At 44.0% G+C, this 68,411-nt stretch overlaps 2 protein-coding genes across 5 annotated transcripts; one reads left to right on the forward strand and one right to left on the reverse strand.

The window, feature by feature from the left end:
- Positions 1–9,160: 9,160 nt before the first annotated feature.
- SNRPD3 (small nuclear ribonucleoprotein D3 polypeptide) lies at positions 9,161–24,354 on the reverse strand. Of its 4 annotated transcripts, none has more exons than XM_068238298.1 (4): positions 24,102–24,354; positions 19,750–19,896; positions 11,287–11,479; positions 9,161–9,330 (listed from the first exon to the last, which is right to left on the reverse strand). In XM_068238298.1, the coding sequence occupies exons 2-4, from the start codon at positions 19,873–19,875 to the stop codon at positions 9,269–9,271; spliced, it is 381 nt and encodes a 126-aa protein (XP_068094399.1). In that variant the 5' UTR covers positions 19,876–19,896; positions 24,102–24,354; the 3' UTR covers positions 9,161–9,268. The 4 variants fall into 4 exon arrangements, with proteins under 4 accessions (XP_068094399.1, XP_068094397.1, XP_068094398.1 ...); XM_068238296.1 differs by lacking the exon at positions 24,102–24,354 and adding an exon at positions 22,524–22,632; XM_068238297.1 differs by lacking the exon at positions 24,102–24,354 and adding an exon at positions 22,513–22,605.
- GUCD1 (guanylyl cyclase domain containing 1) lies at positions 24,154–50,497 on the forward strand. Its single transcript, XM_068238295.1, has 6 exons — positions 24,154–24,387; positions 25,514–25,598; positions 36,172–36,337; positions 42,505–42,596; positions 42,691–42,932; positions 49,063–50,497. Exons 1-6 carry the CDS (start codon positions 24,234–24,236, stop codon positions 49,152–49,154), a joined length of 831 nt encoding a protein of 276 aa, XP_068094396.1. The 5' UTR covers positions 24,154–24,233; the 3' UTR covers positions 49,155–50,497.
- Positions 50,498–68,411: the final 17,914 nt, after the last annotated feature.

Below are 68,411 nucleotides of genomic sequence, written 5' to 3' on the forward strand. Positions count from 1 at the left end.
GGTGGCTAGCGTGACAGGTCTGCGCATGCGCGGATCCAGGAAGAGCCGGCCAGGGTGTCGCCGGTAACGGGGGCCAGCAGAGCAGCATGGAGAATACCCAGGAGGCCATCTCTCTCACCATAATCTTTATGGTCCAGTTTTCCAGCCCATAGCTCAGAAATTAAAGAGGATTTGTAATTAATAAAAATTCCGTTGGGGATACTTACCTCACTTTCCCCATCCTCCGGTGTCCCTCAGTTAGCCTGCCCGAGTCCCCCAAAGTGCAGTGAGGTAAATATTTAACTAACGCGATCCTGCGCAGGCACACTAGCTGCTCGTCCTTCGGTAGGAGGAAATAGCTGAACCCGATCGATCTGCTCTACTGCGCAGGCGCAAGTCCTTTTGCACCTGCACAGTAGAGTAGATACAATCAGGTTAGGCTATTTCCCCCTAGCCCAAACGAAGAGCCGCTACTGTGCCTGCGCAGGATCCCGGAGAGGTAAATAAATCTCTGCTTGTCGGGAGGACTCGGGGGAGCCAGCAATGGATTCCCTGCAGCTACAGGGATGGGAGAAGCCTCAATGGGACCCTGAGGCTTCCCCCTCCCAGGTATCCCCCAGAGGTTTTTTTTTTTTTTTTTTTTAATCTCTTTAAGAGATTAAATGGGGGACTCAGCCTAAACAAACATACTGTCATCAAGTTACATTAGTTATGTTAAGTAGAATAGATAGGTAATATAATCTCTTACCCACCTGGTTTTAAAAGAACAGGCAAATGTTTGTGATTCATGGGGGCTGCCATCTTTTCAATGGGGCAGCCATCTTTTTGGTTGAAAGGAGGTGACAAGGAGCAGGAAACAGTTCCAACTGTCCTGTGTCCTGATTACCCCTCCCAGCTGCACACGCTAGGCTTCAAATTATGCAGAACAGAGGCGCCAAAAGGATAAAAGGAAGCTAAATGAGCTTAAAAACCAAATTCTTGGTAAATAGAGGAGGTAGTGGTGGACTTACCTCCTCCAAGTAGACACACAACGACTGTAATAAACACAGTCAATATATTTTATTTATGAGGTGCCTGGCTCTTCTACTGACCACATATGCTATTGCTCCGTTGTTATTGCCTGATGAAGCAGGATCCAACTTGCGAAACGCGTTGCATATTTGGAGTTCATAAATAAAATATATTGACTGTTTACTACAGTCGTTGTGTGTCCACTTGGAGGAGGTAAGTCCACCACTACCTCCTCTATTTACCAAGAATTTGGTTTTTAAGCTCATTTAGCTTCCTTTTATCCTTTTGGCGCCTCTGTTCTCCTGCATAATATTGAGTCCACCCTGGGTGGAGGGTTGAACCCCTTTTTCTCATCTACAGAGAGCGACTTCTTATTCCTGAGTGGGGTCAGGAAAATCTCCCCACCTGCCTTTACAGTGGTTGCCTAATGGTAACCCTGGTTTGTGAGTATTAATATTTACTCTATCTAGTAACCATTTACCAGTACATATTACACTATTGGGGCTCTTGGTGTTCCTTGTTTTTATCTCGCTAGGCTTCAAATGTCAGATTCAAATTGTAAGAAAAAAAAATTGCACCAAAACAGCAGAACGAGAGCAACATCAAAAATCCCATCAAGCTTTGCACAGCATCAGGAGAAAAAAGCCCGGACAGTTCTCTTCTGTGCAGCTAAAAATGAGGCTTGTATAAGAGAAACAAAGTTCTGATGCTGTGAAACTGTTAAAGAAACACCAAGCCTTTCCAGTGCTGCTGAGTCGATTTTTAGTCCGGAGGTGCACTAAGTCCTGCCAGTCGCCTGGCCACTGCGCAGGCAACACACCACCTCTATCAGACTCCCGCAGTTGGGAGCACTCTGTGCTTGCACAATAAGGAAAAAATTGCTACCCACGCATGCACAGAAAGCTTATAAGCTATGGGAGCACATGGGAGGAGGCACGCATGAGGCAATCACAGAGCTGTATGGGATAGTGTCGAGGGACAAGAAAGCCTTCAGGGGGCTGGAAGAAACCCCAGCTAAGTAACTGGGCATTTTTTTTCCTATTAAAGTTTCCTTTAGTAATGCTTGAACAGTAAATAGCTCATTATGTCCCAACTGGAATGAGCGAAGAATTTCAAATTAATGAACAGGCATATTTGGCTGTGAAAGTATGACTTGGCAGCAACTGTCCTTACCTTTGAGCTCATTAGCACTGAGGCATGAAAGGAACTGGACTTTATGCAATGAAGATAATACAAGTGTTGCTATGGTCACATCTCCCTTGCAGCTAATCCTGATCACACTCTTCTCACCTCTTACCCCTCACAGCTCTGAAAGTGTAGAGTGCAAGTCACACAAACTTCAGGCCAGCATTGAATGCTTTTCAATGGACACTACTGACCTCGCTGTGTGGTCGAGTATACAGGCTACTCCTATAACCAGCATTATGCAAAGGCATTCTTTTCATTAGAGGATTACTTGTCACCAAATCCCTCAAAAGTATATAATTTCACACACTGTACTTTTCAAAAGTTCATCTGTAAATTATATGTTTTTCTAAGAAAACAAAAGCTTGTGGGTATAAAGGTATGTTTGTACTTGATTTGGTATAATCAGAGACCGCAAACCAGAAGGGCATGGCAAGCCAAATGGAAAGATCTAAAGGATTCCTGAACTATGAATAAAAAGCCACTATAAAGAATGCCCCCATATTTATTTTTTACCTGTAGGTGAACATTTCATATCAGTATTCCGGTCCCTAGATCTACTGGGCTTTACAGTGAACCTGAGGCAAGGCCGATATGGAGGCTGCCATATTTATTTCCTTTTAAACAATACCAGTTGCCTGGCAGCCCTGCTGATCCTCTGCCTATAATACTTTCAGCCATAGACCCTGACAGTGTGCTTTAAGAACTTTTAACACCAAATGGAGCTGCAGGCTCTCTATGCTTCATTCACTGACACAATGGGCTTGATTCACAAAGCGGTGCTAACCTAGTTAGCACGCCTAAAGACTTTTGGGCGTGATAAGCATTGCACTAAGTAGGTTAGCACCGCTTTGAGGGAAAAACTCATGCGCAAAGTCCGATGCACGCAAAACGGCGCAATGGGTTTAATGGCGTTGCGAGTGTAAAACTTTACGCGTGAGTTTATTTTATCATGGCTTAAAATGAGTTTAGGCATGATAATGGGCTTTTCACCAGCGTGCTTTAGCGCGGCTTTGTGAATCAAGCCCAATCTGTGCACATTGGCCACATGTTTTGCAGTATTCCTCTCCTGACTTGGTTCACATCCACTGCTTGGACTACCACTTAAAGGCAACCTAAACTGAGAAGGATATAGATTTTTCCTTTTACAATAATACCAGTTGCCTGGCTCTCCTGCTGATCTTGTGTCTAATACTTTCAGCCACAGCCCCTGAATAAGCATGCAGATCAGGTGCTCTGACTGAAGTCAGACTGGATTAGCTGCATGCTTGTTCCTGGTGTGATTCAGCCACTACTAAAGCCAAAGAGATCAGCAGGACTGCCAGGCAACTGGTATTGTGTAAAAGGAAACATCCATCCAACATCTCAGTAAAGGTTCCATTTAAGTCCAACTGTGGCCTATGTCATGGATGGATTGCCAGACGTCTGCGAAGTTCTAAGAAAAGGTAATCTTATACCTCCAAATCAGCTTGGAAAACTAGGTCTAATATTTATTTATCCAGAGTACCGTATTTCGCGCCGTATAAGACGCTCCGGAATATAAGACGCACCCAAGTTTAGAGGGCAAAAACCTGGGAAAAAAAATATATATTAAATCTGGCACGTCTATATTCCAGGAGCGTCTTTGAACATGTTGTGTCCTCCTGTGTACCTCATCTCTCCACCTGTGTGCCCCATCTGTCCTCCTGTGTGCCCCATGTCTCCCTTCTGTGTGCGCCATCTCCCCCATGTGTCCTGTGTGCCCCTTCTCCCCATGTGTCCTTTGTCATGTCTCCCACATGTGTCCTGTCTCCCTGTGCCCTCCTGTGTCCTGTCTCCATGTGTCCTCCTGGCTCCATGTGTCCTGGCTCCCCCACATGTCCTTTGACTGGCTCCCCCGAGTGCCTCACTTCTCCCCCTCTATTTTCCTCCTGCCCCCCTCCATGTGCCCACCTCCCCCATGTCTCCAATATGCCCATCTCCCCCCCCCCCCCGTCTCTCGATATGCCCACCTCCCGTGTCTCCGATATGCCCCCGTGTCTCCGAGATACCCACCGTAAATCCTTCCCCCCCCCCCTCCGGGTCTGCAGCTGTAGCGGCTTACCTGATACATGCCGCCGCGAAGTCTGCAGACACCCGGCTACTCCATACGTTTCCTCTACTGCGCGGCTACTGATGACGCAATCAGTACAAGCCGCGCAGTAGAGGAAACATATGGAGTAGCCGGGTGTCTGCAGACTTCGCGGCGGCATGTATCAGGTAAGCCGCTACAGCTGCAGACCCGGAGGGGGGAAGGATTTACGGTGGGCATCATGGGGGGGGGGGGGGGCATATCGGAGACACGGGGGGAGGTGGTCATCTCGGAGACAGGGGGGGGGGGGGGGGGAGGAGGTGGGCATATCGGAGACACGTGGGATGTGCGCACATGGAGCGGGGCAGGAGGAAAATAGAGGGGAAAAGCTGTGGCACACGGGGGAGCCAGGCACAGTGATCGCCCACACAGGCAGGGAATCCCCAATAGCAGCGGGTCGGCGGTTTATATCGGCGGACGTTCGCAAGTTGGGGATTCCCTGCCTTTGCCGTATAAGATGCAGGGACTTTTTCTCCCCATTTTTGGGGGAGAAAAAGTGCGTCTTATACGGCGGAAAATACGGGGTAAGTATCCTGGGGAAAATTTGGTTAGTTTATGCAGTTTTCAATAGGACTAGCCAAATGCAGTAGCAAATTTTGATTGGTCCATTTCCAATCTGCATAAAAGGTAATTAATTTTTCCAACAATGCAAATTTCATTGCTATGTGTTTGCAGCAACTGCAATGACTGGTTTGCAGCAACTGCAATGACTGTCAAAAGCTGCATATACAGTATGTTGCAACATTAGCATGAAGCTAGAAAAATGTGCAATTTATTGATAACCTATACTGGCATGGCTGGATAGTTTAATTGTTAATGGCTCTGCCTCTGACACAGGAGACCGGCATTTAAATCTCATCTCTCCCTATTTAGTGAGCCAGCACCCATTCAGTAAGAGCTGGCGCACACCAAGATCTGTTGAGGGTTTTTTTTTTTTTTTTAACGCTTTCTGGTCTTTTTTTTTCCTCTCTCCACTGCTGTATACCACTAACCCAGCCACAATAATGGGGTTTTAACTTGCAGTGCCCGGCTTCTCTTTTTCCATCATTGGAAAACTGCATACGGAGCACGCTGGATGTGAGCCCACCTGTGGATTGCGAATCCCTGCTGCATGCTGGTGCCACGTATATCTTTTTCTAATGTTTTTTCACTAACACAAAAAGTATAATCAATGGTTTTGGGCAACAGCAGTCTCATGTGTACAACCCTTATTCACTAGCAACTAAGTATGAAAAAAAAGCATGAACTACCACCACTACAATTTCTCAATTCTTTATGGACTTATACTGTAACTGTGGTGACATGATCAACTTCTTATGCATTTTAAAGTGATTTACCCAATTTGAACATGCCATTGAAAGGCATTTTAGCTTTTTCCACTGCTCCTAGCAATGCAAGGCTTACAGTCTACAGCATGTGTCAGCATTCACAACTTAGCATTTCTGTTAAAATATACAAATCTCAGCAATGATGACCACCAAATGAGATTCTCACAAAATTGAGCACCAGCTGAAAAAAAATGTGCGTTTGTGGGGTGGGGTGCACAGCACTTTGGCTTCATCATTTGGGAGATATGTTTAGGTTATCCCTTAATCCACATAAATAAGCCCCACGGCAGTTTATTCATACACAGCTGCTATTTACCCAGTAAGTTAATCAAGCCTAGCCTGCAGTACAACATGTACTATAACTGTACAACAATATGGAAAAGTTTACAAACTGAGAATGGAAGCAGCGGCTTATGCAGTGTTTTTTTCAGATTTTTTTTTTTTAAACATTCTTCAGAGATGGTAGCAACATCACAACTTATGATAATGTCATTGATGACAAACATACGTTAAGGCACGTACACATGTGCAACTATTCTGCCCAACTCCCCAAATAATCTAAGCTTGGTCTGTTGGATGATAGTTGGGCATGTGGTATGCTGGCAAAAGAAGACATTATTATTATTATTATTATGTATTTATATAGCGCCGACATATTACGCAGCGCTGTACAGTGTATATATATCTCGTCACTAACTGTCCCTCAAAGGAGCTCACAATCTAATCCCTACCATTGCCATATGTCTATATTATGTAGTGTAAGTACTGTAGTCTAGGGCCAATTTTTTTTTTTAGGGGGAGCCAATTAACTTATCTGTATGTTTTTGGAATGTGGGAGGAAACCGGAGTGCCCGGAGGAAACCCACGCAGACACGGAGATAACATACAAACTCTTTGCAGATAGTGCCCTGGCCGGGATTCGAACCAGGGACCCAGCGCTGCAAGGCGAGAGAGCTAACCACTACGCCACTGATAACAGGCAGTACTTGTTTAACACATTGCACAAACCAAAATTATAGTATAACTCAGACTCCGGGTACCCAAAATTGCTCCGACTCCTCAGCTCTGATGAAACAGACCTTGAGGCTTCTACAGTTAAACAAGATTCCACAAAGCAAGTGTCACTATTATCCAAACCGCTTTAAGCAACATTTTTTTTTTACTGAAACAACATTGAAGATAAGTCATTAAAAAGTTAGCACATATTAAAGACCTTTTCCTTACTAGAAAGTTTGTGGTATAGTAGGCAAGCCTTTGTAAACTAAGTGGTGTAGCTTTACTAAGATTTGAGAACAGTGGAAAGGTTTGTAGCAATATCATTACAATTTGGTGCAATTCTATTCCTCTCAGTAGGCGGCCTTCTGCCCCTATTCACACATCCATTCCATAAGCAGATGCTAAATACCATTTAAAGCGGACCCAAACTAAACATTTTTTTAATTCAAAATATTTAGCTGCACCACTCTGGCACATACAAAGATAAATAAACACTCCTTTAAGCCTATGAGCATTTAAAGTGAAGGTCCAGGGAAACCTTGAAAAAAATAAAAATCCCTATCCACTTACCTGGGGCTTCCTCCACCCCGTGGCAGGCAGGAGGTGCCCTCGCCGCCGCTCCAGAGGCTTCCGGTCGTCTTCGGTGGCCGACCCGACCTGGCCGGCTGCCAGGTCGGGCTCTTCTGCGCTCCATGGCCGGGCTCTTCTGCGTCCCACGCGGGCGCGCTGACGTCATCGGACCTCCTCCGGGCTGTACTGCGCAGGCGCAGAACTACTGGAAGCCGACCGGAAGCCTCTGGAGCGGCGGCGAGGGCACCTCCTGCCTGCCACGGGCTGGAGGAAGCCCCAGGTAAGTGGATAGGGATTTTTATTTTTTTCAAGGTTTCCCTGGACCTTCCCTTTAAGTGCATGCTTTTCACCCTTCTCTTTTATAACTAGGGTTATATAGGTGGCAGCCATTAGCAATTCCTCCTTTGCTGGACACCACCTACTCCACCAGTCTGCCGGATTCTGTCCCAGCAATATGAAAGGAAGGAAGGAGTTCCACCAATAAATGTAAAGTATTTTATATTTGTCATCATGCAGCTGAAAAAGGCTGCTATTATAATTTAGAAAATAGATTTTATTTCTGAAATCTTGTATTTTTAGTTTGGGTCCACTTTAAACCTGTTTAAAGGACATCTGAACAGAGAGGTTATGGAGGCTGACATTTCTTTATAAATTATGCACATTGGCCTGGCTGTTGTGCTGATCCTTTGCCTCTAATATTTTTAGCCATAGTCCCTGAACAATCATGCAGATTAGATGGTTCTGACTGAATTAACCCCATAAAGATGTCTGCCTCCATATCCCTCATTTCACTTCCTTTAAAAACACCCAAAGCAAAAACTAGCAGAAGCTACTTTTCCTCTCTGTCACTATAAGTTGGCATGTATGGCTTCCCCCTGCCAGGTGAAAGTCATCTTCACTGCCAGGACCACCTTTCAGCTACAGCACACATCTTACATTTGGCAGACAAACATTAGGCGATGCATGCGCACACCACCTAACACTACTCTACGGCAGCTAGAACTGGGAACTGTAGCTTGGAACTAGGAATCACACAGCAGTCAACGAGTTGTACACTAACAGGTAGCTCCCAACTCACTCTACAAAACACACACAGCTAGACTTGGGAACACAATATGGATTCAAACATTGTATGCTGCAGCAGATTAGACCTCAAATCCAGAACCATGCATTATGTGAAAGAAACATGAGGTTCACCTTTATCAGCATACTCTCATCAGTACTTAATTGTCGGTTATGTTTTGCCTGGTATTATACAAAGAACAGATTTTAGTTGGAACCAAGTTCCTCGCATTGTGCCATCAACCGCTACATAAGGCAGCACAAGCAGATAACTCCCAGGAAGGCAATGATTCTGAGCAACAGGAATAGCAGTGTCACATTTCTTTTTACCTGTAATGTTGTATGGAAAGCCAAACAAGCAGGATGCCAAAGGGCTAATCCAACGCTTAGGCCTCAATTCACAGAGCTTTATCAAACACTTTATCAAATGTTTGATAATTTTCCTCATGGGTAAAATCTAATTTTGAATTCACTAAGGTGTTATATATATTTATCGAATGTTTTATCGATGAAATGATCAATATATAACACCTTAGTGAATTCAAAATGAGATTTTACCCATGAGGTAAATTATCAAACGTTTGATAAAGTGTTTGATAAACGTTTGATAATGCTCCGTGAATTGAGGCCATAATAAAAACACTTTATTGTGACAAATCTAATTCTTACTGGTCTGCTATTGTGCAGCATTTCCCATTCACTTATTCATCAAAAACAAGTTTGTCATCTGTAACAGGTAAGTGGAACCCCAATATAGTGCACCCCTTGTCCTGATATCCTAGTTCTAAATTCTCCCTTGTACAATATTGAATAGAATTCTGGGCTTGCAACTGATTAAAAGGAACAGACAAGCCCAGGTCTTGACAAAACCCAGGAGACTACATGCTCACGTTTTACAAGATGAAGCAACAAACCATGGGACAATATAAAGAGGTTTATTAAACAAAAATTTAAAAAAAAAAAAGCCGTTTCAGCAGATACATATCCAGAACAAGTAAAATAAAAATATACAATAAGGAGGAAATCGCTATCGCCGTTTTTGGAAGATGTTTCCCCGACCCATTCCACGACCTCGTCCTCTTGCTGCCACTAAAGAGAAAAAAAAAGAAACGTTAATATAACTTGATTTACAAGCCAGCAGTGGAGACCAACCATGTAACATACTTCAAAAACACTTAAAGAAAAAACCTGACCCTCATTACTTATCTATGGGGTGCTGCTCCTCTGGCTCCCAGCCTGCATGAGATTTGCCATTTTCTCCAAGCACTAGCCGCATCTGCCGAATTTTGTAATTCCTGGCAGTGTCTCACGTACACGCCGGGAGGTTTAGTCTGTGGATGCGAGCACAGAGGTTCTCCCGGCATGCATTGCAGCACACGCAAGACACTGCCAGGAACTACAAAGTTTGGCAGATACGGCCAGTCCGTGGAGAAGATGGCACATCCCATACGACCTGGGGACTAGAGGAGCAGAAGCCCTTAAAGAAAACCCGAGACCAAATAGGTCTCAGGTTATAGTTACCTGGTCTTCCTCCAGCCCCCTTAGAGGACAACTGAAGTGAGAAGAATATGGAGGCTCTCATATTTACTTGCTTTTAAACAATACCAGTTGCCTGGCAGATCTATTTGGCTGCAGTAGTGTGAATCACACTTGAAACAAGCATGCAGCTAATCTTGTCAGATCTGACAATGTCAGAAACACCCAATCTGCTGCATGCTTGTTCTGGGTCTAGGATGAAAAGTTTTAGGGGCAGAGGATCAGCATGATAGCCAGATCAGGGCCATCTTAAGTTGAGATCAGGGAGATGGCAAGAAGACCCCCCAACCTGAAAGATTTGGAGCTCATAACTAAAAATGAATGGGCAGAAATACCTGTGGACACATGCAAAAAGCTGGTCTGCAACTATAAGAAGCGTTTGATTGCTGTAATAGCCAATAAAGGCTTTTCTATTGATTATTAAGAAGGGTATGAATAATTTTGGACTGGACACGTTTGGCTCAAATGTAAATAGAAGCGGGGAAAAGTTTTTTGCCACAATAATGCCCCTTGTACATTGTCTTATTATCTGTTGGGAGACACCTATGTCATTTCCCGTCAAAAAACTAATTGCTGGTTGAATAAAAGTAACTAAGTCAAAATTTGCCAAGGGTATGAATGATTATGGGCAGCACTGTATATTTGCTTTTGTGCAAATTATTAACTGCTTACAAATTCCGAAAGTACAGTTTATCTGCTCTGAAAGCTGCCATTGCATTTTATTCAAGCTGCTTTTTATTATATATTAAAATCTTCTAATGAGCTCTTCTGAATTGTGTGCATGCTTGAAGCAGAGAAAGCTTGTTTTGAGTTCTAACACACAATGTAACAACTGAGGAACGTAAACAAAAGATGTTATCTCCTCTATGGATGAGGATAATAAGAGTGCTGTGTTTAACTGTTTGAATGCGGTTTTGCTGCAATTTCTGTTTGTGCTAGTAGTTTGGCTGTAAGGAATCTTTTAAAGCAAAGAAGAAATGCTGAGTTTCAGACCACTTTAATAGCAGCAAGGGTTCTGCAATATGTGGATACCAAAACTGATCCTAGAAATCTTAACAAAATGGCTGACCTGCAAAGGTAGGTTTTCCTTAAAAACTTAGATTCTACATTTAAACTTTCATGAGTGTGCAGTTCCTGGCACATCAACATGTACAGTTACAAATTCACATTAGACATACCATACGTAATATGCTCAGGATTAATACTGTAAAATCAATTGATAAGCAGTAAACTGCTTCAGATGTGGAGATCAAATCCTGTTATGTGAATGCTGGTCTGGGTTTATATAAAGTTACAGTTTCGGCACAGCTCAGTTATAAAGAATGGAGTTTCATAATCACAACACCGCAGATCACCATATAACCTGGAGTAGAACTGCAGCTAAATAATATGTTGAATAAAATGCTGCGTCAGCAAAACAGATTCTTAGTGCTCAGTTAAGAGGTTACATAAACGAGATTTAAGTATGAAAAAAGACCAACGTTACTGTGATGAGCAGGCTATACTTACCCTGAGCTTTGAGAATAGCTGCTTTTCCCCTTCCAGCGCCCGAACCCTGGTTTTTGTTCTTCATGCTCTTTAACATTGGAGCATTTTTCAGCATGTCTGGAAGTATGAGGAACCGGATTTTGCTTCCTCTGATGTAGACTTGCTCCAGCTGTGCTACTCTTCCATCCCTGTATGTAACAGTGATGTTTGACATCTGAAACAGCATAAGAAAAAGTGTAATCAAGTGTCTGAAAAGCTTGACAAATAGACATACAGAAGAAAAAAAAATAAATAAAAAAAGTGTATGCATTAATGTAAACTGGAGTGGAAAGTTTTTGCTGCAAATAACCAAAAGTTAGTATATTGTGTACAGCACCTATGCAACAAACAGGGTTTTTATCTACTGTGCTTGTTACTTGCTAACATAGGCCAGTTTTTCCAAAGCACTGAAGGAGTACCACTAAAGGCATACAGCTTTTTTAGGCCCATGTTATACAGACAATTGCTAGCATTAACCTATAGCAACTATGCATTCCTGCTTTCAATTCATTTGTAACAGCATTTGCCGTAGAAAGCCAAAATACTTTGTAGCTGCAGAATGCTCTCAAGAAGCAATTTATAGCCAATACAATGTAAAGGGACACTACATCGACAGCAATGGTGCCACCGGCAAAGTTCGTGAATGAATTTACTAGACTTCAGCAGAGAAATGCTAGCAATGTTAGCAAGCAATGAAACATTTACGCAAATAAATAACTGGTCATTTCCATGTACGAGTATCCACTGCGCATGCATAAGTACAGGCTGCACATTCCCAGTAATGCAAGGCCACTTGTGCACTGCCTTTTCTACTGTGTATGAGCAACCTTGTACTATTGGGCATGAGCAGTTCCCGAACCGTTCGCCGGCGAACATCTCCAAATCCCTGGGGCTTTTACTACTTCCGGGTAGTACACCTGCCCGCCGGAGCGCGTCCTAGATCGCGTTCCTGTTGCCGGGCACTTTCTGCGCGTGTGCGTGACGTCATGAACAACGTTACGCTCATGCGCAGAGTGTGCCGGCAACAGCAGCGCGATAGAGGACGCGCTCCGCCGGGCAGCGCAGGCGTACTACTCCGGGTCAGTGCGACCCGGAAATAGTAAAAGCCCCAGAGATGTTCGCCAGGCGAACAGTTCGCCGCATCTCTATGAGCAGCATGACTTCAATCCTACATGGACAGGAGGGCAGCCATGAAAAGGAAAAAGATATGGGCAATGGCGGTAGGGTCAAGGAACTTTACTTTTTGCAGACCCAGGGGCCCATATGCAATTAACTTTCTCCTAGGTGATATTTTCACACCGCATTTTTTAAATGCCTAAAGTGAACCTGAGGTGAGAGGTATATAGAGGCTGCCATATTTATTTCCTTTATTCTGCCACTATTTGTTCACAGACTGATTACTTGGTGTCCCCAAACCTGGATTCATCCAGTACAACCCCGACTGATGCAAACTCAAGGTGTTCTATACACTAACAAAATAGTCTAATTTAAACATTACTGATATGCTTGCGCTTTATGCTGAGCTGATTTCTGTACTTACATTCTGCTTTAAAGAGAGTCTGAAGTGAATTTTTTTTGCTATGTTTACCTTTAATTTGCTTCAGAACTCATTAGCCACAAACTGCCGCATTCCGGCTGAGAAACAAGGGCTGCAGACCCCCCAAATCCCCGGGGTGAATCTGGCCGGCGCTTCCTGAAGAGGCAGAGCTCTCTGCTGTAGCTCTGCCTCTTCTGATGTCAATCGCGGCGGATCGCCACCTCTCCCCACCCCTCTCACTCTTCCTTCACAGAGAAGGGCGGGGAGAGGCGGCGATTGACGGCAGGAGAGGCAGAGCTACAGCTCATAGCTCTGCCTCTCAGAGAGGCAAAATCCAAGTTGGTTGTAAATGTTTGCCCGGGGGTTTGGGAGGTCTGCAGCACTCCCTTTTCAGCGGGGATGCAGCGGTTTGCGACTAATGAGACTTCTGAAGCGAATGAATAGGTAAATATAGCAACAACAAAAAAAATTCGCTTCAGCGTCTGACAGAGGCACGGTCAGTGCCTCTGTCAGAAAATTGCATCATGTGTACCTAGCATTAAAGTGCACTTGAGATCAAATGTGGGGTCATCGCTAATGGCCTCCTCACATAATAGTCAAGTTTTCCGACTAAGGTTTTATTTTCGTTCTTCTATTGCCCACTAATCTAATTAGCTCTCATCTACCTACTGCAGTGGCTCTTCTGGTTCCAAGATCTCAAGTGCTCCAGGAAGAGCCTCTCCCAGAAAATGTTTTTTGCATTTAAGCTGCATCTGTGTTAGAATAGTGGTAGGCTGAATTGGATACAGAAACCCACTTATCAGAGTGGGTACTTTAAACAAATCAGGTCAAATCTGTGTTGTATTGAACAAAATTGTGATCTTGAATTCCAAGGTTTTCAGACCTGGAATGGTTTATACTGCCCTCCTCTGGAGAAATGTGATATAGTTCCAGCATATCTGCACGTTTATGGCTGGAATACAGATGATCAAGGAGATGCTAAGAATTAAATGTAAATATAATACAGGCTGTATGCAGCATGGAACAGGTCCAATCAAATACACTTACTGCCAATTTAGTTTGACGAAATACTAAGCTTCATACAATGTGCATGCAAGCTGTAAGTGTTGGTATCTTATGGACGATCTCTAGCTATGTGCAACTGGTGTCTCTGATTTCATGCCATGTTTTTCCTTTGGTTTTAAGCACCTCTCTCTTCCCTGGAGGATCTATGTATTCAATCTGAATAGGGCTGCCCCTTATTGGTCACATGCAATTCACACCGCAGTGGGGTCTTCTTGCTCAAGGCTTTTGCTATGCATTTTGCAGCCCAGAAATAGCATACAAGTAAAAGTTAGATACTTACCTTAGAGGAAAGCCTCTGGATAATCTAGAGCAGTGGTCCTCAAACTAAGGCCCGTGGGCCGAATGTGGCCCCCTGAGGCTTTTTTACCGACACACACACACACACACACACACACACACACACACACACACACACACACACACACACACACACACACACACACACACACACACACACACACACACACACACACACACACACACACACACACACACACACGATTATAGATGCGGTCAGCTACATCTTTAAATATTGGTGGTCCGCATATAGAATGAAGCCAGAAAGCAGTAATTAGTTGGTTTCCAATCTAATTCCACATCAGGTGACACTGTTGTCCAATTGGCCCGAAAGGTTGTCACCTTAGTATGCATCACTGTCTGGACCGCAAAGACTATGTATACTCCGGCCCCCCAGTAGTCTGAAGTATGTTGACCCGGCCCTCGACCCAAAACGTTTGGGGACCCTTGATCTAGAGGCTCCCCCGTCCCCCTTTAACAATCCAGCGTTGAGACCCTCTGAACCTATTCAACAAGGCTTGTCAAATAGATTTGAGTGGCTCCATTTGGTGTGAGTGCAGGCACTACTGCGGAAGGTCGTCCGTGCATCTGCAGTCAAGTGTTAATGGACAGAATTGCAGACAAAAAAGAAGAGGATCCCAACGACCAGCAGATCTGGAGGATCCCAAAGCTTCCCCACTGCTGAGGTATCTAGCTTTTGTGCTTTTAAAAGCCACAGCTGTGCTTTAATCCTTTTATTATCTTACTGTTATAGGTCTTTATTCTGCAGGTCCTTTTTATTTCCATTTATTATTGTGCTTTCCTAACCTACACATGCTACCATCTTCAGGTCAATGTGGATTCAGGCAGACACAGATTTTCTAATTTCACCCCATGTGTAGACCGTCACTGCAGGAAAATGCCCTGCAAGCTGGCTTGGTATTCATAGCCAATGATGGATCAGAGATTCGTCAACCGGACGACATTTGGCATTCATTCCATTTATTCAAATCAAATGCCTAAAACACCTATAAAACATGCAGGCAACCCCTGAATACCTCTATGCCATACAAGCAAGTTAAGTGGGGTCCGGTGTTAGAGGAGCAGAAATGCAGACATCAAACAATTCCGGTGATACCTTTAATGACTAACGGTACATGGCTTATTGCAATAAACCATGTACAGTTAGTCAGTGACGGCACCACCGGAATCAACGTTTGTTGGTTTGATGTCTGCATTTCTATGCCACACACCTACCCAAAATACAACCTCAACAAATTGAACTGACAAGCCCATGTAAGGTGCAGCATAACAACTGCTTTATAACAATGCACCACCTATAGTGACAATAACAGTTTGGCAGGTGCATTGCAGTATAACAGCATGGTAAAGGCACTGAATGCAGTGTATTACAGCAAAATGTACACAGTGACAGTGGAGCATGCTTTTCAACGACTGCATGCAATGCGTAAGTAACGTGAGGCATTGCTTTGCCAATCCATGGCGTTCCTGCTGTAACAGGACACAATGGCCACTATGAACTACTCAAACGTACCAGGCATAAATTGCCTCCCTGCAGATTTTTACTGCCCTTATTCTAATACCCCAGAAGCAAAGCTTTTAGAGCACTAGATCTCTGCTTTTGGGTAAGCTTCCCCATTTTACAGGATGCCTTTAAAGCAGAACTAAAAATAACCATATGATATAATTGCCATCTTTTCTCAGCCAGATAAAAATGTTTTTCAGGATTCATGTTAAATTTGAAAAGCTCATTTGTATAGATAACTTGCTGTACAGGCAAACAAAGTAATTTCAGGCACTTTCATAGTAGGAATAGCATTATACATACCATGATTTTTCTTGTGTCACGTCAGGTATGTTTTAAACTGGCATTGCTTTTAAATAAGGTTTATTTACTTTTAAATAGGTGTTTTTATTGTAGCATTAAACATTTGAAAACAAAACAAATTAAATCAATCCTCCCCAAGTGCAAGCTGAATTATCAGCTGTAAAAGGCAACGTATATAAGCATGACATTAACTGCACCCCCTCCTGCATGCCCTAACCATCACCCTTGTCTCCACCAGCCATGAAGTAGCAAGGATAGGACATTAAATGATATCAAGATTAAGAAAGAGTGCAGAAAATGACTGCAAAGTAGTACTGGACAGCTACCAGCTCAGTTGTAATAAGGTACAGATACCACAAAGCAGGCATCTTATGTTACTTATATCTCTAAGGCTTGGGGCCCACTAGCAGCACTTTACTGAGTGCCTAGGATTTGAAAAGCTCTGGCTAACAATGCTATGGGTGTGAACCCACTTGAAGGATGTAATTTTCTAAAAATCACCCATAGCATTACACTAGCAAGAGCTTTACAAATCATAAGCGCTAATAAAAAAAAATAAAGCACTACTACTGTGTTTCCCCGAAAATAAGACAGTCTTATATTAATTTTTCCATGTAAGAAAGCACCCAAATACTGCGCTCGTATATATATGTACAAAGTAATACAAGATCAATCAATTGAGGGTAATACACCCCTCTCCAAGCATCGACCACAGTCCAATCCTTGATATATTCAACGATTCAACCCTTGGGAGCGCTATTCCTAGATGTGTGCACCATCAAAGTTCAATTTCAAAGGGAATCAGCGCTCTAAGATACTTGTCCTTCAATCAGCAGAGGGTAAATAGATGAAAAAAACAGACCCCCCCTTTCAGGGGGAGCCTCACCAGATCCTGCGGCCACCTGGGCCCGTTATCGCCTTCGGGGTATTAGCCACCCCACAGCCTCACTGGCAATCCGCTTCCTGCTGCTCCAGATGTGTGTGCAAAAAAGCAAGACAGAAGGGGCCTCCTCATTGCGTAAAAGCGTCTGGTTTTATTATAAAACGTCTTCAAAGTTAGATTAAAAACGTTCCTCCACATATGGAGTAAACAATAAAGCCAGCCCCAGTTGTACACATACAAAAGCTCCGCAGGGGCCCCTGAGGAGTTGCTAAGGCAACGAAATGTTGGGCGGAGCCTCGGAGTTACGTTAGGTGCACAGCACTAGTCGGATGCGGCTGGTTAGCGCGTGTAAGAGGCAGAGGACTTTGCCATTTTTTAGCCAGTGGGAACTGCAGTAGGATCGAGTGGGTGAGCTAAATGGCAGAGGTGTACACCTTGCTATACGCTGAGGGGCCCCTGCGGAGCTTTTGTATGTGTACAACTGGGGCTGGCTTTATTGTTTACTCCATATGTGGAGGAACGTTTTTAATCTAACTTTGAAGACGTTTTATAATAAAACCAGACGCTTTTACGCTATGAGGAGGCCCCTTCTGTCTTGCTTTTTTGCACACACAGATCTGGAGCAGCAGGAAGCGGATTGCCAGTGAGGCTGTGGGGTGGCTAATACCCCAAAGGCGATAACGGGCCCAGGTGGCCGAAGGATCGGGTGAGTCTCCCCCTGAAAGGGGGGGGGGGGGGGGGGGGTCTATTTTTCTCATCTATTTACCCTCTGCTGATTGAAGGACAAGTATCTTAGAGCGCTTATTCCCTTTGAAATTGAACTTATATTAATTTTTGCTTTAAAATATGTGCTAGGGCTTATTTTCAGAGGATGTCTTATTTTTGGGCAAACACACTGGTATTTTTCCTATACAAAATGTACATACTGTATGCCATGTGCAACATACACAGAGCTTGTGGTTTGCAGATATTGGCTCTCAATTATAAGAAATTGATTGTGCTGATCATGTTGGTAAGAGTTTATTTCTTGCAGGCACATAACTGTCAGTCTCCCTAGAGCTATGATAGGATAAGCTGTGCAACTGTGTGTGTCCCGGGAAGAGGTGAAGTGCAGGTGATGCTTATCACCACAACAGATCAGGAGGGCTGGCTCCAACAAAAACACAAATTGCCGGACACATATATAGGACTGTGTAGAACTCACATTATACTGCTTCTCTCCTGTATCCAGGCTTTGTATTGAGCGTGACTTGCTGGTGTCATGTGGGCTGCTGCTAGGGCTTAAATTCGGAGGATGCCTTACATTCCAAGCATTCTTGAAATGCCTGCTAGGTTTTATTCTCAGGGGATGTCTTACTTAGGGGAAACACGGTAGCGAGTCTCAGGTCTAATGCCTGAAATACACGGGTCGACCGGCGGCTTGATTAGCCGCCGGATCGACCCCAGCCCCGCGGATCGATTCCCGCTCGCCCCCGCTTCCTTATCAGCGCTCGATTCCCTGCCATTGTCCGCCGGCGGGGATCGAGCGGGCGGGGGTCGAGCGGCTTGATCGGGCCAGCTGAATATTATCAGCTGGCCGGATCAGCTGGTCGATACACGGTACAGAAACGTACTGTGTATCCCCAGCATGAGGGCTAGCTTACGTTCATACACATACAGCCTGCAGGCTAGCAATATGATCCATTGGCATGGTACATGACAGAGTGGGAGAGATAAGGAGAATAAAGGAGGATCTGAGGCTGGTGTGCGCGCGCTAGATTCTTTTCAGAGACAACCTCAGCTAAAGGTAACCATACACTGGTCGATTTGCCATCAGATTCGACCAACAGATAGATCCCTCTCTGATCGAATCTGATCAGAGAGCTATCGTATGGCTGGCTTTACTGCAAACAGATTGTGAATCGATTTCAGCCAGCTACACTACTTGCTGCGCCTGCGCAGTCCGCTCCGGCCCACGTGGCGGTGATTAACAGCGTCGCTCGCGCAGGCGCAGTACAGAGCGACCTGGAGGTCGATCTGGCGTCATTGCCGGGGACCGGGACGGACCTGTGGCGAACGGCTGTGGGCAGAGCTGCGGAGAGGGACGTCCTGGGTGCTTGGAGCTGGAGGAAGCCCCCGGTAAGTACCACTTATTTTACTATTTCTCCCCTGATGACTCCTTTAAGATCCATCTGATGTGCATACAAAGCCTTCGTTATGTGTAGACTTTTTTTTTGGTACACAATAAGTTTAAAATTGCAAAAATAAAGGACTGAGCGTTAATGGAAAATTTAACATAGTGAAAAAATGAATAGTCTAGGACTGAACATGGACACTGCTGTTTTGATTATGCATTAAGCACGGCTATTATTATTATTATTAATTGTATTTATAAAGTGCCAACATATTACACAGCGCTGGACATTAGTTTAGGTTACAGACAATATTTAGGGGTGACATACAGCAAAATTACAATACCTGAATACAAAAGAGACCAGATCATGCAGCACAGTATGAGTACAAGGTAATGCTTAGTCAGTCACTGGATGGAGCACGGAGATTAGGAAAGTTAAGTTCACTCAGATGCATAGCATGGGTTCACAGTAATGGAGGTGCATGATCAGGTAGGACACAAAAGGAGGAGGACCCTGCCCAAAGGCTTACAATCTAGAGGGAGAAGTAGGCACACGAGAGGTAGGGGACCAGAGTTCAGCTGTGGGTTTAGAGCAATTGTGAGGGGTGGTAGGCCAGAGTGAAAAGGTGAGTTTTGAGGGCCTTCTTGAAGGTGTTGAAGAAGGGGGCTGCCCTAATGGGTAGAGTCACATAACCAGTATACAGAATACATGTAAGACATACCTGGCAGTTCATGTTATCCTCTGCCTCGATGAGCTTCCCACGGTACACCTCGCCTGTATTTGTCTCACAAGTCACAATGTGACCTTCTGCCTCATGCAGAACCTTGATGGGTACACCGATAGACATCTTGGATATAAAAGATATGAGCTAATAGGAGAAAAAGAAAAAAGCAAGTTAGTGCAAGATTCACAAAGCATTTCTGAAGAACATGCTACACTTTGGGCAACAGAAGGTTTTACATTTAGTAAGTCCACCTTAGAGAATGTATAAAGATGTCCATACACTTCCCAGAAAATGCGATCAAAGTGATCAAATCTGCAGGGAATCTATTTCAAAATAATTATTTTGTAACTGATTTCCCTGTGGGATGATCTGTGGCTCAGAGCTTCCTCAGCAGGTATACCCCTACCCAATGTTCATGCTGGGCTCAGTCTTCTACTTCTGGCTTCTGTCAGTGCTGGGTTCTAACAGCTCCTGATACACACACTATCATGGTGCTTGGCATGTGAGCAGATGCAGGCTGTTCTGCACATTTCAGGTCTGTGGAGTCAGAATAATTTTTGGGTACCTGGAGTTGAGTCAGTGGTTTCATAAATTGAGGAGTGGGATGATTCTTGTACTGACTCCACAGCCCTGATATATTTCCATGCTGCAGCCTTGTGTCCCAAACATGTAAGCACTTTTGTATCTATTCTGCAGCAGCAGCTTGCATCAGTCTCTAACATAGCCAGCATTACTGGAATGTAATAAGTCTCAGCTTAATTGTACAATGTCACAATAATCCAATGTGCATACAGACTGTATGGTCCTCATCAGTGCATGGCATGGATTAATGTGGCTCTATGTGGTAGGACTTGAAACACCCAGTTAGAGATTGCCCAGCAAGCTCATGGTGACCCAGAACTCCTAGGATAGTGTACGGAGCTAAAAAGAACCAAAAAGCCCCCTTACTAAAACGCTATGCAAAACTGAAATGTACCTGATTAGGAGGCACAGAGAAGCACTAAACAGGGGAAGAGGTCACTATGCTTTGTAGACAGATACAATGCACGGTTCTATAGTGATGTCATGGACGGCAGTTCAGGTGCCCTCTGCCTAGCCAGTCATCCCCCTCTGTTATGCTGGGAATACACAATGCATTTCTGCCGCTCAATCGTTTTAGCCTCTCGATTCTCTTATCTTGCGCTTGTTTTTCTTATCTTTTTTTCCATTCACTTCTATCAGAAATAAAGCAGCAAAACGATCAAATGTAAGATCGGACATGGCAGAAATTATTTATCGAACCCATCTATCTGTTGCAAAAACGCATGGTGTATTCCCAGCATTACAGCCTCTGGACTATTATGATTAGAAATGTTATTCGAGCTATCAGACTTGCTAGAGAAGTCTTGCCTTATTCAGACAGAGATCAGGAGCTTGCTAGAGCACATGTGAGTGACCTAATGCCTAGTACACACCATACAATTTTCTGTTAGATTTACCTGCCAGATAGATAAAGTTCAACATGTTGGAAATGTATCTATCTTGCGATCTGCCGAGCAATTAGGCATTGTTCTACTCAGCAAGAGATAACCAGAAGACAATGCACCAGAGATAATGACCAGTCTCTACCAGTACTTTACAGAAAATAATCTAATTACAGAAAATCTAACAGAAAAATCTTAAGCCGCATCTACACGAGTAGATGCGGCCGCGATGCTCCTTATCAATCGCTTGATTGATAAGATCCGACAGGACGGATCTCCGCACCGCCAATTCCCTGCTCGCTCCCCGCGAGGGGACAATGGCAGGGAATCGAGCGGAAGATAAGCGGCGCCAGCGCAGAATCGAATGCGGCGCGAGCGGGGACGCGGCGGGCACGCGAAGAGGCAATCCGGCGGCTAATCAAGCAGCCGGATCGCAGCCTCATCTACCCGTGTAGATGAGGCTTTAAGGTGCGTACACGCACTACAAAAGAACGACGAGTCTGTCAGACCCTCTAGCTGGGCGGTCGTTCTCCAGTAGTGCGTGTGTACAGTCTGCCTGACAGATTGTACCAGGGCCGTGGAGTCGGTACAAAAATCTTCCGATTCCAACTCCGACTCCTCAGTTTATGAACCCACAAACAGTTGAAAAGGACAATCAACGTCTGTTTATAACACTGAAAAAGTGCTAACTGCAAAGCTGAACACAAACTACAGCACTTTACTGGTGGCATCCAACAATTTGGGCACCGGGATATTACCAAGATATTCTACTAACACCCTAACTGTCACAGTAACGCTCTCCCCCCCCCTCCTAAACACTAACATCACCCTAAAATAACTTACCACCAAAATGGGGGTCAGCTACATAGTAGTCAGACCCCAGGCACCTAGTAACTTAACCTCCTCTGATATTTCCTGCCTAAATACAGCTGTTACAGCACCTCCCCAATGTATTCCAGATAGTGCTAGGGACACCACAGACATTGCCAGTGTGGTGTCGAATTAGCCAATGACCGAGTGAATTATCCCCTACTACTGATTACTTTTGAATGAAAATAACATTTGCCAAGCGTTTTCTCTATTTCATGGCAAAATAAAGCATAAATGTTTCCCTTTCTTACAAGCGTCTGCTTTGCGTACTGCCCTTATTGAATCAGTCATTCTCACGATGCACCCAGCCGCGGCGCCCTGAGCAGCCAGTCAGCCGTGTGGGAGTGACGCCACTTCAGCCACAAATCATCCGTTACAAGCTCAATCGCCCCCGCTACACCCTCACCCCATACCCGGCAATACCTACACAATACTCACTTCCTCGCGTGTCTGTACGATCTAATGGCGTCCCGCCTGCCCCACAATGCAACACGCACCGGAAGTGTCCTGCTTTTGTTACGCCGGTACATGCCCCCGGATAATAAGATCTGTCGGAAACTTAGTTCCGGCATCTTGAGTTCCGTCTGCGCAGAACTATGCTGCCTGGCTGCCGGTAGACAATAGTCAGGGAAATGCAAGCAAGTTAGACTTGATGCAGGATTATGTACTCTACAAATTTCCTGTATTAATTTACACCTAAAATTTGGATTATTCTGCAGCAACCAGGAATTATTTGCTTCTGATCAACCACCCCTACGCTGCTGTCAGTGTTGGTTGTGGGGTTCTCTTTAAAAAAATGTGTTGGTTTTGTTGCCAATGAAGGGTGCGTTGATTTTTATCTCAAATATCAGTCTATGGCCCAGTCACACCAAAACCGCTAGCAGATCCACAAAACGCTAGCGGTTTTGGGTGCGGATTGCAGAGATTTGGCCCAGTGCACACCGAGCGGATTTGGATGTGATCCGCCAGCCGCATCCGCCTGTAAATCCGCTTGGCTATTGTATTTCAATGGGCTGGTGCATACCGGCGGTTTGAGGTTTTTAGCAAACCGCAAACGTGCAGCAGGAGGCACGTTTGCGGTTTGCTATAAACCTCAAACCGCCGGTGTGCACCAGCCCATTGAAATATATTAGCCAAGCGTGTTTACAGGCGGATGTGGCCGGCAGATCCGCTCGGTGTGCACTAGGCCTTAAAGGGCTCGTTCACACTAGGGGTGTTTTCGGCCTTTTTTAAGCGCAGGCGATTTTTAAAGTCACACACAAAACGCTTGTGTAATGAATCTCTATGAGAAGGTTCTATTCAGCGCGGTTCGTGTGCAGTGCGTGCAGCAAAGCGGTGCCTGTACCATTTTTGGGTCGATTTTGCCTCAATGGAAGATATAGGAAAAACGCAAACACAAAAAAAATCACTTTGTGCAGCGATTTCGTTCGTCAGGGAGTGAATTACAAAACTGCTCTGGAAAAGCACTTAGAAAAGCGCTTTTACCAGAAACGTGGAGCACCGGGAGGGGAAATCACACAAAAAACCTTGCGTTTTCGTTTTTAGGTGTGAATGAGGCCTTACAGTACTCATGCCTTGCAGTGAGAACAGCTCAAGATTTCCTGCATTTTTAATTATGGAGGCATGTATTATTTTAAAACTATAATGGCCGAAAACTGACAAATAATGAATTTTTTCATTTTTTTTCTTATTCTTCCTGTTAAAATGCATTTACAGTAAAGTGGCTCTTAGCAAAATGTACCCCCCAAAGAAAGCCTAATTGGTGGCGGAAAAAACAAGATATAGATCAGTTCATTGTGATAAGTAGTGATAAAGTTATAGGCTATTGAATGGGAGGTGAACATTGCTCGGATGCATAAGCTGAAAACGACTGAGATGTTAAGTGGTTAAACATCGCCAACATTTTTCAAAATCAGAAAGCACACTTTTTTTTCTTTAATATTCAGTTCCGCATTAAGAAGGCACATTTCTATTTTGCATAGTAGTACTGAATAATTCTAGTACAGGACTACCAACCAACACACGCCTGTAACCTCCCTGCGCTCTCAGGCTTGCCCCGCCCTCAGGTCAGTGACGTGTCCGGGTAGGCGTAGTTTGAGTACTCTGGACTGGGGATCCCGATTTCCGTGTAGTACTCCTCCGCCCCGGATGCGACAGACAGAGACCGGTGACCGATATGAGGGAAGCCCAGAGGTTACGGAAGGCTGTGACGCCGTCATGAAGAGCCCAGGAAATGGCGACAGTGGCGGGGGGCAAAACCCGCTGCATTCTGCTGCTGCTGTATCTCAGCTCACCGACAACTGTCAGTATTTCTGCCCGTAGTGCTTGTAATGCTGGATCCGTTAGAGACGCTGTATTTGTGCTGGCAGAGCCGTCAGTGCGCATAACACCCATGTCTCCTGCTGCCAGTCTCTGCCCCAGCATGGCTGCACAATGAGAGTCACAGCAGTACATATAATACTGTATAGGCTTAATGCTAGAGAAAAAAATACATTTCCACTCTGCTGCTTTCCACTTGAAAACCTAATCAGATTAAAGAGAATCCCAACAAATTATAGCAGAATTTTTTATTAATTAATCTGACTGGCTGTTTAAAAAGAAAACGGGTAAATTTCTTATGTTACAGCGTTACCCCCATTACGTACAAAAGACCTAAACGCACAGATAACCAGTGCCACAATGTGAAAGATGGTAAATGGTTGATGCAGCAGTGCAATGTGCTGTTGCACTGTTGCATGCATTTTTTTGGGGAATCGCAGCGCTGATCCCATTCACTACAGTGAATGGGATCAGTAGCGCAGATGGTGTGCGATCGTACTCGTTACGATCCGATCACATAGCCATCTGCGCTAAATAATCTGAACGAGGCCCTGGGCTCCTTTTCCACTAGCTGCGTGCTTCTACAATAAGCAGATCATGGCTGTTTTGCTGACCGCAACAGTACCGCGATTAACATGTAAATCGCAGTACTAATTTCCATTAGTTTGATTCCTTTTTGTTGGAATCACAATCACTGGCCTGCAGGATTTTTCATTCGATCGATGGTTCAATGCAAAATCACAGGTAGTGGAAGTGGAAGCAAATGCCATTGTAGCGCTATTGTGCATGTGATCACATTACCTAGTGGAAAAGGAGCCTTATGCACAGCTACACCAATTCTCTCAGGCTGGGAGAACACTTGTCTGTCAGTTTTCTGTGCGTGTTTTCTGCATGAGTTTTTTGCACACCAAGACCCATATGCAATTAACTTTTTCACCTGAGTTTTCTCCTAGGAGATAATTTTTCATTTTCTAGGTTCTCCATTTCCTGTGCAGAAAGTGCACAGAAAAACATGTGCTCCCAGCCTCACAATTACATGCACAGCTTGCACATACTCTTCCCCTTTCAAATTTTGAATCCCAGCTAATTCACTTTATATTTTATTTTAGGTGATCACGTCCAGCTAAAAGTTCCTCTCATCCAGCAATTTTACCACTGGGATTGTGGCTTGGCGTGTGCCCGCATGGTCCTGCAGTAAGTCATTCTGTAGTAGGTAAAATATTTTAGAGTTAGCTTGCTATACACTACAGTATCTTATACTGGACAAATGGTGTGCCAGACAATAATATTTCTAATTGTAATTTAGAAACTCAAGTGTCTTGCCTGCAAATGAGAAATAATCATTTTCACTATAAAATAATTTATTATAAAGATCCATAGCTTTGAGGCTAGGTTCACTGTGGGACTTTATGCTGGCATCTTAACTCAGAAAGTCGCACTGTAATAGTAAGTCTATGGAACATTCACAGTGCATGCGGTGCGTTGGGATCCAACGTACTACAGGATCCCAATACACTGCATAACATCTGCATTAACAGAGGCAGTGAAGCATACTGGTACTTTTCATTAACTGTATGCTTCACTGTATGTAAGCCTCTTAAAGGTCGTATAATGTGCGGTGCTACTTTTTCATTTCATTGCGTTTCTGTTAGACACAGGTGTAACGCTGTGAACCTAGTTTGAAGGGCACCTGAAGTGTGAAAAATATGGAGGCTGCCATATTTATTTCCTTTTAAACAATGCCAGGTGCCTGGCAGTTTTGCTGATCTATTTGGCTGCAGTAGTGTGTGAATAACCACACACCAGAAACAAGCATGCAGCTAATCTTGTTGCTAAAAGTAGGATCAGCAGGATGCCAGGCAATTGGTATTGCCTAACCTCTCTGGTGGTCCCCGGGCCCTTTCCTGATTTTAGGGTCTAAAAGTGGGACAATTTTTTTCTTGTGCTTTTAGACCATAAAAGCAAGAAAACAATCATACCCCCAGAGAGCCTGCAGCAGCCCCCACACTTGCGTACATTTGAAATCGGCGCCGGTAGACTTGGGCGCAGGATACAGCGGTATATAGCTGATCCTGCTTCTGCACAAGTCCGGGCCGATTTAATTACTATTCCCCCTCCAGGCCGACATGGATAGTGGGGGAATGAAATAATTCGGCTTCCAGCGATTGCTGGAGGCCGAATTATTATGTTTTTAAGCAACTTCGGCTCTGTCTTCTGACGGAGCCGACGTTACTCACTGAGCGCTTCAATAGGAATGATTCCTATTGAAGTCTATGGAGGCGCCGGCTGCGCCCAAATCTAGCAGCGCTGAAAAGCACTGCTCCGCCACACTTACTCATCTTCCTGGGATCCAGTGCTGCAGTTCTCCTTCCGTCCTCCGGATGGCACTGTACCCCATAGTGAGATTGCCATCTGTCTCATGAAATGGCAATCTTACCACAGGGATCCAGAGCCTCCGAGGACAGGAAGAAGAATGGCTGCCGACGTCTGGCTCCTGGGGGAGGTGAGTTGAAATGCCCGCTGTGCACTATGTTCTGCAATAACCTCCTGGTGGCTACCACGATTCAGGCTCGTGGTTACCGCTCTGAGCTGTGGATTTCCAACCCCGAGTCTGACTCAGGGTCACCGATAAGGAGGTTAAAGGACAACTGAAGTGAGAGGGCTGTGGAAGATTACATTTTTATTTCCCTTTAAACAATACCAGTTAAATGGCAGTCCTGCAGATCCTCTGCCTCTAATGCTGGGAATAGACGGAGCGATAGTTCCTTATCAATCGAACCGCTGATGGCTCGATTGATAATATCCGACAGGTCCGATGACTGCGCGGATCGATTCCCCGCTCGATACCCGCGGGGAATCGAGCGGAAAATAAGGAAGCGCCCGCGGGGATGAGCGGGAATCGATCCGGGAAGCCGCGGGAGTCGATCCGGCGGCTAATCGAGCCGCCGGATTGCTCCGTGTACTCCCAGCATAATACTTTTAGCCGTAGACCCTGAACAAGGATATGCAGATCAGGTATTTCTGACATTATTGTCATATCTGACAAGATTAGCTGCATGCTTGTTTCTGGTGTTAGTCAGACACTACTGCAGCCAAATAGATCAGTACGGCTGCCAGGCAACTGGTATTGTTTAAAAGCAAATTAATATGGCAGCCTCCATATTCACCCTTCAGTTGTCCATTAAAGGATATCGGAGCCAAACTAACTAGGAAAAATGCGGGGAAGCAGGCATGTACTGCAAGCTGTCCAGATGCCCACCACAATGTAGGACGTGCGCAGCCGGGCCGGCGCCTCTGCACTAATGCTCAACCTGGAAGAGGCAGTCGGGGCATTTAAGTAGGAAAGGAGGGGGACAAAGGAGAACGGGGTAGCAGTAGGCATCAGGATAGCTTGCAGTAGATGCCCGCTCTCCCCGTTTCTCCTAGTTAGTTCAGCTCTGGTATCTTTTAAAAGGAAATAAATATTGTATCCTCCATATCTCTCTCACTTCAGCTGTCCTTTAAGGGTTTCTGCATGAGTGTTTATTAGATCCTATCTAAAGGGGCCCATACACTTAGCGATTTTCCTGCCGATATACAGCAGATTTGATCACTGTGATCGAATCTGCAGTGAAATCGTTGCGCAAATGTTGACCGAACGATCGACTTCTGCCTGAAATCGATCGTTCCCGTCGATCCGTCCGTGCGGAAGATTTTGCTCGATCACCGGCGGGTCAGGAGTGCGTCGATAGCGGCGTTCGAATGTCCGACCGACGCTAGCGGCAATACATTACCTGATCCGGCCGGCGCGTATCCCCGCTGCTCCTTCTCCGCTGGGTTCCGGCAGGCTTCACTTCTTCCTGTGCTGACAGGAAGTTTAAACAGTAGTACGCACCTTTAGAATATAAGTCATAGTATGCAGTTGTTAGTTTCCTGAAGTCAGATCCGTAAAATATGAAGTTTGACCAGTTGACTTTGCCTTACTGCATAATTGCTTACATGACTGATTTTGTGCTTCCTTTTTTTTAATTGATCATTAACAACACTTGGTAGTGTCTGGTTGACAAAGGTAAACATCAGCTTAGTATTAATTAACCATGGCTTTGCATAAGGAATCGAGATGCATGCCGAGGCACCCCTGAAAGGTGCCCGAGGCACACCAGGGTGCTGCGGCACCCAGTTTGAGAACCCCTGGTTTAAACATAAGGTGCTTCTCTATATTCCTCTACTACACACTCCTCTAAAAGTGCAAACCCAGTCACCAACCGTTTCATGCAGTATTTGTGCTCGCTGACCAGAACCTGTTGCTGACTATTTTCAAACCAGCTATACAATCATGTGTATAGTCCTCCGGTCTCATAGTCTATCCTCTGTCCTCTCCATCTGTTTCTGCTAATTAGCTGGATTCACGCTATAACTGATCCCATCAAATTGTATCAATTTTCTGTTTAAACAGATCAGTTTCTTACATTGTGCATCAGTTTTTCATCCGGTTTTCCAATCTGTTGCATCCACTACCAGCTCTGTGTGTTCCGCCGCCGTCCGTTCGCATCCTCAGCTGCCGCTGTCTATTAAGGTTTCTGCATGCTGGAAACGCCAGTATAACAATTCTGAGGTCCCAGAAGAATCATCACAGGTTCCCATTGGCTTATTGAAAACTAGTGAACCATTGAGAATCCTCCCTGGGGAGAGAGGATTCCCGTTGGTCTGCTGCAATCAATGGGAGCTTGAGATGCTTCTACTGGGCGCCTGTGATCGGTATAGCGGCATTTGTTCCGTGTAGGGACCTGAATGAGTATCTTACAAAATGCACAAGACGAGCAGCCTTGTGATAATGGGCACACTGGCATTGATTCCGTCAGCTTCAGTCACCATCCGTCATGTCAGGTCAATCCAGAAAAATTGTGTGGAACACATCCTTAAGGCTGGTTTCACAGTGGGACGTTACAGGCGCACGTTAGAGCAGCCTGTAACGCAGCCCACCGCACAGTAATGAAAAATCAATGGGGCTGTTCACAGTGCGGACGTTGCGTTACATTGTAACGCTGCGTCACAAGACAACGTACTGCATGCAGTACTTTGGACGCGGCTGAGCCGTGTTAGACTGCTTGCACATGCTCAGTAATGTTGGGGAGGAGCGGAGAGCGGCCAGGCACATGGCTAATTAATATGCACTGCACGTTATGACGTGCAGTGTTTACTTCCTGGAGCAGCCGCTCTGTGCGGCGATTGGCCGGCGGGACCACGTGATGCCGCATGCGCACAAGAGTGCACATCACGGCATCACTGACGCCAGAGTGAGCTGCACAACGCGGCTCACTCTGACGTCCAGATCCAGCACCACCAAGCGTTGAGTTAGGGGGACGTTATGCGACCTTAACGCCCCCTCTAACGCAACGTCCTGGTGTGAAATTAGCCTAAAGCAGCGAATGGATTCATTACATGTGGATTGATGTTAACAAATCCTATTGCTTAATAGGAACCGATTGCTTACGGTTCTTTGCTCTCTGCTAAGTGGAACGATTTTCATGCCATTGTAAAAGTGCCTTAGGATTGACTCACCCCAGCGTACCAATATAATGCATCCAGAGCCCACAGAACATTTTTAAAACTCCAAAAAGTACATAGAAGGCCTCTCTTCTCTTTTCTATGAGCAGCTGAAGGCGGTGAATTCACCAACTGTCAGCTGCTCCTCTCCATGGGCCATGCGCTTGCACAGTAGTTTACTCACATGGTTGTAGAATACAAAGTGCTTTGTTAAAAACATAGGCAGCCGCCTCTCAGGGTAAAACAGATCCTCCGTTTACATCTTTACGTCACTGACTCACAAGCTCCGCCTTACGTGTTTTGTCTTGTGACTCATCAAAGTGCTAGCCATCTGAAAATGGTTAGCAACAGACTCTTGTGAGCGCAAACCAATATTGCATGAAGCTGGTGGTGACAGAGTTTACAAGTACTGTACTTTGAGAGGAATGTGTGGTGGAGGATTATTGAGAAATACCCTATGTTTAAACGATAATATACTACTGTCATTTCTTCTGTTTTCTATTTGAGCGAAGCCGAGGATACATATCTAATGACAGCTGGTCACAAACGAATGTATAGACTTTGGTTTGGTTTTGAATTTGTCTATTTAACCTGGACTTTTTGTTACAATAACATACTACTGAGCGCTAGTATACCATGGTAAATTTTCTGTATTCTGAGAACATATTCCCTCGAGCGGTGTGGCAAAGCTGTATAGGGTACTTTGATGTTACTTTCTGTACAGGCATTTGAATAACAGAGCTGCGTTCTCCCAAATTGGAATATATAAACCTCAGCCTAGCAATGCATTTTTTATTCCAACCACTCCCTCCACTATCATGACACTGCCCCCCCACCCACCCACCCACCAAATGCCCAATTCTAGGACCCCCTGAGGTTCAAGTAATAATGTTACACTGAGGCTAGCATGTTGGTCTCCATCAGCTCATGACCACTATGGTCAATTCTCAGAGGGGAGGCATGACACTTGGACTCATCACCCCTTCCTTTTGTTGTTGATTGGAGGGACAGCAATGCCGTTATTGCCACTGCTCTCCCCCAGTTTAGCAGATGGGGGAGGGGATGTAGGAAAGAGAGTATTTGGGACAGCATTTGGAGAGTAGAACATCAGACAAACCAAAAGCCTTGGACCCTTATGGCCCATACTCACGAGGGACTTTTGTCACCTCAACACGCGGCGCGCGCGTGTTGCGGCGACAGGTCGCCCGTGAATCTGGGCCGTCGCACGCGCGCGCACCCCGAACTGTCGCCCGTCGCTCATGTCGCCGTGCGATTGAAAGTTTCGCGTGAGTACGCGGACTAGCGACAGCAACCTCCATTGTGGTAAATGGAGCTTCCGGCGGGGGGAGGAGGAACGTCGGCGACAGCTTCCGTCTCGCCGCTGGTCCCTCTTCCGCGTGTGTACGCGGAGGGACCTGGCGAGGAGCTGTCGCCCACACGCTCACGTGTGCTGGCGACAGGCCACTTCTGCAGCCCGTGAGTACGGGCCATTATACATGATTAAGGAATGTGGGTAGCTTGGGGGCGTGGAGTACTTGTTTGGGTGGTGATCCTGAACTTTCATATTTAAGCAACCTATGGACCAAAGATGCATGTAATCTCAAATTCTTTGTGATCAGTTCAGGGAACCATTTACCTGCAATCATTGCAGAAGTGTGCCATCTGGTAGAGAACAGAGCAGCGATTCTGCTCTATGGAGAGAGAAGGAAGGGTGGTAAATGCAAAAGGAGTCCTGCTATAGCTTGCAGAAGATACTACAGACAGGTGAAGATTTAACACTTTAGCAGACTGATTTGGGTAATGAACACTGAATTTCAGTTGTAGAGACAGTGGTTCAGAAGTTCATGGTGGTAGCATGTATTTGAGGGGGCACAGATGAGTGGGCTGTTGTTGCTATGAGGCTTGTGTATATGGGATTACGTTGAAAGAGAATGGATCAGGATATGTAGCATGATAACTTTCCCGGTTGTAGGACTCTTTAGTGATGGTTCTACACACCAAGTGTAATACTTGGAAGTGGCTAGAGCTATGAAGCATTAGCTGTGGTACTGTATGGTACTTGACTGTGCAGTAGTGGAATACAGTGCGTGATAGAATCACAGATTTAGTTGGGCGGGACAATCAAAATAGTTTTACTGTTGTGCCAGAGGTAGGAGACTTGTATGGTGAGCACCTGGCAGATTTTGATGGTAGAAGGTGAGATATGTGGGGGAGTAAGTTAGATTGCTACATTCACTGGTGTAAGTTGGGTGATGAGGTGGGGTGTGAGAAAACTCTTCACTGGTGGTAGGAAAATTGTAACATATACAGAACTAGTACATACTATTGTGGATTTGGGGGTGAGCTCAGAAGTTCTGGCCATTTGGCAATATTGAGAATACTACTTCCTGAATGGCTACAGCAATTGGCAAGTCTGCTTTGAGCAGCCTCTTTCTGATTGACTAGAGCTGCTGGCCGATCAGATTACTGGAATGTTAAGGGAATCTGTGTTTCATAAATATTGTAAATGGAAGAAACATTCTATAAGTCAAGGGTGTGTTTCTGTGAAAGCTTTCCTAGTGCATTCTTCTCTCAGGTCTATTTTGTGTACCTGAAGTGGCACATAGTGTTATTGAGATAAGCATGTCTAACACACTACCAGTCCTAATTGGAACTTGCTTGTATTGCTATTTTATTTTTACTGGCTCTTTTCACAGTGCATCAGTTTGCGTTGCAGAATATGATAATTCTCTGTCAACTTGCTTCCTATACAATTCTATAGGGTTGTTCACAGTAGTGTGTTGTATCAGATCGCATTGTTCTAACATGCTGCATGCGGGCTTTGAATTACTGTGCATGGTATAACGCACTTGCAGCTCACACATATTCCAACGTGTGCATTATGCCACACACACAATGTGAATACAGGGTTAATAAACAGTGCTAGGACTTTAGCCCAGTTGTTCCTGATACCTCATTAGAAGCCATAAATTTTGTGTGTGGCTGTGACAAACCCTTCCTGAAAGCAGGAAAGAGATAAATAGGTGATCATTACTTTTTATGGGAGCTCAATAAATATAAAGGGCAGCTGCCAGTAACACCATCATATCTTTAAACCTAGATTTGTTTTAACCCATAAAAACAAAGTATGGCTCTGAGATTGAAGGAAAGTACAATTTAGGATTAGATATACATGTACAGCTTTACTTGATCAGTTTTTCATTTCAGGTTTTCTCTAAGGCAGGGGTGCCAAACTCAAATACAGAATGGGCTCAAATTGTACACTGGGACCAAGGCCACCTTCCTCCCTTATAAAGTTCCCTGGTGTCTAATGGCTCACCCTCCAACCCCTATACAGTTCCCCAGTGTCTAGTGGTCCTCCTTCCTCCCCCTATACAGTTCCCTGGTGTCTAGTGGTCCTCCCCTTCCTCACCTATACAGTTCCCTGGTACATAGAAGCCCCCACCCTCCCCAAACAGTTCCCTAGTGTTTAGTGCTTTCCCCCAACCTCTTCCAAAGGGCTTCCCTGGTGTTCTAGGGCTTCACATCCAATATAGCTTCGTTTGGGCCTCTAGAGTGGGCCAAACCTAATGCAAAGTGGGGAAACCACTTGGGGGGGGGGGGGGGGGGGGCAAATTTAATAGCCCTGACGGCCTGGTTTGTCCCACGGGCCAGAGTTTGAAATGTATGCTCTAAGGCTATGTGCACACTTCAGAGGTACCTGGGTTGACAACATCTTTGTTTGTAAAGTGTGCACAGGAGCTTCCTGGCCAGTGATCTGCCAGGAAAGATCATCCCTACCCAATGTCCAGGGCCAGTTTAAGCCACAATGGAGCCCTGGAGCAAAATTAACCTGTCCCACCCCGACCCCCTCACTCGTGTAGAATATTCAGCCCTCCTGGGCCCCTGAGTAGACTTCCACCCTTGCTCCAGATCTCCCCCCTCAACTGTACTATACTTCCTGGAGCCCCTGCACTGTTTTTGTCAGCATAGTGACTCGCCTGTCCCAGCGCGCTGGTGCAGTCCGTGCATTCTCATCTTTATTCTCACAGGGCTGCCTCTTCTCAGTGACATGGCGCGTGTTATTGCATAATGAGCTACAACAGGTCATGGAGAAGAGGCAGTGGACAGGGATGAAGATGGGGAGAACAAATGGAGCTGCACGCTGGGGCAGTTGAGCAGCTGTGCAAACAAGGGGTGACCTGGGGAGGACCAGCAGCACTTGGGGGGGCCCTGGGGCAATTGCTTCCTTTGCCTCTATGGTAGCGTTGGCCCTGCCAATGCCCTCTATTGCTGTAAGAACTTGAAAGTAAGTTTCTGCAGCATAGTGCCAGTGAAGTGACCACCCCTTCCATAGATGGTGCACTCTGCTCAACGGAATAATGTGTCCTTACAGCTCTCATTCTGTAACTGCCTCTCAGAAATGATCTGTAAAGATCCTTTGTGGTAATAAATGTTGAATGTGTGTACCAGGCCACAGTAGTGTCAGTATACAAATGCAGAGAACTGTGATAGGCTCTCAATTGTATGGGTATTTGTAAGAATCTCAATCTCCCTCTTATTAAGCACTAATTACAGTAAAGCTTTACCAGTCCAATGCAGCTGTTTATATTTATTATTCTACCCCATTTCATATGAAGAAACTACTTGGATTAGAGGTCAAAAAGTTTTCTAGAGCCCAGGTTCATTTTTAGTTACATGCTTGCACAGGCCAGAAGGAAAATATAGAGAAATGCACCCTGTATGTATTTAGAGAGTTTAGCCATTCTAATTTTCCCCTTCATCTGTGTCGAATCACAAGCTGTCAGGTGAATGCCATGGCAGATGAGGCTGATGAGCTCATTTGAAAGCACAGGATGGTAACAATATGTCTGCTTCCATGAAAGCAGGAAGTAGAAACAGTGCCATTTTATTGTAGGATTTGTATCAGCTACAACAAAAGAAATTTTTTTCTTTAAAGGTTATTATGCTGTTGCGTATCTTTTAGAACAAAGAGGAAGTTCGCAGTTAAGGGCTGCTTTAAAGGGTACCTAAAGTGTTTTCCACAACAGTGGGTATATAGTAGGCAATGTATTTCATATTTGGGTACAACATGTAATAATGTTAAGAAACACTGTTCTAAAGAACAAAAATTCAGCCAAAATGTACTTGTTTATTTGCATTATTTTAATACGTGAAAGGCGTCTCTCTGCTGTGACCGTGTTTTCAGATGTGTCAGTTTCCCACGGTCATATATAACAACCATTATACCAAGCGCGATACATTTATAAAGGCTTTGATTCTGTGACAGTTATCACCAAGAGATGAAATAGAGTTCTGAAGTCCAGCTGTAAGATAGCCACTGTCTCACCCAGAGCTGAAAGGAAGTGTGACAAGACAGAAATATGGGTTGGTGCCATTTTATTACTATTTAACTGATGTGATTTAGAGACAAGACACAGAATATTTATATTGCGCTTCTCTGCTACTGGGCTGAAAGCACCAGTAGGCAGTAGCAGTGGTAGGGAGTGTCCTGCCCAAGATCTCCTTAGGTGCAGGCTTACTGAACAGGAAGAGCTGAGATTTGAAGAGCCCTTAACCAGTACTCTATCCAGCCACTTTACTTGGCTGTAAGACTGATTTTCATGCCTCCTCACGTGCAAGAAGTATGCAGCCAGTGGAGTCCAGAGGGAATTCAGATCATCTGATCAACATACTGGCTCAGTGATTTAGGAATCATTAGGCCTCTTTTACATGGGAGGTTGAACTGCACACTGGTCAGTTCACCCTGCCAGCTCCTGAGTGCTTTCCACCTGCAATTTAATGCAGCCAAATAAAAGCATTTGTAACCTCACACGTAGCAACATCTGACACACGCAGTGCAGTTACCAGGCAGCAGAAGACCGCACCATGTTGCGTCTGAGCATGGCCACTTCTCTACTGCCCATGTCAGTGATAGCCAGTGCCCAGGCGGTGCACGGGAGCAGCTGATAGGTGGTGAATTCACCACATTCTGCATGCCGTGTGAAAGAGACCCTAAAGTCAAAGGAATTAAACCCACCCTTTGTGTTTTGTGATGCTAGATTTCTCTAAAGTACACAGTGGTGTGGAAAAAAATACCATGAAACAAGCAAACGTCTGCCTCAGGAGGTTAAAACACGGTCAAAATAGGTATTCAGTTTATTACAAATGTATATTTTAGGTGATTTTCTTTCATAACCACTTGCACGAGACTTGCTCAAGCCTGATACTGACTTTTTCTTTCATCTGCTTCATATGGCAGGTACCTCAATCTGCTTAATGAGGACAAGTTCCAAAATGCAATGCGAGAGCTCCACCTGACTAAAAGCATCTGGACCATTGACTTGGCTTACCTTATGCACCACTTTGCTGTACGGCACCAGTTCTGCACGCAAACTCTGGGTGTAGACAAAGGATACAAGAATCAAGTAAGTCTGAAAGACAACCTTTCATGTCACAAAAAGTGACCAAACTATATTAACTGTCAAAAGGCAAGCATCCTGCGATCCCTTTATACCTTATTTCAATCTCAGTGCAACTGGGAATGTCTAATTAGGCAGACTGACACAGCAGCTGAGGGGGAATTCTCAAAGCAACAAATATCGGTGGAAAGCTGAAATAGGCTAGGTAGCATTTCTCTCACTTACTTTGTGCTACTATGATATAGTAGTAGTTAAACCTGTTATTCAAAAGCTATGCATGAGTCATATGGCCACTCTTTTGAGATAAGACAAAGGCCTCAATTCACTAAGATCATGCTGGAGATAATAAGGCAAGAGAAAACTTACCTCCACATAAGAGAGAGTTATCTTATCTCTTCACTCCTTAAGTTACCTCCTCTGTAGTTATTTTACCTCCTCTGTAGTTATTTTACCTCCTCTGTAGTTAATTTACCTCCTCTGTAGTTAATTTACCTCCTCTGTAGTTAATTTACCTCCTCTGTAGTTATTTTCACATGCAGTTAATAAACAGCCTGTCTTTAACTCTGGAGTTATTTTAAGGATTGAAGAGTTAACTTAAAGACAGAAGAGTTCATTTTAGGTTTGCCTGAGGTAAAATGTTTCCTGAATACTACATGCCTTATCACCATGGTAACAACTCTAGAAGAGTTTTTAAAGACAGGAGAAAAGCTTAGTGAATTGAGGCCAAAGTCTTGTGAAAAGTATGTGCACTCCATGTAGTGTATACTGTTTGCAGCAGTTTTGCAGTCATACTGTGCAGTCAACTTTGACCTGAAAGGCCAAATTATGTGACTGACTATGCTATATTTATAGCACTAGTATCACTTTATCACCTCTAATGAACCCCTTTCTTTGGGGCGAAACATGTAGGGTAACTCCATTAGTGTTCAGCAATTTAACCCATTCGCATTCTGTCGTTTTCACTTGAGCAATGTTCACCTCCCATTCATTAGCCTATAACTTTATCACTACTTATCACAATGAACTGATCTATATCTTGTTTTTTCCGCCACCAATTAGGCTTTCTTTGGGGGGTACATTTTGCTAAGAGCCACTTTACTGTAAATGCATTTTAACAGGAAGAATAAGAAAAATGGAAAAAAATCATTATTTCTCAGTTTTCAGCCATTATAGTTTTAAAATAATACATGCCTCCATAATTAAAACTCTCGTATTGTATTTTCCCATATGTCCCGGTTATTACACCATTAAAATTATGTCCCTATCACAATGTATGGCGACAATATTTTATTTGGAAATAAAGGTGCATTTTTTCCGTTTTGCATCTATCACTATTTACAAGTTTAAAATAAAAAAAATATAGAAATATTTCATCTTTACATTGATATTTAAAAAGTTTAGACCCCTTTTTTTTTTTTTTTTTTTTTATTGTAATGTTTTTTTTTTGTTTTTTTATATATTAACCACTTAACAACCTCTGCCACGCTTATCTACGCCCCTTTAAACTTCACCTGAGTCACAGGGGCGTAGATAGGCAACTCCTGTTTATTTTGCTGCTGTGCGCGATCGCGTGCGCGTTCGCGAGCGCGTCCACGCGGATGTGCATACGCGTCGGGCACCCGCTGGTCCGTGATTGGCTGATGTGAACATGTGTTCACAAAGCCAATGATGGTGCTCATTCATGCAGAATGTGTGTAAACATTGCATCAGTCTCTATGCTGTTACAGTTACTGAGATCACTCGTGAGAGGATCTCAGATAACTAACACAGCATTAGTGACTGATCAGCATCAGTGAGGTTTTTTTTAAATAAATTATACCCCCATTAAGCCCATTAACCCTTGCCTCCATTAAATGTGAAAATTGCTGTGGTTTTTAGGTGAAAAACCCTGTGGTAGAGAAGTGGTTAAACATTTTATTTGGGTATTTTTGGGAGGGTGGGATGTAAACCACATGTAATTGTGTGTTGATTTAAATTTCCTTCACTTTTTGTTGTAGTTTTACTTTTTGGCCACAAGATGGCGGCCATGAGTTTGTTTACATGACGTCACTCTAAGCGTAACACGCTTAGAGTGACGCATCGGGGAGGGAACAGCCAGAAAAGGCGCAGCTTCCGAGAGAAGCTGTCGCTTTTTCAACGGGGGAGAGGAATCAGTGATCGGGCACCATAGCCCGATTCACTGATTGCCTGGCTAACGGACCGCGGGCCGGGAGCGCGCGTAGATGCGCGCGATCGGCCGCGGGAGCGCGCATGGTTCCTGGACGTAGTTTCTACGTCCAGGAACCAAAATAGGTTAATGTGTATCGAAATTGCAGGATTGAAACTGGAAGAAATGGAGGTAGTTTTCAATAACCGAATACCAATGCAATTATAATATATATTCATGTGTCTATCTTTTCATATAGTGTTGACATATTGTTTTTAATATGTTGTTGAAAGTTGAATTTTAATAGCTGAACTGTCTTTTGAGGTCTCAATCTCCTGTAATCTCTCTCCAGTAAACACATAGGCCTGAATTTACAAAGACCTGGTCATTAAAATACTGCATTCGGTATTTTAGACCTTTTTTCCAATTTTACTAATATTTTCTCAGGTGCTATAATAGTTTGGTAATTTACTGGAAAATGGCTTTAATTTACGAAAACCTGTTCGGTAATAAGTAGAAGTCTTAACATCTGTGGAGTAGGTCTCTGCAGCAAGCTGTTCTGCTACTTCTGGCCAGAGGTGTGATTTTTTTTTTTTTACTCTCCTACAAGTGGTATGCCTGAGCTGTTCCTGCTTATGTGCTGAGAGCTTACTAGATGAAGGCACCCCCAGCATCCCTTTAGTTGGCATGGCTCCTCTAGTCCTCTGATTCTTTGTGTATCAGTCTTTCCGTGAACGTCTAAAATAATACAGGCCTTTATAAATGTGCCCTGCTCCTGCTTCTCATGTTTGTTTGTTTGGTTGTTTTTTTTTTACTCTCCGATGTCCCGCCCGGCAGTATATCGGCACCAATGGTTTGAGTAGTAGGAAAGGAAGGGCCTACCTACTGGCTGTCTCCTTTGCCTGTTCATTTTACTAAATGCTGATTGTTAAAGTGACTCTGTAACAAAAATTACAACGTTTTTTCTACCATTCTACAAGTTCCTAAACCTATTCTAATCTGTTCTGGCTCACTGCAGCACTTTGTATTATTACGGTCTCTGTAATAAACCAATGTATCTTTCCCCTGTCAGACTTGTCGGCCTGTGTCTGGAAGGCTGCCAACTCTTCCGTGCTGGTCTGTTCCTCTATGCACACTCCAGTGTGTGTTTTATTTACATAAGCCAGCAGCTTCTCTGCTATCTTATCAGTGATAGAAGAGAGCTGGATAAAAATCCTCCTCTGTTAGGCTGTGAAAGTAGCTGGCTGACACATACTGAGGAATTACAAACACAGGCACAGGCAGAGCTGTCTGCAGGAAGCCTGTAATGTTCAGTGCATGAGAGAAGAAGGGGACAGAAGGTAAACACACAAATGATCTTGATAATTACAGCTAAGGAATAGAACATTAGCAGCAAAGAAAAAAGTCTCATATTGTTTTCCAGTACAGGAAAAGTTTATACACTGAAGTTATCTATGCAAAAGAGCTTCTCTGAGCTCTTAGACCCACTGGGTCAAATTACATTCCTGTTTTCTGAAGAACTTAAACAGCAAAGAGTGAGGAACAGCTTGAGATAAGGTTTTACTGCAGAAAAGTTTGTAGGGCCATTAGGTCTGCTTTGTTTTATAGTTTAAACAACAGTGTGGTTTTAAAACTGCTACTGTGCCTGTATGATGCAATGTTAAAAAAATGAGACTTTTCTTTGCTAATAATGTTCTATTCCCTATCCGTACTACACATACAATTCATTATATCATAGTTTCTTTCCACTTCAGGTTTGCTTTAGTGCTTAGTGCATTGAGCCCAAAATCTTGAAGGACATAAAGCTGTTAGAACATCTGTGAGGACTTTATTGCTTCTCACTCAGTCATTGAGAGCAGAAAGAAATGGGGGAAATCTTCCCAACAGGGCAAAGATAGCAATAAAAACCTGGTGTATTTTTAATAATTCTGTATGCTATTCTGTTTAAAATAAAAAGTATTGGCTGGAAATTCAGTTTTTAAAATTGGCATGTTAGGTAAACATTCTGCTAATCCCTATTCATGGGCCATGTCACGGGTTCTTTCTGATCACCCTGAAGGTATTTATGAGATACTGGAGCTCAAAAACGTCGGAGGAACACGGGGGCTTTTAGGTGAGCTATGGGGGGAGGGGCATAAGGCCAAGTAGTAGTCTCTGCATTTCACCATATCTTCTTGCGGGCGTAGCTGCTACAGCCCCCCGACGTACTCCCACAATCCCCCCCCCCCCCATGCCCCCACCACTCCTGTGCTCGTTACTGCCGGCAATCATTAGGCGGGAGATCGATGAATGGGAACTGTGTGAATGAACATCGGCGTCAGCGAGATGGCACCCTCATTCACAAAAGCCGATACTTATACGTCCATGCATTGCTTCCTGTTTGCGTAGTAATACTACACATAGGGAAGCTATACACGAGGACATCTTGTGACCAAATAGGAAAATAACATCAGCAAACATTTTTTCCATTTAAAATTAACCCCTTACTTCCCACACTGCCCAATAGTTACCCCAAAAAAGTTTGTAAAAAAAAAATACATAAATAGTTACCTTAGGGACTGAGCTTTTTTTTTTAATATGTATGTCAAGAGGGTATGTTACTTTTTAAACTATGGGCTTGTAATAAGTTTAACCAGTTCAGCCTTCAGTCGTTTTCACTTTATGCATCCGAGCAAGGTTCACCTCCCATTCATTAGCCTATAACTTTATCACTATTTATCACAATGAACTGATCTATATCTTGTTTTTTCCGCCACCAGATAGGCTTTCTTTGGGGGGTACATTTTGCTAAGAGCTACCTTACTGTAAATGCATTTTAACCGTAAGAATAAGAAAAAAAAATGAAAAAATTCATTATTTGTCAGTTTTCGGCCATTATAGTTTTAAGATAAAACATGCCTCCATAATTAAAACCCACGTATTGTATTTGCTAATTTGTCACGGTTATTTCACCGTTTAAATTATGTCCCTATCACAATGTATCGCGACATTTTATTTGGAAATAAAAGAGCATTTTTTCCGTTTTGCATCCATCACTATTTACAAGCTTATAAAAAAAAAAAAAAAATAGAGAGAAATATTTCATCTTTACATAGATATTTAAAAAGTTTAGACCCTTAGGTAAATATTTATGTGTTTTTTTGTTTTTTTTATAGTAATGTTTTTTTGTTTTTTTTTATTAAACATTTTATGTGGGCATTTTTGGGAGGGTGGGATATAAATAGTGTTTTATTTGGGGAAATATTTGTATTGTAATGTTTTTTTACTTTTACTTGTAGTTTTACTTTTTGGCCACAAGATGGCAATCTTGAGTTTGTTTACATGACGTCACTCTAAGCGTACAATGTACGCTTAGAGGGACATAACTTCAGAAAAAGCATAGCTTCCGAGAGAAGCTGTCGCTTTTTCAGCGGGGGAGAGGAATCAGTGATCGGGCACCATAGCCCGATACATTGATTCCTGGGCTACCGAATCCACGGCCGGGAGTGCGCGTGCACGCGCGCGATCGGCCGCGAGAGCCGATCGTCCTGGAGGCATAAATGGTTAAATAATGAAATAAAATATTAAAAATACAAAATAAAATATTAGCGCCATACATTGTACTAGGGAAAAATTGTAGACTTTGCAATAACCGGGACAAATGGGCAAATAAAGTTTGTGGGTTTTAATTACAGTACCATGTATTATTTTTAAACTGTGATGGCCGAAAACTGAGAAATGATTTTTTTTTCAATTTTTTTCCTGTTAAAATGCAGTTACAATAAAATAATTCTTAGCAAAAAGTACTCCCCCAAAAAAGCCTAATTGGTGGTGGAAAAAACAGATATAGATTGTTTTGTTGTGATAAGTAGTAGTAAAGTTATAGGCTAATGAATAGGAGCTCTGTTTTTTTAAGGGGAGGTGAAGTGGTTAAAGTATGTGTACAGCATTACAGTTCCTATAGTCAGAGTAACTATACATATCCTAATAGCTACAAAGCTCACAGTGCTATTTTGTATTTCTGATGACTTCTATCCATTATCTTCAGTCTTTCTACAGAAAGCACTTTGATGCAGAAGAGGACAGAGTAAATCAGCTGTTTGCACAAGCTAAAGCTCGTGGTGTCTGTGTGGAAAAACGGTACTTATTTGCTTTTTGACAGTAAATCATTTGTATGGATAAATGCATTACTTGTTTATGCTTTGTTTTGCTAATACATTCCCTGTATTTTCAGGAGTGTTACCATACAGGAACTACAGAGCCATCTTTCCCAGGGACATGTGGCCATAGTACTAGTGAATGCTGTTCTGCTTTTGTGCGATATGTGTCCTAGTCGTGTAAAGTATTGCTGTTTCCTTCCGATGGGACAGAAGTGTTTCTGCAGAAGCAGCGATTACCAGGGCCACTTTATTGTGCTTTGTGGTTACAACAAAAGTGCTGGTAGTCTTTTCTACAACAATCCAGGATACTCTGACAGTGAGTAGCTTGACGTGAACTAGTGTCTTGTTGTTTAGTGAAAAACAGAACAAAACTGTGTGGAAATAAAGCAAGAAGCTGAAATAGTACATGACAAGCCTTTTAAAAACTTGCCAATACAGGTAGTCCCCAGTTAAAGGGAATCTGAAGTGAAAATAAACTTATGATATAATGATTTGTATGTGTAGTATAAGCTAAGAAATACAACATTAATAGTAAAGATATGAGTCTCACATTGTTTCCAGTACAGGAAGAATTAAGAAACTTCAGTTGTTTTCTATGCAAAAGAGCTTCTCTGAGCTCTACGACCAAGCTTGGTTGGCTGCAGTGCTTTATTCTGAAGCACTTATTTCAACCTGTCTCTCGCTGTTTCTTGTTTAAGCTTTTGCTGCAGAGGATCATTAGCTCTGCTCTGTTTCATAGTTTAAAATATAGAGTGTAGTTTGTAAACTGCAAATATCAGAGAATGATGTAATGTTATAAAAAAAAACAACAACTATATAACTGAAAATAAAAATTACTCTTTTCTTTGCTACTAATGTTCTATGAATTATCCGTACTACACATACAATTCATTATATCATAAGTTTCATAAGTAATTTTTTTTTTTCCGTTTCAGTGTCACTTTAACCACTTCCCGACCGCCGCATGTACAAATGGCGGCCGGGAAGTGGACCCCGCAAGGACCGCCGCATGTACAAATGGCGGCGGTCCTTGTACGGGCATGGGCGGAGCGATCGCGTCATTCGTGACGCGATCCTCCGCCGCGGACTGGCTCCTCCCCCCTCGCGCTGTAGCCCGCCGGCGGGTTACTAGCACCCGGATCGCCGCATACAAAGTGTATAATACTCTTTGTAATGTATACAAAGTGTATTATACAGGCTGCCTCCTGCCCTGGTGGTCCCAGTGTCCAAAGGACCACCAGGGCAGGCTGCAGCAACCCTAGTCTGCACCCAAGCACACTGATTCCCCCCCGCCCCCTGATCGCCCACAGCACCCCTCAGACACCCCCCAGACCACTGTTTGCACCCAATCACCCCCCCTAATCACCCACCAATCACTCCCTGTCACTATCTGTCAACGCTATTTTTTTTTATGCCCTAAACTGCCCCCTGCTCTCTCCTGATCACCCCACCCCTCAGATTCTCCCCAGACCCCCCCCCCCCCCTGTGTACTGTATGCATCTATCCCCCTGATCACCTGTCAATCACCCATCAATCACCCCCTGTCACTGCCACCCATCAATCAGCCCCTGACCTGCCCCTTGCGGGCAATCTGATCACCCACCCACACCAATAGATCGCCCGCAGATCCGACGTCAGATCACCTCCCAAGTGCAGTGTTTACATCTGTTCTCTACCCTAAACACCCACTAATTACCCATCAATCACCCGCTATCACCACCTGTCACTGTTACCCATCAGATCAGACCCTAATCTGCCCCTTGCGGGCACCCAATCACCCGCCTACACGCTCAGATTGCCCTCAGACCCCCCCCCTTATCAATTCGCCAGTGCAATATTTACTTCTGTTCTTCCCTGTAATAACCCATTGATCACCTGTCAATCACCCATCAATCATCCCCTGTCACTGCCACCCATCAATCACCCCCGGTCACTGCCACCCATCAATCAGCCCCTAACCTGCCCCTTGCGGGCAATCTGATCACCCACCCACACCAATAGATCGCCCGCAGATCCGACGTCAGATCACCTCCCAAGTGCATTGTTTACATCTGTTCTCTACCCTAAACACCCACTAATTACCCATCAATCACCCCCTGTCACTGCTACCTATCAGATTAGATCCCTATCTGCCCCTAGGGCACTCAATCTCCCGCCCACACCCTCAGAACGCCCTCAGACCCCAGCCCTGATCACCTCGCCAGTGCATTGCTTGCATCTATTCCCCCTTCTAATCACACCTTGAGACACCCATCAATCACCTCCTGTCACCCCCTAGCACACCTACCCATCAGATCAGGCCCTAATTTGCCCCGTGTGGGCTCCTGATCACTCGGCCAAACCCTCAGATCCCCCTCAGACCCCCTCCCGATCACCTCCCCAGTGCATTGATTGCATCTATTTTCCCCTCTAACCACCCCCTGAGACACCCATCAATCACCTCCTGTCACCCCCCCCCCCCCCAGCACTCCTATCCATCAGATCAGGCCCAATACAACCTGTCATCTAAAAGGCCACCCTGCTTATGACCGGTTCCACAAAATTCGCCCCCTCATAGACCACCTGTCATCAAAATGCCAGGGCGGTATAGGAACCCCACAAGTGACCCCACAAGTGACAAAAAATAAAATCTTCTATGAACTCGCCATACACCTAACAGAATACTTTGGGGTGTCTTCTTTCTAAAATGGGGTCACTTGTGGGGTTCCTATACTGCCCTGGCATTTTAGGGGCCCTAAACCGTGAGGAGTAGTCTAGAAAACAAATGCCTCAAAATGACCTGTGAATATGACGTTGGGCCCCTTAGCGCACCTAGGCTGCAAAAAAGTGTCACACATGTGGTATCGCCATACTCAGGAGTAGTAGTATAATGTGTTTTGGGGTGTATTTTTACACATACCCATGCTGGGTGGGAGAAATCTCTCTGCAAATGGACAATTGTGTGTAAAAAAAAATCAAACAATTGTCATTTACAGAGATATTTCTCCCACCCAGCATGGGTTTGTGTAAAAATACACCCCAAAACACATTATACTACTTCTCCCGAGTACCGCGATACCACATGTGTGGCGCTTTTTTACACCCCAAGTACGCTAAGGGGCCCAAAGTCCAATGAGTACCTTTAGGATTTCACAGGTCATTTTGCGACATTTGGTTTCAAGACTACTACTCACGGTTTAGGGCCCCTAAAATGCCAGGGCAGTATAGGAACCCCACGAATGACCCCATTCTAGAAAGAAGACACCTAAAGGTATTCCGTTAGGAGTATGGTGAGTTCATAGAAGATTTTATTTTTTGTCACAAGTTAGCGGAAAATGACACTTTGTGAAAAAAAAACAATTAACCAGTTCGGCCTATCTGGACGAGCTTCCTCGTCCAGATAGGCACTGCTGCTGCCGCCGCCTCGTGCGCGCGATCGGGCGCGCCCCCGCGCACGCTCCCGCTGCCCGCCACTAACCCCCCGATCAGTGAATGGGAATATAATTCCCATTCACCGATCTATCTTCCCCGCAGAAATACCGACGCTTTCTCTCCAGAGAGTGCGGTATTTCTGCCCCCAGGAAACATCTCCCCTGCTTTTAAGTTCCTGGATGCGAGATCGTTCGCATCCAGGACTTTTTTCACTGTGGCCATCTTGTGGCCAAATAGTAAACTGCACCAACATACATTTTTAATAAAAAAAAAATATTATTTTACATTTAAAATTAAGTTTCCCTCCCACACCAAAAATTACCCACATACACTTTTTTTTATTAAAAATAAAAATAAAAAATACAATTAAAAAAAACCAAAAACAACATAAATAGTTACCCAAGGGTCTGAACTTTTTAAATATGCATGTCAAGAGAATATGTTATTATATTATTTAAAATTATAAGCTTATAAATAGTGATGGACGCACATTGAAAAAATGCACCTTTATTTCTAAATGAAATATCGGCACCATAAATTGTGATAGGGACATCGTTTAAATGGTGTAATAACCGGGACAGATGGGCAAATAAAATACATGAGTTTTAATTACGGTAGCATATATTAATTTCAAACTATAATGGCCAAAAACTGAGAAATAATGATTTTTTTTCATTTCTTTCTTAATCTTCCTGTTAAAATAGATTTAGAAAAAAATAATTCTTAGCAAAATGTAGCACCCAAAGAAAGCCTAATTAGTGGCGGAAAAAACAAGATATAGATCAATTCATTGTGATAAGTAGCAATAAAGTTATAGGCGAATGAATGGGAGGTGAACGTTGCTCGGATGCATGAGATTTTCGGACTGCGGTGCTGAACCGGTTATAATCCATTTCCGCTAACTAGTGACAAAAAAAATTAAATCTTCTATGAACTCACCATACTCCTAACGGAATACCGTGAGGAGTAGTCTTGAAACAAAAATGACCTGTGAAATCCTAAAGGTACTCATTGGACTTTGGGCCTTTTGTCGCAAGTTAGCAGAAATGGAATTTTTTTTTTTTTTGTCACAAAGTGTCATTTTCCGCTAACTTGTGACAAAAAATAAAATCTTCTATGAACTCACCATGCCTCTCAGTGAATACTTTGGGATGTCTTCTTTCCAAAATGGGGTAATTTGGGGGGTATTTATACTATCCTGGAATTCTAGCCCCTCATGAAACATGACAGGTGGTCAGAAAAGTCATAGATGCTTCAAAATGGGAAAAATCACTTTTTGCACCATAGTTTGTAAACGCTATAACTTTTACCCAAACCAATCAATATAGGCTGAATGGGTTTTTTTTTAATTAAAAACATGTTTGTCCACATTTTTCGTGCTGCATGTATACAGAAATTTTACTTTATTTGAAAATGTCAGCACAGAAAGTTAAAAAAATCATTTTTTTTTTCAAAATTCATGTTTTTTTTTTATGAATATAATAAACAGTAAAAATCGCAGCAGCAATCAAATAGCACTAAAAGAAAGCTTTATTAGTGACAAGAAAAGGAGCCAAAATTCATTTAGGTGGTAGGTTGTATGAGCAAGCAATAAACTGTGAAAGCTGCAGTGGTCTGAATGGAAAAAAAGGGTCTGGTCCTTAAGGGGGGTAAAGCCCACGGTCCTCAAGTGGTTAAGGCCCCGTTCACATCACAAATGCGGATGGTCATGCGTGCAGAACGCAACGCATGCGAACGCACGCCATCCGCGTTTGTGTGCGTTGCGTGGCTGATCCCATCACTGAAAAGTGAACGGGACAGCCACGCGTTTTTACAAAAAGCATGTGTTCTCGGACCGCACAGGTCCGGAATGCATGCAGTGTGAACATCAGACAGTGCACTCTATGCACTGTCTGATGTCGTGCGTGTCTGCCTCCTGCACGCGTTTCCAAAACGTGGCTGGAAACGCGTGCAGTGTGAACGGGGCCTAATGGATAAGGTAGGAGACTTTAGGGGCGTTCTTAACCTGAATCCGTTCTTAAGTCTGAACACTGTACCATCTCTGTACCTCCTGTGCATCCAGCATCCCCCACTGTGTCACCTCTGTCCCCTTGTTTTTAAAAAATTCTAAGGAAAAATGTTTTTTAACCACTTGAGGACCACCCCCCCCCCCCCCAACACAGCACACAAGTGATTTACCCCCCCACAAACAGAGCTCTTTGTTGGTGGGGTCTGATCGCCCCCAAGTTGTTTCTTTCTTTTTTTTTTTTTAATAAATATTTGTTTTTGTTTTTTTTTACTATTTTTTACTATTTTTGACTTTTTTTTTTATTCATTTAATTCTCAATCCCCTCCATTCTCCCCAGCTAGCCAATCCTGTCGATCTGCTGTCATAGGCTTCTGCCTATGAGAGCCAATCACTCTCTTGTCCCCCAGGGAGACAGCCGTGTCACACGGCTGTCCCCAGTACAGCGCTGCTGCTGATCGCAGTGCTGTACTAACTGTAAAGATGGCGGTTTCTCCGTCTAACAGTCTCCCGAGCTGCAATAGCCACTCTGAGACTGAAGGCAGGGTGGAGCTCCGCCCCCGAGCAGGAGATGCAACCCCAGGACTTGACACCGATCTGCGTTAGGCGGTCCTGGGGCTGCTGCCGTGGCCACGCCCATCGGCGTTAGGCAGTCCCCAGGAGGTTAAACCGGTAAAATGACTTTATTGCAGTACACTAAGGGCCAATACAATTTCTCCTTTGAATTTTTTTTAAAATAGATTTTCTCAAAAACAAGATCTTTTTGGAAAAAAAAGTTTGACTTGTTCCCACAGAATCAAGTTTTGGGGGTGTTTGTATCGGCGAGTTGTTCATAAGTCGGGGACTATCTGTACAGCTTTGGTTGAGTCTAATTTCTTTCAGAACTTTGTATGTGTGTTTTCAGTCATTTGATCATACATCACTTCCTACTGATTTTACCCACATCATTTTGCTTGTTAGAGAATGTGATCAAATCTAGCAACCAATCAGAAAATCCCTTAGTTATGCCTATAATGTTTTCCTCCTTCAGGGTTGTGTCGGACGAGTATCACTAACTTTGAAGAGGCAAGAAGCAGTTATGGCACAGATGAGGACATCTTGTTGATTTATGTGGGCAGCTGACACTTGTATGGAGTATGCCACACTGCCGATGCTTCCATGTATGCAGAACCGATTCTGCAATCCGTGCACTACAGAGACAGTCATTTACTATTTGGGAAATCAAAGTAAATGTTTGGACAAGAGCTAAATCCAAAACACTGTCCAGGGAAAACCCCACTAGGAGAGAGATTATTTAAATTATGTTGTATTGTGCACAGTAGCCCAGGCTGAGTATATCAACAATAAGTGTCTTTTTAATACATCTTAGCTTTTTTTAATATTTCAGGCAAACAAAGCAATTTCTAAGTCTAGCCATTTATTTTATTCCTGTTTGCCTGCTGTCTTCTAAATTCTATACCTCAACAGTTCTGCCAGGTATAATATCCTGTCTGATAAAGCCATCCGTACATCTTAAGGATCAGGACTGATACACACTCAGAGCTGGCATCCCTAGAATACAACCGGATGGGTGAGTGCTCATCCTACACAACTGATCAGAGCAAGCACATGGACAGTGTTTCTGGGGATGCCCTTTCTGTAATAGCAGAAGTGTATGTTGTCTGCCTCTCCTCAGGAGATCCTTCTGTACATTTCTACTTACTGATGTTTTTCGGGTGAAATTCTAATTTTAGGACTGCACATTGATGAGAATGGGTTGTGCAGGTGTGATGAGCAACAGAACATTTTATTTTTTATCATGGAGATGCACCTCTGAAAGTGATGACCTGCACAAAGTACTATATCTCCAAAGGTTTGGTGAAAACAGCAAGCTGTGGCGACTTATACAGGGTATCCACAAAGTTTCCATACGATAAAAATAAAGAGATGGCGCTTTCGGTTTGTTGCAGAACAAGAAAAACAGAGCGTTTGATTTTATAGACTTTAATAAACTTATACAGGGCCACCATTTGATACATGAAGAATGTCAAGACTGCAAGTGAATCACTCTAGTATGCTGGGGACAATAGATTTCTGGCAGATTCATAATGGGCTTGTGTGCAGAATTCCTAGTTTGTAGTCAGTGTTGCCATCCTTTGTATTATAGACCGTGTGTTTTACATAACTCCATGGGAGTGATGTGAGGAATACACTTGCAGTTTACTATAAAGGGATTCTACTGTAGTAGGTGTATGGGCACTTTGTGGCTGCCTTGTACTCCACCCACCAGTCATAGGCTTCTATGGTTTCCCTTTCTTCTTCCATCCAGAGAAACCAGGCTTGATATAGGGATTCAAATGGATGTCACAGTTTTGTACATTTCTAGCATTATGGATTGCAGGTCATGTGACACCATGTGAAGGACTTTTTAATACAGTCATTAACCGTATATTATTAGTGTGAATAAAGTAAGTTTTTTTTTTTTATGTAAACAGTGTGTTGTTTATTTTTAATACTTCTTGTCAACCAGATTGTGTGCTTCTTTGTTATTCATTTACAAGGATTGCAGGTTAAACATATGACTCTGGTGTGTTTATTGGTCAGAAAGATTTGCTGGAACTATACAAAAGGCTGCAACCCCGTGACTTGGCTAGCAGTCTCCATAAGAAGCTGTATGTCCTTTTTTTCTCTTAGACAGTGGAGTAATTGTAGCTTAGACAAAGCTCCGCCTCCCAGCCTGCTGTGTGGGGTGGGATGGCTCACCTCTGAACGCACAGCGGCAATATATGTCAATCAGTATTATTGTTTGGCCCTAATTTAGGCCTTGTTCACATTAGGCAACATATTCGGAACACGATCGCACACCATCTGCATTGCCATGCGTTGTGCTGCTGATACTATTTATTATAGTGAATGGGATCAGCAATGCATTTTGTTGAAAAATCGTGCAGCAATGCAAATAGTCTGAATGTCAGAAGTGCTGTCTATGCTGATGTTCTTGTTGATCGCACACCATACATGCTGCCGAAATGCATATAGTGTGAACAAGGCCTCACTAAGGTTAGAGAATCTGTGTAATACCCAAAACCTGGACTGAATTCTTTTCAGATTGCCTGCTGTTGTGTGCCAGAAGTTTACAACACTTATCTGTTTCATACTAGATCCTAGTAAGGGTTGCTAAAAGGTTAGTGAAATAGCAGTAGTGGGAATGCAGTCAGGTGCTGTATCTGCACTGAAAATATGTTGATGTAAATCCAGGATTACCAAGCTGTAGTAGTAAAAAGTTTGCACTGCAGGTGCAGCACGATTGCTAGTCTACTACCCTTTAAAGGGAACCTTAACTTTTAAACAATACCGGTTGCTTGTCAGTCCTGCTGATCTCTTTGGCTGCTGTAGTGGCTAAATCACACACCTGAAACAAGCATGCAGCTAATTCAGTCTGACTTCAGTCAGAGCGCTTGATCTGCATGCTTGTTCAGGGGCTGTGGCTAAAAGTATTATAGACACAGGACCAGCAGGAGAGTCAGGCAACTGGTATTATTTTAAAAGGAGAAATCCATATCCTTCTCAGTTTTTTTTTTTTTTTTGTAAAACAATTTTTATTTTGAATTTTACAAGACATTACAGATACTAACAATTACAACGACAATATCCCATCCCGACCCTCCCCCCTTGTTGGTTCCAGTTGAGGTAAGTGCAATGTCCACAATACATAGACCTGAGTGCAGAAGAGTAGTCGACACCAAAGTAAAAAAAGAGGAAAAAATATGCAGTTAGTTATAGGTTTCACATCATACTCGTGCAATATACAGTATTACATATCAATCTTAAATTTAGACAACCATTTGGTCCATAGCTTATAAAATTTCTTTTGTGAGCCTCTATTAAAGAGAACCCGAGGTGGGTTTGAAGAATATTATCTGCATACAGAGGCTGGATCTGCCTATACAGCCCAGCCTCTGTTGCTATCCCAAACCCCCCTAAGGTCCCCCTGCACTCTGCAATCCCTCATAAATCACAGCCACGCTGCTGACAAACAGCTTGTCAGAGCTGGCTGTGTTTATCTCTATAGTGTCAGTCTGCTGCTCTCCCCGCCTCCTGCAGAACTCCAGTCCCCGCCTGCATCCCTTTCCTCCCTGCTGATTGGAGGGAAGGGATGGGGGCAGGGACCGGAGCTATGCAGGAGGCGGGGGAGCAGCTGAGACTGACACTACAGATGTAAACACAGCCTCACAGCACGGCTGTGATTTATGAGGGATTGCAGAGTGCAGGGGGACCTTAGTGGGGTTTGGGATAGCAACAGAGGCTGGGCTGTATAGGCAGATCCAGCCTCTGTATGCAGATAACATTCTTTAAACACACCTCGGGTTCTCTTTAACATATACCCCTTTATAGATTGGTAGGTCATTATTAACGGACAGGGTTAATGCTCCCAAGGTAGGGGGATCAGAGGATTTCCAGCTAATAGCAATCTGCCGTCTGGCATAGCATAGGAGGATTCTAGCCAATAGTAATTTTTTTTTCAGAGAGAGTTTTAATGTCAAAAATACTAAGCAGCATGCTTTTAGATGTAAAAGGGATAGATGGACTCACTATTTCAAAGAGTAAGGCATGGACATTTTCCCAGTAGTGCGAGATCTTGGGGCATGACCAGAAGATGTGTATGACGTGAGCGTTGGAGGCCTTGCATCTCCAGCAACTGTCTTGATAATCAGAGCTAATTTTAGAGAGCTTGTATGGAGTGAGATATACTTGGTATAAGTACTTAAGTGCCGACAGTTTATGTCGGGCAGCTATTGGAGTGGAGATAAACGTAGACACCGAGTCATTCCATTCACTGTCAGTAAGATCAGGTAGCTCTTTCTTCCACACCAGGAAGAGTTTGGTTTTACAATGGTTATTGGTGTTGATGACAGTGTTATAAATAATAGAAATGAGACCTGTCTGGTTGGTATGAGATAAAATATCTTCGATAGAGTGAGATTGCATAGTCAATTTTGGCGAGGTGAATTGAGAGTGGAACGCATGCCGAATTTGGAGGTAGCGGAAATACATTGAGTTGGGAAGGGAAAATTGTTGTTTAAGAGTGTTGAATTGTTTGATCTCATTACCTTCCACTAAATCCCTTAGTTTCGTTATACCCTTATTAGCCCAAATCGATGGGTCGGGGATAGTAAGGAATTCAGTTAGTTTGGCATTATTCCATAGCGGGGTAACTGGTGACCATTGACCTTTGGTAGAGGTGAATTGTCCAATCTCTTCCCATATTTGGACTGTAGTGATCATGGGCAGAGTGAGGTTCGGGCTGGCTTTGGGTCCCCTAAAGGGTAAACTAGCTAAGGCTAATGATGAGCCTACGATTGTTGCCTCCAATGCTGAGGCCGGGTTGTAGGAGGACTGCTCAAACCACCAATAAATGGTAGGAAGTATAGCAGCCCTATAGTAGAATTTCATTTTGGGCAGAGCAAGCCCTCCCTGGTCAACTGGGAGCTGTAGGCTGGACAAGGCAATGCGAGGAGATGAGGTATTCCATATAAATGAGGAGAACATAGAGTCGAGTGTCGTAAACAGCTTAGCTTGTAGTTTGGTGGGAGTATGTCTAAAGACATATGTACATTTTGGAAGAATGCACATTTTAATTAAGTTAACACGGCCAATAAGTGATAATGGTAGAGTGGCCCGTGCTCTTAGTTTGTCCCTAACCTGTGTAAGTAGGGGTTCGATATTAACAACCCTGGCGTTCTATTAAGATCGCCAGGGCGGCTGCGGGAGGGTTTTTTTTTTAATAAAAAAAAAACATTTCATGCAGCCAACTGAAAATTGGCTGCATGAAAGCCCACTAGAGGGCGCTCCGGATGCGTTCTTCTGATCGCCTCCGGCGGCCAGAAGTAACACGGAAGGCCGCAATGAGCAGCCTTCCGTGTTTCGCTTACCTCGTCACCATGGCGACGAGCGGAGTGACGTCATGGACGTCAGCCGACGTCCTGACGTCAGCCGCCTCCGATCCAGCCCTTAGCGCTGGCCGGAACTTTTTGTTCTGGCTACGCTGGGCTCAGGCGGCTGGGGGGACCCTCTTTCGCCGCTGCACGCGGTGGATCGCCGCGCTGCGGCGGCGATCAGGCAGCACACGCGGCTGGCAAAGTGCCGGCTGCGTGTGCTGCTTTTTATTTGATGAAAATCGGCCCAGCAGGGCCTGAGCGGCAGCCTCCGGCGGTGATGGACGAGCTGAGCTCGTCCAGACCGCTCAGCTGGTTAAGGGTGTAAAAATCTCTTATATTGGTTGTAAGTTTAATTCCGAGGTATTTTATTTGGGATACTACTTGTAGTAACATATTGTGAGTGGAGTTTGTGGGGAAAGAATCTAACGGTAAAAGAAGAGATTTGTGCCAGTTAATGACTAAGCCAGAGTAGGAGCCAAAAGATTCCATGGTTGCTAAGGCTGATGTTAAGGATGTATGGTGATCTGCCATATATAATAATACAGTGGTGTGAAAAACTATTTGCCCCCTTCCTGATTTCTTATTCTTTTGCATGTTTGTCACACTTAAATGTTTTTGCTCATCAAAAACCATTAACTATTAGTCAAAGATAACATAATTGAACACAAAATGCAGTTTTAAATGACGATTTTTATTATTTAGTGAGAAAAAAAACTCCAAATCTACATGGCCCTGTGTGAAAAAGTGATTGCCCCCCTTGTTAAAAAATAACTTAACTTTGGTTTATCACACCTGAGTTCAATTTCTGTAGTCACCCCCAGGCCTGATTACTGTCACACCTGTTTCAATCAAGAAATTACTTAAATAGGAGCTATCTGACACAGAGAAGTAGACCAAAAGCACCTCAAAAGCTAGACATGCCAAGATCCAAAGAAATTCAGGAACAAATGAGAACAAAAGTACTGTAATTGAGATCTATCAGTCTGGTAAAGGTTATAAAGCCATTTCTAAAGCTTTGGGACTCCAGCGAACCACAGTGAGAGCCATTGTCCACAAATGGCAAACACATGGAACAGTGATGAACCTTCCCAGGAGTGGCCGGCAGACCAAAATTACCCCAAGAGCGCAGAGAAAACTCATTCGAGAGGTCACAAAAGACCCCAGGACAACATCTAAAGAACTGCAGGCCTCACTTGCCTCAATTAAGGCCAGTGTTCACGACTCCACCATAAGAAAGAGACTGGGCAAAAACGTCCTGCATGGCAGATATCCAAGGCGCAAACCACTTTTAAGCAAAAAGAACATTAAAGAGTAACTGTCAGGCTGCAGAAGCTAATTTAAACCTCTATTCTCCTGTGTTAAACAGTTTAGAAGGAAGCCCAAAAGCAATTAGTGAAGATAAAAATCTCAGTTACCTTTGATGTGTGCTTATCAGCAAGTCTGTTATTCTTAAGAAGACGCAAGCCGCATACCATACTGCAAAGCATTCTGGGGCTCTCCCCTCGGCTGCTAATGAGACGTTACAGCAGCTTGTAATCGCATAGCACTGATAAATCTCGGGCAGAGTACACTGCAGGAGTCAGCTATTGTTCCTAGCCACATGGCTCATTAATATTCACTGCACACTGTGTTGTTCAAGTACGAGCTTATCTGTGATCAGGAAGCAGGCAGGACATGACGACACATTTGACAGAAAAACATGGAGCCTGCCATGAGCTGTCAGGAGCATCTATCTCTGCATATACTATATACAAATTCTGTGAAATCCAAACGTGGACAGTGAAATGCATATGTAATGTAAGTACAGCCAATCTTTAGCTACTGATATATGTGTTTATTTTCTCTGAGACCTTATACCTAACAGCTCCTCTTTAAGGCTCATCTCAATTTTGCTTAAAAACATCTCAATGATTGTCTAGACTTTGGGAAAATACCTTGTGGACCGACGAGACAAAAGTTGAACTTTTTGGAAGGTGTGTGTCCCGTTACATCTGGTGTAGAAGAAACACAGCATTTCAGCAAAAGAACATCATACCAACAGTAAATTATGGTGGTGGTAGTGTGATGGTCTGGGGTTGTTTTGCTGCTTTAGGACCTGGAAAGCTTGCTGTGATAGATGGAACCATGAATTCTACGGTCTACCAAAAAATCCTGAAGGAGAATGTCCGGCCATCTGTTCGTCAACTCAAGCTGAAGCGATCTTGGGTGCTGCAGCAGGACAATGACCCAAAACACACCAGCAAATCCACCTCTGAATGGCTGAAGAAAAACAAAATGAAGACTTTGGAGTGGCCTAGTCAAAGTCCTGACCTGAATCCTATTGAGATGTTGTGGCATGACCTTAAAAAGGCGGTTCATGCTAGAAAACCCTCAAATAAAGCTGAATTACAACAATTCTGCAAAGATGAGTGGACCAAAATTCCTCCAGAGCGCTGTAAAAGACTCGTTGCAAGTTATCACAAACGCTTGATTGCAGTTATTGCTGCTAAGGGTGGCCCAACTAGTTATTAGGTTCAGGGGGCAATTTCTTTTTCACACAGGGCCATGTAGGTTTTGAGTTTTTTTCTCACTAAATAATAAAAACCATCATTTAAAACTGCATTTTGTGTTCAATTATGTTATCTTTGACTAATAGTTAATGTTTTTTGATGAGCAGAAACATTTAAGTGTGACAAACATGCAAAAGAATAAGTAATCAGGAAAGGGGCAAGTAGTTTTTCACACCACTGTAGATCGTCCGCATAAAGCGAGACTTTTTCTTCAAGGGGGCCTACACGTAAGCCCACAATATCAGTTTGTAGGCGGAGCATTGCTGCCAGTGGCTCCATGGCTAGGCCAAATAAGGCCCGGGGATAAGGGGCACCCCTGGCGAGTGCCATGTTCCAGAGGGAAAAAGAGGAAACTTGGTTTCCACTACGGACTCTAGCTCTGGGGGAGTGATACAAAGCCTTGATAAACGTAATAAATTTAGGGTCTATGTTGAATTTCTTGGGGACTGCCCACAGATAGGGCCACTCAACCGTGTCGAAGGCCTTCTCAGCGTCAAGGGAGGCAATTACTCTAGTACCAGGGTTGGTATGTGGTACAGATAAATGAGTAAACAATCTACGGAAATTTATATCGCATTTTTTCCCTGGAATGAAGCCGGACTGATCCCTATGCACGATTTAGGTGATAACTCTATTAAGTCGGAGGGCGAGGATTTTGCTAAGATTTTACTGTCAACGTTTAACAGCGAGATGTAACGATAGCACGAGCATAGGGTAGGGTCACGTCCTGGCTTATGTATTACTGTAATTAAAGCTTCCGACATAGAAGAGGGTACAGCACCTATATTTAAGATTTCTTTATAGACAGTTAGTAATTGGGCAGCAAATTGTCCTTTATATGTGGAGTACAATTCTGATGGTAGCCCATCCAATGGGCCTGCCCCTTTTTAAGGGAAAGTATGGCCTGGGTCACTTCAATAAGTGATATGTCTGCCTCTAATGAATTAACCTCGTCCACATCAAGAGAGGGAAGAGGAATAGGTTGTAGATCAGCATCAATTTCGGCCGAGGCCTTCGACACAGTTGAGGTATATAACGTCTGGTAGTAGGAGCAAAAAGTGTTATTAATGTCTCCTGGATATGTAAGTATTGTTCCATCATCCGTTTTTAGTGTTGCAATTTGTGTACTAGCGTAGTCTTGTTTGGTTAAGCAGGCCAGTAGCTTCCCTGTACAATCTCCATGTTCAAAGAGCCTCACTTTAGTTAACTGGAGTTCTTGTCTTGTATTGTCAATCTGTTTACTAGAGAGGGATAAGAGTTGCGATTGCCATACTTGGTATGTCTGAGGGTTCGGATTCGTTATATATTCTTGTTCAGCTTGTGCAGTTTTTTCCTCTATGTTGGTAAGTATGATATTATATTGCCGCTTCTCTTCCGCTATACTATAAATGTATGCTCCTCGTATGACTGCCTTATATGCGTCCCAGGTGACCAGGGGAGGGACTGGATCATGGTCCAAGGAGTGATATTCTTTCATCCTATCTTGGACTGAATATTTCACCCTAGGTTCTAGCAACCAATGAGGGGAAAGTCTCCAAATTATGGTTGATATGGAATTACCAAGGTCTAGGGTGAGTAAGAGCGGGGTATGATCCGAGATACCTCTGGGCAGTAGAGTGAGGTCATGTACTAGTTGTTGTGCAGAGGCCGAGGTGAATTCTAGTCTATTCTAGATAGCGTGTGATATGAGGCAGAATGACATGTGTAACCGGGATTATCTGGATATTTCCATCTCCATGTCAGTTAGTGAGTATGCTTGTGCCCAGTCCATAAGGGCTGAGGAGTTGAGTGTTTTAGAGTGCAGGCGAACCGCTAGAGTAGAGGGGACCATATTATAGTCCCCCAGAAAAAAGCAGTGAGGGATGGAATAGCTGAGGGAGAGCTGTGCCAGATCATTAAGTAAATGTACTGTGCCCGTGGGGGGATTATATAAACCTGTAATTACAATTTTAGTTTCATGAAATTTCCCATGTATTAAACCATATCTGCCCAGATCGTCAATTTTAAGGTCTAATAATTGAAAAGGAAGATTTTTCCTAACTAAGATGGTTACACCTCTAGAGTAGGACGAGTGTGTAGAATTATAGTAGTGTCCTACCCAAGGCTTCTTAAGCGTGAGAGTTTTGCTACCATAAAGATGGGTTTCTAAAAGAATGACTAAATGTGGTGAGTATTTTTTAATATAATTGAATACCAGTGACCTATTGAAGGAAGAATTTAGACCTCTAACATTCCAGATTATACAGGTAATCTGTTCACGTTTAGGTGCCATTTATTGAAGTAATAATAATCAAAGTATAGTGTCTTAATAGTATTATGTCTATGTAAGTGGTATGTAAAGTCTGAGAGACAGAAGGTATTGTAACCAAGAAACCCCCCACCCTGCATCTTCACCCAACTTGAATCTGCTTTAATCCCTTAACAAAAGTTCCCTTCTCCTTCCTTATCTAAATAAAGTGCTAGCACTACAGTTAAAAAACTTAAACTACGTGTGGTCTGCAGAGAAGTTCAACCGGGAGCTATCAACTGCTGGCCTCCGTGTGAGCTCCGCTACCCAAAGTCTCCCAATATAAATTGGGGAAACATTCTTAAACGTTGCTGGTATAGTAGAGCACAGAGATCTGAACACACTATTGTACTAGTATTGTAAATATACAAAAACATAAGACCCGATCCCTAGATTCAGCCATCATCCCCCAAAAGGCAGCCAAGGAGATACAGAAAAATAAAATTCAATAGTAACCACCTTTTCATGAGTGAATGCTGTCCCAATCTATAATTTGGTCATGATAAGGTGTTCTTTCCGCGTAGATGCGGAGAAAGTAAGTAGATAGATTTGGCAAGGAGCAGGGGGTTAGTGAGAAGAAGGATAAACCTTGAGATGCTGCCGCCATCTACCGGGCATGAAAGAGAAGAACACCTTTAGTGTGATGTTGTATAATGGTCGTTGTTATTGATGTATAATTTCAGGACACAGCATAAGGCGGCAAGGAGATATATTCACAGCTGGTCGTAGGGTATCACTATTAGAAGTTTAATAAATGGCGATGTTGCATAAAAGAACTGCCTCTCAAGAGCGATGGCCTTAACAGGAATAAGCAGAGTACAATCATTCAGTGACCCATCCCACCGTTCCCACACCACAATGGCATATTAAATAATTACACAGCTTGGTGCACTATGCACATAGGATGACCGCTGCATCGGTTTAATAGTATGGGCATAATCTTTATGGCCGAAGTATAAGCGGGCTAATAGAGGGGAGCCGGACCGGGGGAGCTGATTCAGTGACGGGGACCGCGCGTGGACCGGGGTATGAGCTGGTGTAGGATGACTCCAGCACAGTGACGGAACCCGCACGCAGACCGGGGTGTAAGTTGGAGGCCCCCCCATGTATAGCTCCAGTTTTCTTTCTTTGGCAGCCAGTAACCGTTAACCCAGCAGCAAAGACAATTATGGGAGGATGTAATACTAAGCGTAAGTGCTATTAGGTTCAGCAATCTGATGCAGATTATAATAAGCGCGCGCTTAAACCTATGAGCACTCTAGATCACAGCCTGCCACAGGAGAGAGGCACGCCCCCCGACCCATGTTACAAAAGATGCAGAGCATAAGTGTACATTATGACAGACATTATATATACTAGGGATAACTTAAAACCCCCCAAAACTTTTTAGAACTGTGTATGATATTCATCTGACATAGAAAATAGGGTAATAAACGTGATAACATAATACATAGGCATGTAATGCAGTTTGGTATTTGGACAGGCAAATCTCCTCATGGTCACCACACACCAGGATTCAAAGAGTCTCAGTCCGTTAGTAGAGAAAGGGCATGGCATGTCTCCTCGTGCAGGCTAGTATAGAGGTCGGCACCATTTTATATATATTGATAGCAGCCATCGCTCCCAACACAAAATTCAAAGTTATGCAAAGATAAGGGAGACAAATAGGTTGGGTCACCCGACATAGCCTTCAGATGTAAATAAAGATTTTGAGGGACAGGTACTTTTTAAGCGTGTCCGAGTATCTCTGTGTGTGTGTATAATAGATCCGCCTCGTGGATTGTGGTAGTGAAGAAAAGAGTGATGAGCGCAGTACTTACAGTTTCTGCTGCATAACTGAAGAGATCGATTATTAGACGTTGTGGTGCTGGAAGGGATTCCAGCCAAGTAAAGACGTCCTCTGCAGCTTCAAAAAAGTGAGTGTCTTCATCATGTTGAATCCGGAGTTTAGCTGGAAATAACATGGCATATTGGATGCCACGTTCTCTGAGCTTTTCTTTTGCTTTAATAAAGGATTTCCTCATCTTCTGAGTAGCGGCGGTAAAATCCAGGAAAAGCATGATACGAGTGTTCTCCAGCTTTAGTTCTCCCACTTGTCTGGCCGCAGATAGAATCGCATCTCTGTCCCTGTAGTGCAGAACTTTGAAGATAAGAGGACGCGGTGGCTTACCAGGGGGACCCATTGTGCTGGGGATCCGATGCGCTCTTTCTATTGTGAAGAAAGAGAAAAAGGTGTTGGCAGGGAGCAGTTGTTTTAAAAGATTTTCCACATAGGTAGGTACGTCTTTACCCTCAGCCCCCTCTGGTAGCCCCAGGATTCTGATATTATTCCTGCGGTTTCTATTCTCCGCGTCCTCAGATCTGTCTTCCAGTGTTTTAATCCGGGTTTGCATATTGGGAATAGCAACATCGTGATCCCTCACCCGGTCCTCAACATCAGAGGTGCGCCGTTCTATTTCAGTGATACGATCTCTGACTTTGGACATGTCCTGTCTTAATAGCCCCAATCCCGCCTCCACGTGATCCAGCTTCGTGGTTAGTGTAGTTTGACAGTTTTTGATGGCTTCCATCAGTACCTCTACACAGGGCGGAGGGGTTTCCAGTTCTTCCATATCGTCAGGAGGTAATATCGCTTGGTCCTGTTTATGCTTGCTTTTAGAAGTACTAGGAGTCTCCGGAGGACCGTCTGTTCCACGATTTTTCTCCCCTTTATCTTTGTCTTTATTGCTTTTGGAGCGCTAAGACATCGGTGCACTGTATGGGTGGAAGCGCGGGGAAGAGGGAAGACTCCTGGATGGTCCTAGGCCCTGGTCCCAGTCAGTCGCCGGGGTCTAGTATTTCGCAGTTCCCACTCGGGGGGACAGTCCAGTCAGCCAGTACTGCTCTAAAGTGCTTGTGGAAGGATACAGCAGGGTGAAGATGTGAGTCTTAGGATTATATCCAGCAAGTTTATAGTAATAAAGTACTGGGGCAGTGGAGCTCTCACACCACGCGTCCTCTCAGCTCTACATCCAGGCCACGCCCCCATATCCTCAGTTTAGGTTCCCTTTAAGCAATCTTCCCTATGATATAATGCAGGTAAGAATGGCAAACTTCTGCCATTTTATAGCCTAGAACTAACAAAACACAGGCTCTCCATCCCTATCAGTTCAGCATTAACCACTTGAGGACCACGATGTTAAACCCCCCCCTAGTGACCAAGCCATTTTTTTGCTAAATGGACCACTGGAGCTTTAAGGCCCCATTCACACTTACAAAACGTCGGCGATTTTTGCCAGCATTTTGCAGGAGTGATTTTTTCCACAATTTCACGTGGAAAAATCACTGAACACTGCGGCGATTTTGCAGCGATAGCGTTTAGCGCTTCTATAGCACTGAAACACAATCACCGGGAAATCGCCTGAAAATGGTGAAGATGAGTTTGCTTTATACGTTTTTGGGCGATTTGCGCAAATCGCTCAAGTAAGAACGGGCCCATAGGGTTTCATTACGCTAGCGCTTTTAAAAAGCGCTAGCGATTTGCTGAAATCGCTCTAGTGTGAATGGGGCCTAAGGCCTCGCTGCAGGGCTGCACAACTCGGCACACAAGTGATTTCCCCCTCCCTTTTCTCTCCACCAACAGAGCTTTCTGTTGGTGGGGTCTGATCGCTTCCCCAGTGTTTATTTTATTTTTTATAAATCTAGATTTTTTTTAAATACATTTTTTTTAAGTCTCCCTCCCTCTCAGTCAGCCTATCACAGTGGATCGCTCGTGTCCCCCAGGGTGTGACACGGCTGTCCCCAGTACAGCGCTGCCTGAGATTGCAGCGCTGTACATAATAATCATCATTATGTACAGCGCTGCGATCTAACTGGTTTCGCCATCTAACAGTCTCCGAGTGGCGATCACCACTGGGAGACTGAAGGTGGGGCAGAGATGCACATGCATCCGCGCGCTTGCTCTCCTGCAATCACCATAGGAAACCATTCACGCCAATCTGCATGGAGTGGTCCTGGGGCTGCCGCTGCGTTCACGCCAACGGCAACAGGTTAAAGTAAACCTAAATTGCACCCCCAAAAAAAAGTGTTTAACATACCTGGGGCCTCTACCATCCCCCTGCAGCCATCCTCTGCCTGCACCATCATTGAGCGATCCGTTAGTCCCTCGCAGCACCCCTCTTTAATTTGGATGGATGCGCAGCCCCGTTCCATGCACCCCTGATCGCGCACCCATTGATGGGAGCATTCTCCGCATGCGCAGTATGTGGAAATCTCTACGGGAGATGTGTAAGCGCAGTGGCAGTCACACCTCCCCCCCATAGAACTACATCATGCCACAAGGCACATTTTCTTTGCCGCTGGGTAACACTACTGTGTGTTAAACGAAACGACGTGTGGTATTACCAAATGCTGCCATTCAGATGCATAAAATTGCAGGCAAAAGGTGCTTGTGGCTGGTAGGCTTATCTCCCTAACAAGCGTGCAGTTCAGCTGTGTGTGGAAAACAGACCTTAAAGGGGCACTATTGCTAAAATCATCTTTTTTTAGACCCTTTAGTGTAAATATGAGTTGTTTTAGGATTGATATTTCACATTAATCAGTCTTTTTGCAATGTATTTGTTTACTGGTAATAAACATATAGAGGCATGCAGTCACGTCAGTACTTTTATCTTCCCGACGCCAATGCAGCCTAAACCATTCTGTAATAGGGATGCATCTGTTAGTGGTTGGTGTGCTGTCGTTATTCTACACCTCTCTGTCCATCTCTTTTTCTATTTCCCAACTTTGTAACTGCACGAATGAGCAGTTACTGTGCGCACAGCAGCCGCCGTAAACTGAAGGACGCTGCCTCTCCTCTGTGCAGCGTAAGATATTGTTGTGTGCGGCTGCGTGTGGAAAACATACGCCAGCCCGGCCGCCAAGGACCCCCTGTTCCTGAGCTGGCAATGAAACGGACACCTATTGTTGTCCGTTTCATTGGTAACCTGATCGGCTTTCCGATCTGTGCAATGTAGCGGCGGCATCAATGAGCACACATTGCAACAATGTGTGCTCATTGATGCCGCCGCTACATTGCACAGATTGGAAAGCCGGTCAGGTTACCAAGGAAACGGACAACAATAGGTGTCCGTTTCATTGCCAGCTCAGGAACAGGGGGTCCTTGGTGGCCGGGCTGGCGTATGTCTTCCACACGCAGCCGCACACAACAATATCTTACGCTGCACGAAGGAGAGGCAGCGTCCTTCAGTTTACGGCGGCTGCTGTGCGCACAGAAACTGCTCATTCGTGCAGTTACAAAGTTGGGAAATAAGAAAAGAGATGGACAGAGGGGTGTAAAATAACGACAGCACACCAACCACTAACAGAGGCATCCCCATTACAGAATGGTTTAGGCTGCATTGGCGTCGGGAAGATAAAAGTACTGACGTGACTGCATGCCTCTATATGTTTATTACCAGTAAACAAATACATTACAAAAAGACTGATTCATGTGAAATATCAATCCTAAAACAACTCATATTTACACTAAAGGGTCTAAAAAAGAAGATTTTAGCAATAGTGCCCCTTTAGACACTGTACACAATTCTGACCACTGTCTGGTCTGAAAAGAATCCTGCTGATTTTCTGACCAATTTACTGTCAGATCGATTATTTACAACATGTTCGATTTGCTTTCCGAGCATTTTCCGATCGATTTACTGTTGAAATTCTCGGAAGTCGATCGGAAAATGCTTGGAAATTGATCGGAAAGCAAATCGAACATGTTGGAAATAATTGATCTGACTGTAAATGGGCCAGAAAATCTAATAGTGTGTACCTAGCATTAGAACTACCTGTATCATTATCAACTCTTGCTTACCCCTTTACTTCTGCCTATCAGTACTGATGAATAACACCTTAAATCTGACAAACCTTTTCCATGGTGCACCTATAATGTAACTTCCAGCTGAACTGTCAAACTAGAGATGTAGTAAATTACTACTAATTTTCTGGCTTATCAGTTAGCTGATGCACAGCTATGCAGTACATTTACAGAGTGGCTGTGTGATCAACAGTCAGAGATGAAATCTCAAGTTCAAGTGTTGCTGTGTTGTGCATCAAGTGTCAGTCCTCCACCAGTCAAAGTCACATTTTAATCACACACAAAAAATAAATAAATAAACTTACCGTAGCAGAAAGGATGAATGAAATACAAATTAATTCAACTTCTATTTAAATTTGATGTAAATTGTATGCAGCTTGAAAATGTATCAGTCTAAATTACTTCCACTCACTTTTGATTTGTCTAACTTTAAAGAGAATCTGTAATAAAAAAACAAAAGCCCCTGAGGGATACTTATCATGGGAGGGGGAAACCTCTGGATCCTAAAGAGGCTTCGCCGTTCCTCCTCAGTAGAGGGGATCTAGTGCTGGCTCCCCCAGACAAAGAGCGGCAATAAGATTAACATTGCGGCATAGCGGCTCTCTGCTCGGGCTCCAGTGGAAATAGTCAAGCCAGAGCGGAGAGCCACTAGTGCACATGTTGATAAGCAGCCGACCAGGAGATCCTCGGGGGTGGGGGGGTTTGAGGATCCAGTACTGGGAAGCCTCCCGTGTATGGGAGCGCTCTGTACATACGCAATGCAGTGAAATGTCTACCCTGTATGCGCAGAACGCTCAGACACGCATGCACAGTGGCAGTTGGCCCGCCTGACCCAAGGGGGTGCTGCAGGATACTGGAGGATCACTCAGTGATGGCTTGGGCACAGGTAGAAGCCCCAGGTAAGTTAAACTTTAAGCTGCATAAAATGCACATGAAATTTTAATGCAAGTCAAAATTTGCATTTCATAGTCCATTTTTGCTTATCCGCCAGTAAGGGCTGATTCACACTGCAAGAGCTTTTTAATCATTCGTGATTTGAAAAGCTCTTGCTAATGCAATGGGGGATTTTTTACAAAATCACAGTTTCAGTGAGAACACACACATAGCATTGCATTAGCAAGAGCCTTTCAAATCACAAAGCACTTATGGCTAGTACACACTACAAGAGCTTTTCTAAGGGCTTGTTTCCATGCAGTGCGTTACTACAAACCATGCGCAGCGATTCAGCGTTGAATTGCCACGCATGAATGGAAACGGCAGACAGTGCAGTCTATGCATTGGCTGCTATCCTTGCGATCGTGTTTTCATAAGCACGCATGAAAGCGGAAACAAGCCCTAAAGCTGCATCTTAGAAGTCCTTTTGGCCTTTATCAGCTGCTGGTCACCACTTGCTGGATTAAAGGACAGGTCCGAGGAAATAGAAAAAAAAAATCTACTTACTCGGGGCTTCACCCATCCCCTGGCAGCCGATATGTCCCTTGCCGCAGCTCCGATGTCCCATGATCCCCTTCGTTGCAGATGCTGTACTTGCCAAGTCGGCATCTTCTCCGCCTGCGTAAGCGTCTGGCAGCAGCGGAAGCCAATCTGGCACGGTTGGCATCTCCAACGGAGGAGATACGGGGACACTGGAGCTGCAGCAAGGGATCTATCAGCTGCCAGGGGATGGATGAAGGCAAGTCGATTTTTTTTTAAATGTGCTCAGATGTGTCCTTTAAGGGTATTAGTTGCAACCACCAAAGGCAGGCATGGACTTCTCAGTTATTCGACGCTACCACCATACATCAAAGCAGAGGATGGATGTATAGGTGGGTGGGAAGAATGAATGTGTGCGTGTGTGTGTTTATCTGGCACTCCAGGACAAGGGCAGAAGAGTTACTGCAATTTTTTTGCATGTAAAACACTACCACTTCCTAGAGTAGAGCGCCTTATTTGCAGATCTATGCATGCATTATAAACATGTGTCTGCTTCAACAAGATTTGAATTGAATGGTTGTATACTGTATATTGTACATACCAGCTGCCTGGCATCTTGCTGATCTTTCACGCATCAATAGTTTCTGAATCATGCACTTGAAACAAGCATGTGGCAAATGCAGTCAGACTTCAGTCAAACAATACAATCAAACATTGTATGCATGCTTGTACAGGGTCTATGGCTAAAATTATTAAGGTGGCCATATATCAGGCAACTTAGCAGCCAATCGACCATCCGATTATTATAATTGGATCGACTGAAAATCAGTGCCGCCAAGTGCATGCCCATTCGACAATGCAACCAATTTTGGGCCAAAATTGGTCACATTAATCGATTGGACATGCTGCAAGATGTCGGTCAGGTGTGCGGCTGTAATGGCGAGTATCAGGACGTGCAACGAATCTCCTGGTGCTGTTCCCCTGATGTATAAATGTGTATGTGCACTTATACATTACCCGTTCTGTGTTGCGGTGCCCAGCAGTCTTCTGCATCTGCCGCTCTTTCGTTACACTTCCCATACACACTGCCGGGGCATAGCACACTGGTGTGTGTGTGACCTCACACCGGCTGGCATGTATAGGAAAGAGGATGGGCACCGCCACACAGGACAGGTAATGTATAAATACAGTACATTTATACATTAGGGGAACAGTGACGAGGCAGCAAATGCGGCGAGCTCGGGCGATTCCAAGAGATTTCATGCTGAAATTGATCGAGAATCTGCCTGCAGTGTATGAGCAGCTGACAAATCTCTCTAATTAGATTCGATCAGAGAGAGTTTTGTTTCTTGGTTGAATCTGCCCATCATCACTAGGTGTATGGCTACCTTTGGATGCAGAGGATATTGTCTTGTCTATCCAATTAACTATAAAAAGGTGTGTACACATGCACAATGGTTGTTGCTTTAAGGAATAGCAATTTGATCCCTCGGGCGACAGTTCAGAGGCAGAGTCCTGTACAGACTCCTCACTGTGCTGTTGCAGAGCAGCACCTCTGTTCTGTATGGCGAAGGTGGGAGGGGCAATGTGTGGCATATGATGGAGCAGCTTCCTGTGGGAGTGGTAAGGAGAATGATGCACTCGCGTTGCTCTCGGCTCAGGGGACACCTGTACACATGCTCGATTCTCAGCCAAGGGAGTCACAGAAGGTGGGTACACACATCAAAAAAAAGTCTTTGGAAAATGAAAGATCAGACCAATTTTTCCCCCTTCCATGTAGTATGAGGGCCATACCTACACAGTCTATTCTTTTGAGCTGAACTCCCCATCAGATAAAATCTTTGCAAGATGCTGTGCACAAAGATGCTGTACACATGCAACAGATCAGTATCTGCAAAAGATCAGTTCCTGCAAAATGCATTGATAGTCTATATCTGCAGATCTCATACACACCTTGTTTAACAGACATTCATCTGCAGATTAGACAATTATCTGCAGATCTGAAAATCCATCCTGGTGGATCTGATCTGCAGATGAAGGTCTGTTAAACAGGGTGTGTATGAGATCTGCAGATATTGACTATCAATGCATTTTGCAGGAACTGATATTTTGCAGATACTGATCTGTTGCATGTGTACAGAATCTTTGTGTGCAGCATCTTGCAAAGATTTCTGTCTGATGAGGAGTTTAGCTCAATAGAATAGACTGTGTAGGAATGCTCTCATACTACATGGAAGGGGGTAAAATTGGTCTGTGAACTTCCATTTTCCAAAGACTTTTATCAGATGTGTGTACCCACCTATAGCTTGAGTATGCACTCTAGGTTACATCTGGAAAAGTAATAAAAATCATATTTACTTACCTGGGGCT

Source organism: Hyperolius riggenbachi, chromosome 1 (genome assembly GCF_040937935.1).
Source record: "Hyperolius riggenbachi isolate aHypRig1 chromosome 1, aHypRig1.pri, whole genome shotgun sequence".
Taxonomy (NCBI): domain Eukaryota; kingdom Metazoa; phylum Chordata; class Amphibia; order Anura; family Hyperoliidae; genus Hyperolius; species Hyperolius riggenbachi.

Excerpts from the sequence above, each read along its gene's own strand:
- SNRPD3 (XM_068238298.1), bottom strand. The coding sequence starts at position 19,875 with ATGTCTATCGGTGTACCCATCAAGGTTCTGCATGAGGCAGAAGGTCAC. Across the intron at positions 11,480-19,749 it reads AGGATAACATGAACTGCCAG|ATGTCAAACATCACTGTTAC; the intron begins GTATGTCTTACA and ends ATGCTGTTTCAG. Across the intron at positions 9,331-11,286 it reads AGCTATTCTCAAAGCTCAGG|TGGCAGCAAGAGGACGAGGT; the intron begins GTAAGTATAGCC and ends TTTTCTCTTTAG.
- GUCD1 (XM_068238295.1), top strand. The coding sequence starts at position 24,234 with ATGCGACAGACAGAGACCGGTGACCGATATGAGGGAAGCCCAGAGGTT. Across the intron at positions 24,388-25,513 it reads ATCTCAGCTCACCGACAACT|GTGATCACGTCCAGCTAAAA; the intron begins GTCAGTATTTCT and ends ATTTTATTTTAG. Across the intron at positions 25,599-36,171 it reads TGTGCCCGCATGGTCCTGCA|GTACCTCAATCTGCTTAATG; the intron begins GTAAGTCATTCT and ends TTCATATGGCAG.